Consider the following 55183-nt stretch of genomic DNA (forward strand, 5'->3'; position numbering starts at 1 on the left):
TTGCTCTTCTCCCAAGATGGCATTGACTAGGTATGTGAACTCTAAATCCGTAGCCTCGGAAGGTGACTTGGGAATATAATCCTCAATGATGACTTCACCAGATGCCGATGAATAGCAAGGGTTATACATCTCTTTTGGCTGAGTAAGGTACTCATAATCAATGTTCCATCCAGTTGGAACAATGTCTTCAAGAGAGATTTTTGAACTTTCAGGAGCGGAGTATTTCACCATGTAGTCGAATTTTCCGCTTGGTTCTCCTAATGTATCCCAAGTCTCTTCGGGGATAGGAGGAACTTCTTCTGATGAACCATGACTTCTGGTGGTGAAGCTGTTAGTAACTTCATCACTGCTTGGTTGAGTCTTACTTTCAGATCCTTTAGTTGGATAACAACAAAGTGAATCAGACTTTGATAGGGCTATGTATCCTGCTTTGTTAAGATAGGATAGCCATTCCACTTCAAAATTCTCATCGGTGTTTTCCGTACCGATGGTATTGACTGTTTGTTGAACAGGTTGAAGAAAGCCTCCACTGCGGAAAGTTTCTTGGATTGGGAGAACTACCTCAATTCCTGGAATAGCCTTTGATGATGTCGGAAAGAATCCAACTCCTGTTCTGTTCTTGTTGTTGGTAGGAATATCAATGTGCCCCCAACCACTGGTAGTGCCATCCTTTACAACTTGGATTGCATCTTTGTAGGAAGAAATAGACGTTGCTTTCTCCTTTCCTTTTTCCTTATCCAAGGAAAGTGCTTAGAATTTAGTTCCAGTGACTTCTTTTGGTTCTATGTCGGAGAATGATGACAGGTTACCGACGATCAAAGCTCGTTCTCCACATACGGTTACCAATTTGTCATTTCTTATGAACTTCAATTTCTGATGAAGTGTGGAAGTGATTGCCCCAGCCTCATGAATCCATGGGCGACCTAGCAAACAACTGTATTGTGCCGGGATATCCATAACTTGGAAAGTGATTTTGAACGTCTGAGGTCCAATAGTTATGGGAAGATCTACTTCTCCAAAAACTGACTTCCTTGATCCATCAAATGCTTTGACGATGACGTGACTGTCCCTTAGCGGGTAATCTTTGAAAGATAATCTTGACAATGTTGATTTTGGCATGACGTTGAGGGAGGATCCATTGTCTATTAGGACTCCTGTGAGTACATCACCCATGCAGCTAATTGAGATGTGAAGTGGAAGGTTATGGTCCACTCCTTCTTCAGGAAGATCTTCGTCACAAAAACTCAGACTAGTTCCTGCGGAGATGTTGGCAATGATACTGTTGAATTGTCCTATAGTAACACTTGGTTCTATGAAAGCTTGTTCTAAAACATTCTGTAGAGCTTCCCTATGAGCCTCAGAACTCAATAGTAGGGAGAGAACAGATATCCTAGATGGAGTATGTAGTAGCTGGTCTACAATGTTGTATTCACTCCTCTGGATTAACTTCAAGATCTCATCATTTTCTTTCGCTTGAACTGCATTGGTCGGATGATTGTCTTGCCTATGTGGTACTTCTTCCGAAGGCTTTTCCACACTTTCTGTTGCTCTGTTGAAGACTCGTCCACTTCTGGTGACTCGACTAATGCCAGCAATGTTGACAACAGACGGTAATGGTATTTCCTTACCATTTTCAATGAATGTAGCATTGTACTTGTATGGTATAGCCTTGTCAGACTCATACGGTACAGGACCTGGTAAGTAAATGACTAATGGAGCAATTGCTGTCTTCCTGCTGTCATACTTGACTTGCATAGGTTCAACTTGATTGATTTGAGGAGATACGGTAAAGACTTCGTCATCTTATCTGTTGGCAAGAACTGTAATGGTATTTTCATCCATCAGTTTCTGAATGTCGTTGCGGACACGCAAACATCCTCGTGAATTTCTTCGACAAATTCCGCATCTACGGTAAGGATGGAAATCCGTTCCAAAGTAGGCAAGTCCATTTAAAGTCTTATGAAACCTGACTACCGATCCTTCGAGATCTTCAACTTTGTAGATTTTGTACTCTCCTGGACATCCTTGAACCATGTTGATGTCGCACTCAGTTTTGACCCAAATGTGTTGAATCCATCCTAAGTCCATTTGTTCTTGTAATGCATCTTGAACTACTGCACATCCTTGATTATTCTTTGGACAAATTTCACATGCGAAGTAGTTGTGAGGTGGTACATGACCGTATCCAGCTTGTCTAGCGTGCATTTTGACGAGATTTTCCCCTATCTGACGAATGTCGTAGATTTGAATGGCATTGGGGTGTTGATCTATCAGATTCAGTGAAGCTTCTTTATGCTACGGCAAAGGATTTTCCTGGACGTTAGGATTTGTGTCTTTGAAGGATAGCATTCCACTCTTCACTAATCTTTGAACGTCGGCCTTGAAACTGAAACATCTCTCAATGTTGTGACCTGGTGCCCCCAAATGATAGGGACAAGATTGGTCAGCCTTGAACCAATGTGATGATTCATTTGCAGGATTTGGAGGGCTCTTTGTCTGAATGAGTCCTTTCGCCATTAGTGTTGGAAACAATTCCGCATATGGCATTGGTATGGGATCAAAGGCAGGATACCTTGGAATCCGATTGTTGTTGAAATTTGGAGGTCGAACCTGCTGCTGAGGTTGCTGCGACCTTTGTTGAAATGGTTGTTGCGAAACCTGAGGTTGATAAGCTGGCGCTGAGTTAACAACCGGAGTTACTGTAGCAACCTGAGGTGAAAACTTCTTCTTTGCTTTGTGCAAGACATTGCTGACATCTTGATCCTTTTTCTTCTAGAAAGAACTTCTATACTTCCTAGGACCAATAGAAGATTTTGGTTCTTTGTTCAAGCGTCCTTCTCGAACTGCTTCTTCTAAACGTACACCCATGTTTACCATCTCAGTAAAGTCACTTGGTGCACTTGCAACCATTCGTCCGTAGTAAAATGGACTCAAAGTTTTGAGATAGATTTTTGTCATTTCTTTCTCTTCAAGTGGTGGACAAATTCGAGCAGCAACTTCACGTCATCTCTGAGCGTATTCCTTGAAGCTTTCTCTATCCTTTTGAGTCATGGCCCGGAGTTGATCTCTGTCGGGAGCCATATCCAGATTGTACTTATACTGTTTGACGAAGGCCTCTCCGAGGTCTCGAAAAGTACGAATCTCTGAACTGTCCAAGTTCATGTACCATTTGAGTGCAGCGCCAGTCAGGCTGTCTTGAAAATAATGAATGAGTAATTGTTGATTATCAGTCTGAGTTGATATTCTTCGAGCGTACATCACGAGGTGACATTGTGGGCATGAATTCCCTTTGTACTTCTCGAACTCTGGTACTTTGAATTTGTGATGAATCTTAACATTTGGAACCAGACAGAGGTCTGCAGCATTCTTCCAAATAAATCTTGTCCTCGGAGAGTCTTGAGTTCCTTCTGCATTTGCATAAACTGTTCCTGGAACTCGTCCAATCTTTCATACACGCCAACGTTCTCACTGGAAGCGTGATGATATACTTGTCCTCCCGATGGAGGAAAAGTATGCACAAACGATCGTGGAGAAGCCATGACAGCAGATCTTGGAATCTCAGCATTCTGTTGTGTGAAACCCATTGCCGTTGCTCTTGGAACTTCAATTTCCAGAGGTTTGTAACCCTCTGGTGGACGCATCTCCGTTGTAACTCTTGGAACTTCAGAAGCTGGAGGTATGTACCCTTTTGGAGTAAAGTTATACGGCATGCCCCAAGGTCGATCGGGTGGCATGGTATACTGAGGAATAGGAGTAGTAACAATCTCGGAAACCACAGTCCTTTGTGGTTCTTCTGGCGTTGGTTGATTCTGCGCAACTACCAGGGCTTCTACCATACTATTGAGTCTTTCAACAGTACCCTTAAGAGTATTAATCTCTTCTCTGAGTTCTTCATTCTCTTGTTCAAAGTCTTCCATTCTTTTCTTGCGACTTAAACGAGTGTTGTATGGATGAGACAGCTTGAAAGTCTTTGTGCACCTCCTTCTCCTCCTCTCTTTCTGGAGAAAGGAAAGTGACTATTAGATCCGCGACAATTCTCGTGTCAATGCGTACGACTAAAGCAATGCATGATGTATAATTTAAGTTATTATTTTTCAAGGAAACACCATAATTACGTTATGAAACATCAAACTTTTATTAATTAAGCAAAAACGCCGTTTTTACACACTTTGAAAAGGGAAATACAGAGAAACTGAGAGAAAGGACTCTAAAACTTTGATGAAGAGCCGACTTCACGTTCTAACATTTTCTTCTGTTTCTTGAGCTGAGCGTTCTCTGACGTGAGCTGATCGATGATCCAGGAAGCAGGAGGGATATGATGAGAAAGTGATGATTGTGTCACTTGTCGATCGATTACTTCAAGTAACTCATCCTTCCTTCTTAGGATGTTCTGAATCTCAACGTTTTCCGTGTTGACAATTCGATACTTGTTCCTCCAAGCATTCCTTTCTTGGCATACTTTGTTTAATATCGCTTGCAGTTTTTCAACATCAGTGGAGAAAAGGTATATTGGTTCCCTTAGGGGAATAGGTTCTTGATGTTGATATGGCATCCGGAGCTTGAATGCTCTGATGCGTACCCATTGAAGGTAAGGATCCAAAGAGATGCAAAGATGTTTTCCTAACAATCTTCTCCCTTTTGTGTGAACTAGACGCCAGGCTTGGAAATTTCCTTCTTCAGCATGTTACCATGATCGTCGATGTTCTTGAAGAACAGACCCTCCAATTAGATACTACTTGGAATATTTTTCATAGGATAGCCGTATTGACGACGGGCTAAAGCTGGATTATAGCTGATTCCTCCCTTAGTTCCAATAAGGGGTACGTTGTGATAACTTCCACAACTGAAGATGATCTTGGTTTCGTCGTTGTCAGGACTACACCAGTCAATGTCTGTATGAGTGAGAGACATGATTTTCTAAGACCAGTAAAGGCCATCCCTCATATTCCAGAAAGTGCTGGACTTTGGCAAGTGCGAGACGAACCATTCGTATAACAACGGTACGCAGCATGTGATTAATCCTCCTCGCTGCAGGTTTCTTGAATGCACAGAGTGATAAGCATCCGCAAGCAAGGTTGGAACTGGATTTCCAATCAAAAAGATCTTAATTGCGTTGATGTCAACAAAATCGTTAATGTTAGGAAACAAAAACAATCCGTAGATAAGCAAAGCCAAGATTTCCTCAGATGCGCTCATATCTTGGATGCTGACGAAATACCGAGCTTGATCTAACAAGAACTTGGAGGGTAATCCTTGAATTCCTCCTCTACTCACCATATGAGTTCTGATGTCGACTACGTTCAAAGGAGTAGTTGCAGCAATGATAATGTCGTCAGGATTCTTTTCCAAACCGGAGTACGGATCTTGCGCGTACACGGGTATTCCAATCAGACGAGAGTACTCCTCCAACGTAGGCATGAGTTGATAATCTGCAAAGGTAAAGCAGTGATACGTTGGATCGTAAAACTGCACCAATGTGGGAAGGATCCCATCCACAATGTTAGTGCTGAGAAGAGGCAGAAGTTTTCCATACTTCTCCTTGAAAGCCTGGGGGTTGACCACCAGTTTTCCGAGCTTTTCCAATTCCTCGACCTCAGGAATTTTGAAGGTGTATTTCCTAGCTCTCTTTCTTCCGTAATCCATGGTATAGATCCTTAAGTCCTTTCTGCGTTTCTCTCTTTCTATGAAGTTCAAAACGTCCGTTATTTAGTTTCCTTGAAAAACGACTCGAAAAAGACTCTCTTTTTTTGGTTTTAATTATTATGATGAATGAATGCATGAATGAACACACAAGAGTTTTTAAACAAACATGGCGTTGAAGGGTATAGTGGTCATGAAGTCACAACGCAAACCTCGCCCCAATGGTAAACTAAGGATAAGGATTTTTGTACCTGTAGAACGGGTTCTAGGGGTCTCAGAATTTTTGCTCGACCTTAAAGATACGTTGATTGGTATCTATAAGAGAGTTTTTCTCCGAGTGTAGTATCTGCGTGACAATTACTTCCGTAATCACCGCTCTACGTCCTAAAAAAGGCTTTAAGTGAGGTTAATGTGTTTCTAGGTCCTCCTGGTACAAAGCAGTCTCGGAATGCATTGGCGCAGTTAATCACAACCAGCCAGGCAAATCCCAAGAGTAGATTTGGAAACCAAGATTAGAGTGCCTTCACCGAGAAGACATCCTCCATCCTATCTTATGTTGCACTCAAATCCGGGTATAGGATTTCTCACCACAAGGGGAAATCAAGCCCTTTCCCGATACAGAATAAACAAAATAAACAAATATATATGAAACAAACACATGATATGACACAGAGGTTAGGCAGGACCTCTCTTGTTTGAGGGGGAATTTGGCATCCCTAATTCCTCATTGGGGCTGGACCAGCAACAGGTCAACCATTGGTTTGGATGAAAAACCAAGGTTTTGAACACTTATATCCCCAGCAGAGTCGCCATTTTTCTGTGGTGTCGTTTTTTTTACCTCCCCGTTTCACTTGGGAGGACGGCACGCTAGACCCTTCACGCGAAATTTGGAAGGAGAATGCGCCCGGGGCGGGATGAATTTTGTTTCAGTTCTTCCTACGATATCACACGAACTTTTTAATTGTCCTAAACGAGTAGGAGAGGGGAAAAAGATCTCAAATTAACCCTAGGAGTTTGCTAAGTGTGGGGATTTCACCTAGACTAGAAATTCTGGAGTTCGGGGGGTCGGTTATACATAGGGAAGAGTTTAAGCACCCTACATATCCGTAGTACTCTACGAGAACCTTCTCTGTGTCATTGTGATTGTGTTTATTGCTAATGATTGGGAAAGTTTCTCCTTTGTGTTAGGAGAGAGAATTGAATTGATTTGAAAAAGACAGACAGACAGACAAACAAACTGACTATTTTTGGTATTTTATTAGCTCGCTGAGATTCCTTGTGAACCTCATGCCTACATATCCCTAGTGGAAGTTAGAGCTTAATGTAGTTCGGGGAACTAACTAGGGAAATTAATTATTTTTGGTGCCTTGCTTGAAGCTCAAGGTTGAAGCTTTGAATTAAATCTCTGTTTACAGTAAAGAGACATGAAGTCATCTTTACAGAGAAGTATTTCTACTATTCCACCACAAACATTAAAAGAGTGACAGAATAACTGAATTCATTTCATTCAAGAGAGGGAGCCTACTTGGTTGATCAAGTATGACAGCCAACATGCCTCTTGAATGAAAGAAGGATGCTCATCCAAATTAGGGAAAGTTAATCACATGTCTGGTTTCATTGCCAGCTCATGCCTTTCAAAATCCTAAATGGGAGACTTGATTAAAATTAAAATGAAATGTGATGTTTGTTTGTATGAATGTGGTAGAGTAGTAAAAATATCTCTCTATAGAGATAAGCTATGTCTATCTACTATATAAAAGATTTGACTTTAGCTGGCTTGCATGAGGCCCAAGCTTGAGGCTTTTTGATTGTTTTTATTGACTCTGGGAGATAACTCTACTGGGGGTTAATTTACAGGGAATTTTGTGTTTTGTACAAAGCCCAGAATTGAGGCTGACTCTAGTTGGAGAGTGTTTATTTGATGGATTTTATTTGGTGTTTTGTACAAAGCCCAGAATTGTGGCTGACTCTACTTAAGGAGACTCTATTTGTGTGCCTTGTACAAAGCCCAAGGTTGTGGCTGACTGTTGAGGATAACTGAGTTTTTTTTAAGACTATGAATGACTCTATTTTGTGTGCCTTATACAAAGCCCAAGGTTGTGGCTGACTCTTAACTGTGGAAGTTATTTAATTTGTGCCTTGTATGAAGCCCAAGGTTGTGGCTACTCTAGCTAGGGGAAAGATTATTTTCTGCCTTGTACAAAGCCCAAGGTTGTGGCGGACTTTTAAAGAAACTGATTATGGAAGACTCTATGGGGAAAAGATCCTTGAGATTAGGAATCTTTGACACAGGAAAATATGGTTTATCTGCCTTGTACAAAGCCCAAGGTTGTGGCTACTAAAAATGAAGGACTCACTGGGGGAGTTTTATTCTGCTAGAGGTTTTAACAAACTAATTTATTTTTTATGTTTTTTGGAAGCTAACCCTTTCCAGGGATTTTGACTCAGCTGGAGAAATTGACTATTAAAAGACTGGATTTTTGGAGGCTAACCCTTTTCAGGGGTTTTGACTCTTTTTGGGGAATTTATCTCTTTGAAAGAATGAGTTTTTGGATTTGAAGGAGTGATTTTGGAGGCTGACCCTTTCCAGGGATTTTTGTTAAAATGAAGGAATGTGTGGAGGCTAACCCTTTCCAGGGGTTTTTGTTAAAAAATGAATGGCAGAAAGATTATCTAGTTGAGACTTCTTGTTTTAAAGCCCAAGATTAAGCCCAAGATGAAGATAAGGGTGACAGAGACTGTCCATGTCTCTCATTCCAAAAAGTGTACTCAATATGAGATTGAGACAATCTTAGCTTGTTTAAAGTCTGGTTTAAAGAATGGAAGAAACTCACCAGGATATGCTAAAAGGTAACTAAAGACCTGTTCCTATATTTATAAGAAACTTGATGGGTCCTTGTATACAAGCTCAAGAGGAAGCTGAAAATGCTTTTAAGAAGCCTATGGGTCCTTATACAAAGCCCAAGAGGAGGCTAATCGAGGGTCATCGAGGGTCCTTGTTATAGCACAAGAGAAAGCTATGTGGTTTTGAACTTATTTTGGTTTTAAGCAAATGGGTAAGAGGTTTCACCGGGAATAATTCCTCTTTGGGTGGATGTGTCCTATTTTGGGTTCTAAGGCTTTTGCCAAGATGTTTCACCGGGAATAATTCATCTTGGGGGTTTGAACTACAGATCTCTAATTAGGAAAGAGCCTTCACCGGGAAGACATTCTCAATCCTAGGCCATATTTCTATAATATATAAAGTTTAACTGTCCTAGGGTTTACACTCAAACGTAGTTCTAAACAATATATAAACAGTTCTATATTTGACAGTAATTTAAATAAAGACTGTAAATTGAAAGCTTGTAAAGCCTAACCTGGATGGAGTGGAGGCCTTTGAAGATGTATGTACAAAACCTTACAAGCAATTTTTGTTGTTTTGTTGATAACAGTTGAATATTTATTATAAACAGTTAAAGGCTTTTGAAAACAGAAGAAGTGAAGATGGACAAAGGTCCATAGGTATCTGAAGAGTTTCACCGAGAATAATGCCCTCCAAATACCAGAAGAATGTTTTGAAAACAGAAAGGAGATTTTGTAAATACAGTTTTTGAAAACAAACTATGAAAAGAAAAAGGTGCTGGGTCTTACACTCTAATAGAGGCCCAAAAGATTTATTTACTGTTTATAAGAAACCATTGTTTAAAAGAGATTGAAAACATCTTTGAGTTTTGACAAAAGTCAACCTAATTAAGGTAAAGACAAAATCTAATACCTAATTAAGACCTAAATGATTAGGGTTTTATCATAAAAATCATTTACAAAAAATAATTAGGGTTAAAACAAATGAAAATGTATTAAAAGTATTTTAGAAAATACATCATTTTAAACCTAATAAAAATACATGAAATAAATAATATTTTTGTGATTTTTTGATTATTCATAAAATAGATATGTTAAATGGTAAGTGTGTGAAAAATGAAGTAAAAATGTTTTAATTTGATAGGTTAAATAAACATGTGAAGTTGTGAAGAAAATAAGTGAGAAAAGTGATAAAAAAAATAAGGATTGTCTCCACCAAGGCTTGAACCCACGCTCCCATGATCACCACACAAAACAAAGCCAACTGAGCTACACGCTCAGTGTGACTAAAGAGGGACTCCTTATGGTTATATGTGAAACACGCGTGTTAAAATGAAAAATAAAAACAAAAGGTCTGAGGGGGGGATCGAACCCCAGACCTAAGGCATGAGAATGTGAGAGGCGCATGTAACCAAGTGAGCTGAACGTTTTAGTCGTTCAAAACACACTTCCATATGATTATATTTTAAACTTGCTTCTGAAATTCAAAAAAACGCGCGCAAAGAAACTTCATCTTCAACCTCACGATTTCAATTTCTGGAAATCCTATCTCTCTCAATTCTCAACCAAATTCAAAGATGTAAAGATGGATTTTGCTCGTTCTTGGACGAGGATCATGATGGTGTCCTTTAATTTCATTAATTCTAAATGTAACATAAAATTCCCAAGCATGAACACTAAGAACCCTAAAACTGAAATTAAACATGAAATACTATATATGCATGATTTGATTCAATTGATTGAGGGTTAATGATCTATGAAGGTGCAGAAACCAACTGGTAACTTCATTTTAGATTTATCATGCGTGAATCATAGAGTTTGAAGCTTTTGAAACTTACCTAAAAAATGAAGATTTGGCTCTGATCAAAGTGTGTTGCAGAGTTGTTGCAAAGGAAGAGCTTTGGTTTGAAGAATCCGAGTCTTCTTGCCAAAGAACCTTTGAAAACCTTAAGTATGAAGAAAGAAGAGAGAAAGCAAGAATTCTTTTGCTTTGGTGTATTTAATTACTGAGGTATGCACTTGTATTTATAGACAAATGAATGCAGAGCAATTGGACGTCGTGAGCTTGCTTAGTGAAGGAAGTTTGGTTTCTTAAGCATGAAGGAATTCAAAGAATATTCCAATTGCAATGATGAGCTCTTTGATACCACTCCCTAGCCATCGGTTTTGCTTGACCTTAGGGGACAATTCTGATGCAGAAGTGAGCTCCAATTGGTTGGGAAGAGATTCCTTTGGTGATTCATCAATTTGCCATAAATTCTCAAATGTAATCATTACATAATCACATGTCTTTGTTTTTGGGAATATTCTCCAATTCTTATGCAATGATGGAAATTCATGTATGGCATGCTTGCAGATGTGTTATGGGTCGTGTAGCATCCATAAGTGAGGTTATTTGCACAAAATTGCAAAGTTTCAAATTGTACATGACCTATAATTTCACTTCATGAGGCCAACTTTGAACAAGCATAACTCCTAGCTCAAAATGAATTTGGAGAAGGTTGAGCACAATTTGGAAAGCCCTAAACATCTACTTCAAATCATTAGTTTGGGGTTTCTTCAAAATCATTTGGGAAAATTGTGAAAAATGAGCCCAAAGTTGGATGAAAACTAGGTTAAAAACACTTAGAAAAATTTCTAAGTTTTTATAACCTAAAGCTTGAAAATTCCAAATCTCTTAAATGGTTGATTTCTTGAAAAAAGTTGCATTGTAAGATGTTGTTTTATTTTGCAAGATCTACAACTTTCATGTTGGAAGTTTTTTGAGTTATGTAGGTGAAATTTTGAGTTCCCACAATGCCCTCAAAAACCCTAATTCCCGACTTTTTGCTCCTTGATGAATCTCCTTGAATTTCTTTGGTCAAATGACTTTAATAACCATATATTGATGATATTGAACTTTAAAAGTCATGATTTGACCAAAAATCTTAAAAGTCAAAGGTGATCTTATATAGTTGACTTTTTCCAAATAAAGTGAGATTTTGGACTTTTGTGTGGAATAAAGATCTTCTCCTTAAATGAGTGATGTAAATGGATTATATTGAGGTAATAGAAGTCCTTGAACCATGTCTTGAGTTTTGGATCCATGTCCTGATCAAAAGTCAACCATCCAGGTAAATTAGGTCAAAAACCCTAATTGTCGACCAGATGAAATTGATGACTGTGGATCTTGAATTGGAGTGTAATGCCCAATGGATATTGTTATATGGATCATTTGAAGATGATTGAAGTCTTTGGTATAGGCCTTGGATCTTTTTAGGGTTTCCCAAAGGTAATCCCTGATTTTAGTCCTTGATGGGCCCAAAACCCTAGATTGGTGAGCTAAGCAAACTTGAGTTCAGATGACTGGGTGTCTAATCAATCATAGGTGGATAAAAATGAATCTTTTAAGTCTTATGTTTGTGTTAGAGACTAATCCTTCAATTGATTGATCCTTTGCCTGAGTTCTTTTACTTCTGACCATCCTCGATTAAATGCCAGATGAAGAAGTAACTGCTCTTGGGTATTTGTTTTGATATGATAAAAAGCCTGAAGATAGGACATCTCAGGGGGGTCAAAAATTAGGGTATGACACCTGGGTCTGGAAATGTTGCTGCATGAATCTCGGTTTGATTTTTGCAGTATATATCAACAACTGCACAGCCCATTTCTCATATAATAGTCTACCAACAATAATATTCAAATTATGTTTCCTCTTAGAAACATAAGACCCATATGTGCGGTAGAGATTATGTCGATTAGAATAGCAGGACTGACAACGCTTAGTCTAAGAACATCTAAATCTCATTTTCCAAAAGCTATAAACATCAGTGAGTTTTGATGTTTACGTACAACAACGGCTACTACGTAAAGTTGGCAATTCTGGTGATGCAGTTAAACTCTTTTGTGTACACCAGGTACCTCTGAACCAAATTGGTATCGAATGCTTAAAAATTCTACTATTGATGATTCTTCTTATATAATATACATATGTTGATGTTTTACAAATCTTTATTTGATTATCTAATGTCATATAACTCAACTTACAATGTGTATGATGCAATGATTTCCCAGCAAGTCTGATGCAATAATTTATGTTACATGGAATTGGGTCACGTTGATTACATGAGTTTGAACCGTTATGCCAATACTATATGAGAAACGGGGACTATAAATTTGGATTGGCTTATCGATATCATCATTCACACGCCACATTTTTGCACGACCAGTTCTTAGTCCCAATGATCTTCCTAATGGTTTTGATTTTGATCTAGAAAACAATGCTTTAGTTTACAACATTCAACATATGTTAGGATTGGTTTAAGATTGTTGCGTACCCAATAAAATACGACGCAACAGTGTGCTCACAATATGGGGTAAGTTTTTGTTTTACAGCTAACATTATCTTTTTGATGTTATGGTTCATCTATCTTTAATTTGTTGTATGTTATTATGTCCACTGTTGCGTTGTATTTTCTTGGGTCTGGTGCTGGCAGATGTTTTAAGATTGGTTTCGGTGTTGTATCAGCAAAGGTTGTTTTTTCTCAGTTGAACAGGGATGTTGTTTGGCTATTTGTGGGGTCTTTTGGTTTAAGCGTTGAACAACAAGGTGACAAGCATCTAAGTGACGTTGACTTATCGAGTTGGAGTGGCAAAGAGTATTGTTTTGTGTCAAAAGCTTCACCATGACAGAGGAGTGTAGGGGCCTTTCAACATATTTTGAGTTCGTTGGCTCGACCGCATTGGGAGGGTAGCGTCGATTTAGGTGTCATCCAAAACAGTCTAGAGTTATTTAGATTGGTTATGCAGGTGTTGAATTTTGTTTAGAATATAGGGTTGTTATCATTTTTTATGTAATTTAGATGCAGAATATTTTTCCTTCTGTCAAAGTCCTGTGAAAGTTTGGAATGGGGTTGTGCTGGGTTATGGAACTGATTGAAATTGGTTGTAACACTTCATGTAATATGCATTACTTTTGCCTATTATTTGAATGATAATATTTCCCCTTATTCTAAAATGTGGCATACGCTTAAAGGAGTCAATCTTCATGTAATATGCATATGCTAATATTTCTCTGTTCATGAGGAGTGAGTCTTCATTTGTTACATAAAAATTGTATTTAGTTTAACTATATATAACAATAACATCTAATTGTTGTTTAACTTAAAAACATTATTTTTCTATTAAGATTCTCTTTTCATTTTCATTTTCATTTTCATTTTCATTTTCATTCTAAGCTTTTGGAAATAAAATCCCAATATGCTTTGATTGACCACATCCCAATAAGTAGTTTTATAATTATCCTGAATTGGAAGTACAGGAGAAATAAGGAATCCGAATTTGATACAAATATTTTAATTTAGTATGCAAATTTAAATTCAACTGTATAATACATATTATTTTTGTTAGAATGAAGTCTTACTTTTAAAGGAATTTTTAGAATTTATACTAATCTCAATGACTATTCCACACTAATTAAAAGCTGAAAAGAAAAGCTATTAAGTTATGGTGAATGATTGATAAAAAAAGTCAAATAGATTTATTGAAAATATGATTTTTTATAAGGTATTTAATATATTATTGATTTCTTTCTAAGTTATTAAGTTATTTTTAATTTAATATACTATACTGCTCAATTTAAAATTAAATATGAAATCTATCTGGTATGTTCGGTCCAGTCTAAACCAGTACCCGTGCAGATGCGGGAAACACAAAGTACCGTCTGAATACATGGGTAACCAGGCCAAAATTATTGTAAATGCACGGGTAATATAGGAATACATGTGTGAATGCACGGGTAATACAGGAGTACACGTGTGAGAGCACAGGTAACAATTATTGTGAACGCACGGGTAGTACAAGAGTACCGTGTGAATGCATGGGTAATCAGGCAAAAATCTGTGTGAACGCACAGGTATCTACTATTATTAATTTGAAATCATTTTTAGTTTCAAATACAATAATTTTTAAGACAATATATAAATAATTAAAATATATTATCGATGTCTTTCTTTTAAATATTTAAAAATTGATACACTTTTGTTTTTATTTAAAAAATATGTCTTTCATTTAAAAATATGTCTTTCATTTAAAAATATGTCTTTCATATCTTCACTCCCCAAGATTCAATATAAAAATACTTGGAAATAAATGCGCGTATCAATCTTCCTTCATATCTTAATATTTACTTTTTCATATAATTTTTATTTAACTATCCTATTTTATTTCCTATACAAAGTAAACCATCTAAAATAATTATAGGATTGATTCAAATAATTTTATATATGGAATAATATATTTGAAATATTAACAGGAACATGAATTTACATATCAAAATATTAATATTAGCGGAAACATGAAGTTACTAATCAAAATATTGAAAATTAACGGAAACATGAAGTTACTGATAAAAATATTGAATATTAACAGGAACATGAAGTTACTGATCAAAATATTAATATTAACGGGAACATGAACTTACTGATCAAAATATTGAATAATAACGTAAACATGAATTTACTAATACGGGAACATGAAGTTACTGATAAAAATATTGAATATTAAGAGGAATATGAAGTTACTGATCAAAATATTAATATTAGCGGAAACATGACATTACTAATCAAAATATTGAATATTAACGAGAGCATGAAGTTACTGATAAAAATATTTAATAATCAAAATATTAATATTGACGGGAACATGATATTACATATCAAAATATTGAATAATAACTAAAACATGAAGTTACAGATCAAAATATTGAATATTAACGAAAACATGAAGTTACTGATCAAAATATTGAATCTTAACGAAAACCTGAAGTTACTGATAAAAATATTGTATGTTAACGGGAACATGATCAATATTATTTTCTTAATTTTTTATTTTTACTATTTGATTTTTTTTACATTGCTATTTTTCTAACTTTTCTTCTAAATCATTTTTTTAATTAATACCCTTTATTTAGCTCATTCCAAATGCGCGAAACCGACGGGTACCCGTGCGAACGCACGGGTAAGACACTAGTTAGAAATAAAGGGGAAAGGTTACATGAAAAGACTACATGAGTTACAAGCTGCTAGCATCGTGAGCAATACTTCACTCCATATTTATTTGAGAATACATTATTCACTGTTCTAAAAGTCTTATACATATATTAGTGTATATGGATGAAAAACTACATTTAATATTTTGTGAATGTTAATAGAAAATATATAATTGTTTTTAATGGAAAAATAAAATAATATTTTTTGAAACAATATTTAGTTTTATAATGTTTAAATATTTGATTACAACTTTTTTATCGAAATAATGATAATTTGTTTTTGGAATACAATTTTATTGGTATTTATAATTAGTAAAATCGTGTAAGTAAATTATTGTAATTAATTCTTTATTATTTTCTTTATCTCATAAAAAATATCATATTTGAATAATACACCGTTCTTAAAAAAAATGAATAAATGTCTGATTTTAACAATATTAATAGTATCACATTTCTTATAATACTTATAGTTAATGAAATAGTGATTTAACAAATAACAATATATCGGTGAAAAATAATAAATTTTGTAGTGATATTGAAAAAAAAATATTAGAAAAATGACCTGAATTGCAAACTGGTGTCTTTTTTCATTTTTTTAGGAAAATGGCTACACAGAACAACGACAGAATGAGATACGATCGTGAAATTCAAGACACGTCTTCTCTCCGTATAAGGGCTAGACTTCATAATGAGCAGGCCAGAGTTAGGCAGCAAAACCTTCCCTGGGCCTCATGAAAGGGAAACGTCAAGTTCTAGAAATCGCATGTCACAGAGGTCCTCATTCCAGGGGCATGTCTCCTCTGCTAATGTAGATCAAGAGGAAGCTTTTGTTGCACATGATGGTGTCCCTGCACTTGCAGACCCTTCAGGAGGGCTATCTAACACCTCATTATTGATATACTATGAAGATCATATTGCTCGGAATGTCTATACCAGATAGGTATATTTGTTAACGATAGTTATTTTGTATGTTTTAAATAAATTCTCTACGACTAATATTGTTATATTTTCTTTTTAACACAAGTGCAATTGTTTGAAGTCTGTTAACCACAACATAAAGATTGATAAGCTTTATCAGTCTAAGGATGATTGGTTCTAAAGTGTCATCAAATACTCCGATCTTATCGCTCTGTATTATTTCGAGTACAAGACCGACAGTGATGGCATGCACGGGGTTTTTTTGTTGAGAGATGGCATAAAAAAATGCCATTTTCCCACTTTTCCATTGGCAAGATGACGATTACACTAGATCATTTCAGGATCATACACGATGAGGCCTATGAGATAATGGTCATTTATTTGGGAGCTAACCTAATGGATGCCCTGATGTAGTGTGACAACACCAGAGGTGCTCATGCATAATTGTCATACTTGAAGGAGTTATATGTACAAGGAGTTGGCTAGTGATGTCGATGGTGATGAACTATAAGTTACCTATTATCGGAAGTGTGTTTTGATGTGTTTTCTCATATTCTTGGTTGACACGTCCATGTTTGTGGACAAAAGTGAAACCTACGTTGATGTGGCATACCTTAACTACTTCATCGACTTGTCGATGATTCATATGTGGAACTGGGGGAACCACATATTTGCTATACTTGTACTCTAAGCTGAATGAAAGTTCTCTTTGGACGCCAAAGCAAATGACATGCCCGTGCACCCTATTGATGTAATTTCCATAGTCGCTATTAATTTAAAAGTAACTTTTTTTTTACACTTGTTACTAATGTTTTTTGTTCATTTTCAGAGATGGATCCTATCCAACTTTCACCGCATACACGGTTTTGATCATGTACTAGGGTATACAGAGGACTCACCACGTGCTTGCATGTATTGCACGCGCAAAGGAAATGGTGTTATGCAGCCATTTTGTGTGTATATTGACGGGACTCAACATGATGACATCAACTAGTGATGCGTGTTATTCGCAAGTATATCAATTGCGTTAGAGTAATATAAAATATTGTCGTTCCCACAGAGACCAATCGTCAATCTATCAATTCTATTGTTAAGGTCCTTATCTAAGGCGGGTCGATTTAGTTGAGATGTGTGCAGTGCAGAAAAATAAAGGATAAAATAAATTGCAGATAAAAGACAGGCTCGAATGTAATTCACATTAATCAGACAATATTCTAGTTGCATATGGATAGAACCACTTGTGAGGCAATATTTTCTACTATCGAAAGGAACAATTTAACAGGAACTTGTCGCTTTCGCGTACTAAGAACCGAGTTTACTCTTTAATTCAATCTTTTTATTGTCACTTATAAAAGGCGCTTCAAGCCTTAAAGAAGCAAACCTATTTTTAAGAAATTAGTTTCTTTAACTAAGTAAAAAAGTGATTCTAATTTGGAAAGATTAACTTAAAGAGATTTCAAACTCATAAATGCACCCGAAAACAATTTCAAAATCATTTTCTAAAAATGTGTCAAAGATTCCTAATTAACTAAACAAACTACTCTCGCTCTTTTTGTTCGGTTAAAAAATAATCAAGTTTAATCTTTAGTATGAACGGCTTTCAATCTTACCCATAAACAATTAAGTACAGAAAACTTGAGTTGGAAGTTAAAACATCTCCAACAGTATTTCTATTAACACAACATTTGGAATATTATCATGACAACGATCCTCACGTTCTAACCTTTAAAAGTTTAGCCAGACATGAAAATAAAGATGAACATATAAAAGCATTTAGACGTGGTAATATAAGCGAGTGCGAGAAATAAAGTAAATAAAGCAATGTAAAGCAGAGTGGTTAAACAAAATAAAGCATGTAAATAAAAACCTACTCCAATCAGAGTCTTTAAATTTGATACAAGCGGAAAGTAAATTGTGCTTGAAGTAAATGACAGGAAAGTAAAATGCTCCAACCTAATCACACTATGGTGCAATAATCCCCCGATGTGGCGAATTATTACTTTTACAGAAGTAAGTATAGGCTTAGTGTTGTAGACTAAGTTGGATGCCTAAGAGATGAAGAGGAGGTTGCTATTTATAGAAGTTCTTGAGGATTCACTTTGACAGGAATGCTCCCCAACTCCTTTTGGGCGGGATTTATTTTCTGAAGGTCGCGGCCGCAGAGGGGGGGTCTGCGAGCGCGGAGCATGCTGATGGAGAGAACGTGGGGAACGTGGCAGTTACCCCCAGGATGAAATGGGACACGTCACCGCGCTCCCTATAGCGGCCGCTGAGCTGGACACCAAGTGTGCAAAATGATTGGAAAATCCTGATATTTTGGCTTTTTCGCTCAATTTCTTCAAAGGAGCTTAAAAAGGGCACAACACCTGCAAATGAGCCAAGAACAAACCGAACACATAAAAGTAACACAAAAAACAATGAAAAACATATGCAAATCGAGTCAATTATGCAGTGTGATTCAGTATGATCAACTAGACCCCATACACCACTCACCGAGATACCTTCGTCCCCATTTCATATTATTCTGAATGGCTGGCATGTTGGAGTAATCTAATGTGCATGTATTTACCAAAGTGATGCATGCTTAAGTTTGGATTTGTGCATATCATTCTAAGATCCTCCTTCGAGGCTGCTTCTAACAGCATTGTTCGTAGACATCTTGATGACATACTAGTGGATTACGAGAGTCATCTAGTACCAGAGGAGTATCGAAGTATGTCAGCCACAACTTAGTGGTCTTACATGGACGGTTACATGATTTGATTATATATTGTGTCACACCCTGTCATGACACCAGACGCCCCTGGAGTCCACCTAGGCCTGCTTTTGAGGAGTTCCTGGAGAATGAGTTAGTTAGTGATGATCATGTTATTGATGTGTTGTCTATCTGTCAGAATATTATGCAAATTACATATGAGGGTATAAAGTGTGGGCTATTAAAGAGAGGTGACGATGATAGGATTGCTTTAACATGTTACATTCTTAATGAGACGTGGAATGTCTTGAGTTACTGGCGGAAGAGGAGGAGTCGGGGGTTAGGATTAGGCATACGCAGTAGGTTATATTTTTTTTTGTATTTTCGAATGTATTATTTTCCATACTTTGAGAATTATGTTCGTAATATTTTGAGATGCTTTTTTAATTAATGCATTACCTTATTCTATGATGTTCGTCTTTATTAATGTTTGGATCAAATTATGGAATATGGTACTATTAGTCGGATTAAAATGACTTCTGTTTAAAAAAATACAAACTCAGACAATATTTTTGCCCAAGAAGCATGCAAAGAAGTTTTTGAAGATGCATACCTAAAATAAAAGTTTTCGAATATACATCTTCAAATTCACCCTAGAAATATTTGGCCCAGGTATAGGATCAGGAGTCAATGCTAAACATTCACTCAGGTGGTTATCTTGATATTCCCCACGCCAGTTGTCATCTTCAAATATTGGCGGTATAGGAATTCTTAAGATCTCGGTTTCCTTATGTGGTTCGGATTTTATTTCATTTACACACTCATCGATTATGTCGGCAGAGCAGCATGTGTCAATTATAGAAGGTGCTTTTAGGAATTGGGAAAGAATAAATTCTATTTTCTCTTCTCCTACTTCGAAGGTAAGCTTTCCTTGCTTGACGTCTATAATTGCACCAGCGGTTGCTAAGAATGGTCTTCCTAATATGATCGGGATGTTAGAATCTTCTTGGATATCCATTATGATGAAGTTAGTTGGGATGTAGAATTGGCCTACACGAACAGGGATATTTTTTAACATTCCTACAGGGTATTTAACTGAACGGTCGACTAGTTGAAGAGACATTCTCGTTGCCTTAAGCTCACCCAGATTTAGCTTCTTACAGGTTGAAAGAGGCATCAAGCTAACACTGGCTCCTAAGTCGCACAAGGCTTTCTCTATAATAGTTTTTCCTATTACGCAAGGTATAGAAAAGCTACCAGGATCTTTCAGTTTAGGAGGCATGTTATTTTGGATGATAGCGCTACATTCAGTGGTAAGTGTTACAGTTTCGTTATCCTCGAGTTTCTTTTTGTTCGATAGAATTTCTTTCAAGAATTTAGCGTACGAAGGCATTTCGGTTATGGCTTCTGTGAACGGTATGGTTATGTTTAATTGTTTCAGAAGTTCTACAAATTTTTTAAATTGCGCTTCGGTTTTTGATTTAGCTAATCTCTGAGGGTAAGGAATTGGTGGCTTATAAGGTGGTGGTGGAACGTAAGGTTTTTCCTTTTCAGGTTCCACTTCATTGTTGTTCTCATTGGTCTTAGCAGTTTGATCATCAGTTGATGTCTTTTTGGTTTCCTTTGGCTCTTGTTGTGACATGGGTGCGTTTTGAGTTCTAGGATCGATAGGTCTATCGTAGTTCGTTCCACTTCGTAGTGTTATCGCGTTCGCATGTCCTTTAGGATTAGGTTGTGGTTGAGCAGGAAACGTGCCAGCAGGGGCAGCAGTAGGTGCTTGTTGTTGGGCTACTTGTGAAATTTGAGTTTCTAACATTTTGTTATGTGTAGCTAAGGCATCTACTTTGTTCGATAATTGTTTTAGTTGCTCGCTATTGTGGATGTTTTGATTTAGGAAGTCCTTATTGGTTTGTTGTTGGGAAGCTATAAAGTTTTCCATCATGATTTCTAGATTCGACTTCCTAGGGGCGTTTTAAGCAGCTACAGGCGCTTTTTGATAACCAGGTGGGACAACAGGTGCTTGTCCGGGCGCGTACAACGTGTTGTTGTTCTTATACGAAAAGTTTGGATGGTTTTTCCATCCAGGGTTGTACGTGTTAGAATAAGGGTTTCCTTGAGCATAATTTACTTGATCAGATGGGATTCTAGTCAAGAGTTGACATTCGGCAACTGCGTGTCCAGTTAATCCACAAATCTCGCAGTTAGGTGCTACGGCAGCAGCGGTGGCTGAAGGAGTGATGGTTAAGTTTTCGATCTTTTGAGTTAAAGCGTCTACTTTAGCGTTAACGCGGTCTATACCACTTACTTCGTACATTCCTCCTTTGGTTTGGGTCTTCTCTAGAGCGGCTCGTTCTCCACCCCATTGGTAATGGTTTTGTGCCATGTTCTCTATGAGGTTGTATGCTTCATCATGGGGTTTTTCCATTAGTGCTCCGCCAGCAGCGGCATCTATAGTCATTTTAGTGTTATAAAGGAGACCACCATAGAAAGTATGGATGATCAGCCATGGTTCGAGTCCATGATGAGGGCATAGTCTAAGCATGTCCTTGTATCGTTCCCAAGCTTCGAAGAGTGATTCGTTATCTTTCTGGGTAAATCCGTTGATTTGACCTCTTAGCATAGCAGTTTTGCTAGGCGGAAAGTATCTTGCTAAGAATACTCTCTTCAATTCGTCCCATGTAGTTATGGAATTAGAAGGTAGGGATTGAAGCCACGCTCTAGCTCTATCTCTCAAGGAGAAGGGAAAGAGACGTAATCGAATAGCTTCGGAACTAACGTTGTTAGCTTTGATAGTGTCGGCATATTGCACGAACACAGATAAATGGAGGTTGGGGTCGTCTGCAGGGCTTCCAGAGAATTGATTCTGTTGAACAGCTTGTACCAACTAAGGTTTCAGCTCGAAATTGTTCGCCTCAATCGCAGGTGGTGCGATACTTGAGTGCGGTTCAGCGCGTGAAGGAGCGGCATAGTCTCTAAGAGGACGAATAGCAGCCATCTCTAACTTCGGGGTAATTTGATTGATTTGATCAGTAAAGGTCAATTCCTGATTAATCGGAATTGGTGCTACTTCGGGAAGATTGCGAGCTCGGCGTTTGACGTTAATGAAACGTTTGATCTCGTTAATTCGTTGTATTAAATCTCCTCCTTGTGAACGAGTATTTGGCATACAATCGTCCAGAAAGAAAGGAAAGAATTGCCCTAGTCTCTACGGTGTAACAGTGAGTTACGATATCGACTTAAATAGTCCCCGGCAACGGCGACAAAAACTTGATTGTGACTTCACGTGTCTATTAATCTGATGACTGCAAGTGCACAGTCGTGTCGTGTAGTTTTAAAAGATATCGAATCCACAGGGACTGTGAATTGATCTACCGTTATCTAAGGTTGCTATGTAAAGCTAAGGCTACTAATATTTTGATTGTTCCTAAGGGAAAGTGATTGTGAATAATAAGAAATATAATAATAGACGGATATTAGTATGTACTTCGTTTAACTTAAGGTGATCCGAAGGTCCATTGGCTAATGCATAATTCGATTAAAAATCTTTATTAATTCAATTGATTAAAAATCCTCCTCTCAAACTTTCGCTCTGTTGATTTAGATTACTATCCTAACTCGTAATGTACGCTTTCGCCATCCCATTAGATTTTAGAAAAGCTTTTTGGAAACAACGTAATTAATAAAACGCTCGTTTTATGAAGTCGTTATCTATTTAAATCCCCTAAACTCAAACTTTCGCTCTGTTGACTCGGAACATGCTAATATCCCTAACGTACGCTTTCGCCATCCCGCTCGGGTGTAAAAACATTTTTTGAAAATAAATAAGTCCCAATTAGTTTTAATACGCTTTCGCCATCCTTAAAACTAATGTCCTATGTCTACTATCCAGTTAAAGATCTCAAACTTTCGCTCTATTGATTTTAACCTTTAACCGTCTTAACCCCTCAAACTTTCGCTCTATTGGTTTTAAGACTTACTAATTAAATTAGACATACAAACCAAAAACAAGTGATATTTAATAAAATATAATTAAGCCAATTTATTTCGGATCCCACAGTTAACTTACTTTACATACCGATATCTTAGTTAATTAGCCAGACATATTAATACGGTTAAGCATGCATAAATTAATTTGGTTTATAATAAAAGGCATGTTAAATGGCATATAATATATCATGCAATAACGATAATAAATAAAGCGGTAAATGATAAACCTGAATAAAATAAATTGCAATTGAATCTTGAAGTATCAAACTTCCACCACAGGTTGGCTGGATCGTTCTTCGGAATTAAAGGACAGAAATTCAAAACAAGGAAATAAAACGATAAATCTAACGTAAGGCTAGATTTATAAAAGGTTCACAACAATTTCCGGTGTAGAAATTGTTATGAGAAAATAAGACTGTTTAATTGAAAGCAGGAAGAAAATAGCAATCGCGAAACAATTTCGGCAGCACTTCGTTAGCAGAAAATCGGACAGGTTGAAGTGAAGTATCTGCCTCTATTTATAGGCGAGCCTTTGCAGTTGGAATCCGTGAAATAAGGGACTTTCTCTGGCTGGGACTTGGAGACGTGCGTCTCCATTTTTTGAGGGGCTCCTTTGAACGACTTGAGACGTGCGTCTCAAGTGGAGAAGATTTAGGGGGATTGGAGACGTGCGTCTCCACTTGGTGACATGGCAGGAGGTTGCTGGAGACGTGCGTCTCCTCTTGCTTGTGTGATTTGGGCCACGTGCAGATTTGTATCTTTGTGGGCTGGACTTGTACTTTGCACATTTGGGCCTTATTTGCACCTCCTTTTCACTTCAGCACCCATTTTTCATCTTTTAGGCACAAATAGTAGTCGTTTTAGCTCCATTTACTCTCCTTTTCGCAAATAGTCTCAATAAGGGAGTAAAACCTGAAACAAAGCAAATACTCGCATAATATCATAATAAAACAATATAATAAACGGAAAATGCTATAAATATCTACGAATTTCAAGCTAAATATACGATATAAAATCGTGTTATCAGATACTCAATAACAGGATACACCATATTAGGATTCTCCTCAAGAGGATTTTCCCGAAACCGGTCAAACAGAGTCTTAAAGTCTCCAGTCAGAACTGAAAACGGATAAGGAGTCCAGACAACCAGAGGCAAAGGATTATTGATCGCGACTTTACGTGTCTATTAATTTGATGACTGCAAGTACACAGTCGTGTCGTGTAGTTTTAAAAGATATCGAATCCACAGGGACTATGAATCGATCTACCGTTATCTAAGGTTACTATGTAAAGCTAAGGCTACTAATATTTTGATTGTTCCTAAGGGAAAGTGATTGTGAATAATAAGAAATATAATAATAGACGGATATCAGTATGTATTTCGTTTAACTTAAGGTGATCCGAAGGTCCATTGGCTAATGCATAATTCGATTAAAAATCTTTATTAATTCAATTGATTAAAAATCCTCCTCTCAAACTTTCGCTCTGTTGATTTAGATTACTATCCTAACTCGTAATGTACGCTTTCGCCATCCCATTAGATTTTAGAAAATATTTTTGGAAACAACGTAATTAAAAAAATGCTTGTTTTATGAAGTCGTTATCTATTTAAATCCCCTAATCTCAAACTTTCGCTCTGTTGACTCGGAACATGCTAATATCCCTAACGTACGCTTTCGCAATCCCGCTCGGGTGTAAAAACATTTTTTGAAAATAAATAAGTCCCAATTAGTTTTAATACGCTTTCGCCATCCTTAAAACTAATGTCCTATGTCTACTATCCAGTTAAAGATCTCAAACTTTCGCTCTATTGATTTTAACCTTTAACCGTCTTAACCCCTCAAACTTTCGCTCTATTGGTTTTAAGACTTACTAATTAAATTAGACATACAAACCAAAAACAAGTGATATTTAATAAAATATAATTAAGCCAATTTATTTCGGATCCCACAGTTAACTTACTTTACATACCGATATCTTAGTTAATTAGCCAGACATATTAATACGGTTAAGCATGCATAAATTAATTTGGTTTATAATAAAAGGCATGTTAAATGGCATATAATATATTATGCAATAACGATAATAAATAAAGCGGTAAATGATAAACCTGAATAAAACAAATTGCAATTGAATCTTGAAGTATCGAACTTCCTTCACAGGTTGGCTGGATCGTTCTTCGGAATTAAAGGACAGAAATTCAAAACAAGGAAATAAAACGATAAATCTAACGTAAGGCTAGATTTATAAAAGGTTCACAACAATTTCCAGTGTAGAAATTGTTATGAGAAAATAAGACTGTTTAATTGAAAGCAGTAAGAAAATAGCAATCGCGGAACAATTTCGGCAGCACTTCGTTAGCAGAAAATCGGACAGGTTGAAGTGAAGTATCTGCCTCTATTTATAGGTGAGCCTTTGCAGTTGGAATCCGTGAAATGAGGGACTTTCTCTGACTGGGACTTGGAGACGTGCGTCTCCACTTTTTGAGGGGCTCCTTTGAACGACTTGAGACGTGCGTCTCAAGTGGAGAAGATTTAGGGGGATTGGAGACGTGCGTCTCCACTTGGTGACGTGGCAGGAGGTTGCTGGAGACGTGCGTCTCCTCTTGCTTGTGTGATTTGGGCCACGTGCAGATTTGTATCTTCGTGGGCTGGACTTGTACTTTGCACATTTGGGCCTTATTTGCACCTCCTTTTCACTTCAGCACCCATTTTTCATCTTTTAGGCACAAATAGTAGTCGTTTTAGCTCCATTTCCTCTCCTTTTCGCAAATAGTCTCAATAAGGGAGTAAAACCTGAAACAAAGCAAATACTCGCATAATATCATAATAAAACAATATAATAAACGGAAAATGCTATAAATATCTATAGATTTCACGCTAAATATACGATATAAAATCGTGTTATCAAATTCCCCCAGACTTGAACCTTTGCTTGTCCTCAAGCAAAATAATAAGATAAAGATAGGAGGACAGCGAAATGAAATACGCTTCCACCACGTCGTTCGGTCATACTCAGCTACATAGTGTTCTTGTTTTGAAAATAATGTTGCAGATCCTAGCAATAAACTTATAGTAGCGACACTAGACAACTCCCAGCGTGCATACCAATCCGAATCATGCCATTATAGCTTGACCTTGACTCGTCATCATGTTTTACCCTTTTCATTCGCGCGCAATCACATTAAGCCCATTATCTTGACACGCACATAGCAGAGTAGTCGGTTAGTGACTATGATCCTTCTCATGGAGTTCTGGCACATTTATGTGGTATACTCCTTAGCGCTCATTTGTAGATTGTGGGGAATCGGATAATAGTCCTTCCTACCAAGTTCAGTACCAGATAACTTCTGAACCAATCAACAATGAGTTTTTAAATCCTTTGTTTTTGAGATTTGTAACCGTTAGGCTAAATGATCTTGTGAGGATCACCTTACTTAGTAGGCACATTTCTATTGGTGGTTAAGAACATAATTATTATTATAAGGATCATACACTTATATTCATCGACTCTCTGCGTAATTGGTATCTAAGACGGTGCCGACTGCTAGAATAAACTACTAAGGGTTACTTCAAAAATTAAAGTCGATGGTTTTGGTATAAAGGGTATTCAAATCGGTTACGCATACTTGGGGGTTTTAGAGTGTCGGGACAATAAGGGTATTGTCTTGAATCTTTATTGATTTCTATGCGTTGAGTATTTGAGTAGCTTCGTATTTCTCGAACGTGTGGGGTTATGCGTTTATCGTTTTGGAGTAAAAATTTTGTTATGGCTCAAGAAAATGGAAGAAATTGTAATAGCCACGGAATTATACATATAAGACTTGAAATTCCATAAATATGCTTTATTGAATTAGAAAAGAAACATTACAAGGAAAGGAAATAAACTAAAAGGAAATAATAATAAAGCGAGAAATACGACTCCCCCAGACTTAAATGATGCAGTATCCTCAATGCATGTGAACTACTCCTCAGTGTTGCGGTTGCGGGAACTGCTTACGCCTCTTGTACGAACACGGCGACGTCTATCAGTAGGAGAGCCATTTACACGAATGTTAAGATCATGCAATTGTGTAGAAATTTCGGTGTATTGACCTTCGTTCCTAATAGCGTAGTCACGGTGCTCTTGTTGCATCTCTCGAATAAGCCTTAGTGTTTCGTTTTGATTTGTCTGCATAGCTTGAAAGAGTTGGTCTTGGCGTTGAATTGCAGCATACATGGCATCAAGAGTAATAGGCGGAGGGTTGTTTGGAGGAGGTTGGTTGACATCAGCTTGTTCTTGGTTGACTTCTTCTTCCATTGCATCCACAGGCTCATTATGATGGTTGGTTATCTTGAGGATTATCATTAATAAGCCTCCAACGCTGAACATAACGGATGTTGATTTGCTCAGGGCATGGTATGATGACATAAGGAATTAGAACTTTGTTGACGACCAGAGTGTAGTGGCCATCATGACGGGGTGAAACCAAGTGAGAATCACGACAGTAAGTGAGATCGAGGGATTGAGCAGGCATCATAAGATGAGAGAGGGAGATGAGGTCATCACCGAGACCTAAGGCACAGGCCAAGGAGGTAATAATTCCGCCAAACAGGAAGGGGTTTGTAGCGGGGGCGTTGATGCAGCCTTGGATGTGTTGGAGCATAAAAGGTGCGGCATTGAAACGGATATTATTTAGCGCACAGTATAAGAAAAATAATTCATTTTGGTTTACCTTGTGGTTGTTGGATCTTGCAAAAATAGTGTGCTCCAAAACACGTTAAAAATAATGTATAGCGGGGTTTTGAATATGAGAAGCATGTAGAGACCTCCAACCGGTAGGAATTTCGCCAGTAAGATTAAACCAAAATTCGAAAGCGAGTTCCTCCCAAGATCGACCATTGAGTTCTTGAAAGATCGTGCGGTGAGCATTTGGTGCATTATTAAAATGCAAATATGTAGCGACCGTTTCTTGGTCCAGAGTAAATTCACGATTAAACATCCGAAATTGGATGCTACCGGTTAAAAGTGGTTGATCAGAAGGAGTGTCATAATTAAAATAGCTTAAGAACTCTAAGACGAGCGGCTCATAAGTTGGTACGGGTTCGGTACAGAGATGATGTAGGCTGGATTTTGTGAGCAAACGGGTGACACCATCTATGAGACCCAGAGTTTCTAGACATTCGATGTTCACGAATTTCGTGGGAACAACCGAACGTTCATAGAATGCGAGGTATTTGGTTCTTTGAGCATCATTGTCTTCCTCTCGAAAGATGATATGTGAAAGGTCGGGAGGTGGCCTCTCAGGACGCACACTACGGATGATTGAACGTGGAGGCATGATGTGTTTGGAAAAAAATAGTATGGAGAGTAGAAGAGAAGAAAATGGTTTGGAGGTTGTGAAGAAAAAGAGTGTTGGTGGTATGGTTTTATAGTGAGGTTTGAAAATGGTGGAGTTAATATAGAATTAAAATGAAGTTATGGTGGGGTTTGAAGTTTGAATGGAATGGAGAAATGGGAAATGATGTAGAGTTAAAAAGGTGAATGATGGAGGATGAATGAGGTTTATGGTGTTTAAATGGAAGAAATAATGGGGAGAATGAAGAATATTGAATGATGAATTTTGAAATTCAAAATTCAAAATTCAAAGAGGGAGAAAAGATGCTTCTGCGTGGTCAAATGCAACCTGCTGCCCTTGGGAGACGCGCGTCTCAGGCAGTCAGTCTGCTGGGGGACAGGGTATTGAGACGTGCGTCTCCTGTCCTTTGCATGCTGAGTTCTGGTCCCACAGAGGTGGAGACGTGCGTCTCCTAGCTTAGGGAGGTGGTCTCCACGCATGCATTGGTCTAGACAGGTTCTGACAGATACCATTAAGTAGTGAATAATAGTTCAGAACAATGTCATTGTTTAATACTATTAACAGCAAAAAATAATGGTAATCAAGAATATATAGCAGTTAATAGCAATGCAGTATAACACAGTAGCAGTAATGAATAAAATAATGCATTTGGAATTAAAACTGGTACTGAGTTTTGATAGAAACAGAATGTAAAAGTGCAGAAAATGAAATTCTAAACTAGAAATTGGAAATTGCAGAAACTAGAAATAAAATCTAATAATCTAAGCGTAAACATCTAGCCACGTCTATTGTTGTGCACATTAGAATAAATGTGTTTAAAAACTTCGTCGAATTGAGCATTGACAGTGTCGATGAAATCGAAGAAGTGCATTTGCAGAGTGTGTAACTCGTTGCGCACATGTTGTACTTCGTGTTGCAGTGCAGTGATGGCTTGCCCATGTGTGTTCTGATTAGGAGCGGGCTCGATCCTCGGAGGAGCATTTCTTTGGTTCACTGATTCGGCGGATGCAGCAGGTTGTTGTGGTTCAAGCTCGACATCAGTCATATCTTCAGTATATTCTTTAGTAGGAGTCTCAGGCTCATACTCAGGAATGGGTTCATCTTCAGGAAGAGGCTCATATTCAGGCACATGATCATCCTCAGGCATAGGTTCGTATTCAAGTTCAAGGTAATCTATGGGTATATTTCCATGTTCATAGTATCCAGGAGGAGTGTCAGGCTCAGATTCCGATGCTTGCATTTCATCATCAAAATGTTCATAAGCTTGTGGGGTTTCAGGTGAGGATTCTCTCTCAGGAATCTGACCATAGTAAAGCCAGTTAGCAGGGTTATGTACACTCGTCCTTGGACTTGGTAAGGTGAACTGATCCAGTACTTTATTATCAATGAGTAAATCAAACTGATCAGGTCCAAGGTTACCAATGATACCTCGATTAAAACAGAAGCGAATGTCCATAGAATTGTGGGAACCAAAAGGTGTCAATCTAAGTAGAGGTGTTCTCAGACCTATGGCATTTGCAATCATAGTGACAAATCCGCCGATCAGAATAGGTGAAACTTCGTCTTGCGTGATGCGCTCAAAGTTTGTTAGCATAAATGCGATGGCGTTGACCGGACGATTCTGTGAGGTGCAGAACATGATGAATAACTCTTCTCTAGAAACTTCAGTAATATTATCGGGTTTACCGAAGATGTAGTGAGCGATGATCTTATGCAAGTATCTGAAAGCAGGGTTATGGATGTTCTCGGATTGAAACTCGTTCTCTTCAGGGTTATCGTTTCCACTGATCTTTCCCCAAAATCTTTCCAACTCCCAGTATGCAAGACTGTCTTCAACTACTGTGGTGTATGCATCTGATCCATGAGGTAGTTCTAACATTTCAGCAAAATCTCGGATGCAAACCTGATATTCTAAACCAAAGAGTCGAAAGAGGATAACTCCTTTCCTCAGCCCTTGTCCACAGTTAGGAAGATAAGTCAAAGAGCTCAAGAATTCCAGAGTGAGCTTTCGGTAAGTACTAAACTTGCGGAACAGGTGAGAACCGGTCCAACCGATTTGGTTCAGCAAGTGAATGACGCTTTCTTCGATGCCAAGTCTTTCCATAGTCGGGTGGTGAGGATAGCGAGTCAAATCCATTTGCCTCTCAGCCAGCTTAGCATATCTCGCTTCTTGCCCTCTACCACGGAACACAATTTCCATATTGTCAACTTCTTGCATCTTGATGAGTTAGTAGTTAAGAAAACCTATAAGTTGAAAATATTAAAATTAAGTTAGGACTAGGCTAGTGTTGTTTAAAAAGGAAAAATAAAGAGAAAAATAAAATAAAAAATGTAACAAGTTATAATAATAAATATAATTATAAAAAGGAAAGATTTTCACGATTTAAAGATAGCGGTTATAATTATAGTAATTATTATAAAATGTAGGAAAAATATAAAAATATAGAAAAATTAAAATAATTCAAAAATAGAATAGAATATAAAAATAAAAATGAAATTAAAAATAAAAATAATTGTGGGTTGTCTCCCACCAAGCGCTTTGTTTTATGTCGTAAGCTCGACGATTTTAAAATAGAAAATTATGTTTTCGAATGAGCGGGCAGCTCGTCAAGTTTAAGAATTTGAATGTTTTCATCGTGTTCGAGATGGTGGTAATACTTAAGACGTTGTCCATTTACGACAAAAGGTTTGACGGTTTCTCCTTTAATTTCTATCGCTCCGCTCGGAAATATGTTAGTGATTTCGAAAGGGCCAGACCATCTAGATCGTAACTTTCCAGGAAATAATTTTAATCTAGAATTAAATAGAAGTACTTTATCGCCTATGCTAAAAATTTTCCTAGATATACGCTTGTCATGCCATTTTTCCGTTCTCTCTTTATAGATTTTGGCGTTTTCGTAAGCGTCTTGTCTAAGTTCGTCTAATTCGTTTATGTCTAGAAGTCGTTTCTCACCAGCGGCAGTGTAGTTTAAATTTAAATTCTTAATGGCCCAATAGGCTTTATGTTCTAACTCTACCGGAAGGTGGCATGATTTTCTATAAACGAGTTTGAATGGGGTGGTTCCGATTGGAGTTTTGAAAGCTGTTCTATAAGCCCATAAAGCTTCATTTAACTTGGATGACCAATCCTTTCTAGATATAGCAACAGTTTTCTCCAATATTTGTTTTATTTCGCGGTTAGATACTTCTACTTGTCCGCTTGTTTGTGGATGGTATGGTGTAGCTATTCGATGATTTACTCCATATTTTTGAAGGAGTTTTTCAAGGATTCTTGAAATGAAATGAGACACACCATCGCTAATTACCAGTCTTGGCACACCGAACCTAGGAAAGATGACGTTTTTGAAGAGTTTGATAACTACTCGTGTATCGTTTGTAGGAGAAGCGATAGCTTCTATCCATTTCGAAACGTAATCGACAGCTACGAGTATATATTGATTTCCGAATGATGATGGAAACGGACCCATAAAGTCTATTCCCCAGACGTCAAATATTTCTACTTCTAGAATGCCCTTTTGAGGCATTTCGTCACGTCTCGAAATATTTCCGGTTCGTTGGCATCTATCACAGTTTAATACAGCAAAATAAACGTCTTTCCACAGGTTGGGCCAGAAGAGTCCAGATTGAAGGATTTTGGCGCAGGTTCTAAATGTGCTATGGTGTCCTCCACACGATGCAAAATGACAGTGTGTTATTACGCTTCCTATTTCTTCCTCGGGTACACAACGTCTAAAGATTCCATCGGGGCCTCTTTTGAAAAGGAGCGGGTCGTCCCAATAGTAATGTTTTAGGTCATGGAAAAATTTCTTCTTCTGTTGGTAACTTAGATCAGGAGGAAGTACACCAGCAGCTAGGTAGTTTACGAAGTCTGCATACCAAGGTGTGTCGGAGCGGGCTAAAGCTACTTCTGCGAAGTTATTGGTTTCAGTGATTGGATGGTATGGTTCTAATTCGTTAGCTTCTAACTGAGCGATGAGTCTTTCATATGGGAAATCATCGTCAATTGGTACTTGTTCGGGTTTCAGATTTTCCAGTCGAGAGAGGTGATCTGCTACGACATTTTCAGTTCCCTTTTTATCTTTAATTTCCAAGTCAAACTCTTATAATAACAGGATCCATCCTAACAGTCTCGGTTTGGCATCCTTCTTGGTTAAGAGGTACCTAATAGCGGCGTGGTCAGTGTATATGATTATTTTGGCTCCTACCAGGTAAGAATGGAACTTATCTAACGCGAATATGACAGCTAATAATTCTTTTTCTGTCGTGGCGTAATTCATTTGAGCTTCGTCTAGGGTTCTACTCGCATAGTATATGACATGTAGTTTCTTATCTTTTCTTTGCCCTAGAACGGCTCCTACAGCATAATCGCTTGCGTCGCACATTATTTCGAAAGGCTCATTCCAGTCGGGAGGTTGCATAATCGGCGCAGAGATCAATGCTTGTTTAAGCGTACGGAATGCTTCAGTGCATTTATCGTTAAAAATGAATTCGGTGTCTTTCATCAGTAATTCGGTTAAGGGTTTGGTTATTTTAGAGAAATCCTTAATGAAACGTCGGTAAAAACCAGCGTGTCCTAGAAAACTCCTTATTTCTCTAATTGTTTTGGGAGGTTGAAGGTTTTCGATAATTTCGACTTTAGCTTTATCCACTTCGATCCCTCTATCGGATACGATGTGTCCAAGTACGATTCCTTGTCGAACCATGAAATGGCATTTTTCCCAATTAAGGACTAGGTTAACGCTTACGCATCGTTTAAGTACCAATTCAAGGTTCTCTAAACATGTTTCAAAACTTCCTCCACAGACAGAGAAGTCGTCCATAAAGACCTCCATTATTCCATCCAGGAAGTCGGCAAATATTGCCATCATGCATCTCTGGAAGGTTGCGGGTGCATTGCAAAGTCCGAAAGGCATTCGTCTATAAGCGAATGTACCATAAGGACAGGTAAACATGGTCTTTTCTTGGTCGTCAGGGTGGATAGGAGTTTGGAAAAATCTGGAGTATCCATCCAGATAACAGAAATGTGAGTGTTTAGCCAGGCGTTCGAGCATTTGATCTATGAATGGTAAAGGGAAATGGTCTTTTCGGGTGGCTTTGTTTAGCTTCCTATAGTCAATGCACATTCTCCATCCAGTTTGGGTACGTTGTGCTACAGATTCGCCTTTTGCGTTAGTGATTACAGTAACTCCTCCTTTCTTTGGTACGACATGAACAGGACTAACCCATTTACTATCGGATATTGGATATATGATTCCGGCTTCTAGCATTTTTTGGATTTCCTTTTTAACCACATCGCTCATGATAGGATTTATTCGTCTTTGATGTTCCCTAGAGGTTTTACAATCTTCTTCGAGCATAATGCGGTGCATACAGATGGAAGGACTTATTCCTTTCAGATCTGATATGTTATATCCTAAAGCGGTTGGGTATTTTCTTAGGACAGTAAGTAGTTTTTCAGTCTCGGTTTGTCCTAAATTGGCGTTAACTATAACCGGTCAGTTATGTTCTTCGTCTAGGAATTCGTACCTAAGGTCAGTAGGTAGTGTTTTAAGTTCTATAGCAGGTTTCTTAGGCCCAGGTATAGGATCCGGAGTCAAAGCCAAACATTCACTCAGGTGGTTATCTTGATATTCCCCACGCCAGTTGTCATCTTCAAAAATTGGCGGTATAGGAATTCTTAAGATCTCGGTTTCCTTATGTGGTTCGGATTTTACTTCATTTACACACTCATCGATTATGTCGGCAGAGCAGCATGTGTCAATTATAGAAGGTGCTTTTAGGAATTGGGAAAAAATAAATTCTATTTTCTCTTCTCCTACTTCGAAGGTAAGCTTTCGTCGCTTGAAGTCTATAATTGCACCAGCGGTTGCTAAGAATGGTCTTCCTAATATGATCGGGATGTTAGAATCTTCTTTGATATCCATTATGATGAAGTCAGTTGGGATGTAGAATTGGCCTACACGAACAGGGATATTTTCTAACATTCCTAAAGGGTATTTAACTGAACGGTCAGCTAGTTGAGGAGACATTCTCGTTGCCTTAAGCTCACCCAGATTTAGCTTCTTACAGGTTGAAAGAGGCATCAAGCTAACATTGGCTCCTAAGTCGCACAAGGCTTTCTCTATAATAGTCTTTCCTATTACGCAGGGTATAGAAAAGCTACCAGGATCTTTCAGTTTGGGAGGCATGTTATTTTGGATGATAGCGCTACATTCAGCGGTAAGTGTTACAGTTTCGTTATCCTCGAGTTTCTTTTTGTTCGATAGAATTTCTTTCAAGAATTTAGCGTACGAAGGCATTTCGGTTATGGCTTCTGTGAACGGTATGGTTATGTTTAATTGTTTCAGAAGTTCTACAAAAATTTTAAATTGCACTTCGGTTTTTGATTTAGCTAATCTCTGAGGGTAAGGAATTGGTGGCTTATAAGGTGGTGGTGGAACGTAAGGTTTTTCCTTTTCAGGTTCCACTTCGTTGTTGTTCTCATTGGTTTTAGCAGTTTGATCATCAGTTGATGTCTTTTTGGTTTCCTTTGGCTCTTGTTGTGACATGGGTGCGTTTTGAGTTCTAGGATCGATAGGTCCATCGTAGTTCGTTCCACTTCGTAGTGTTATCGCATTCGCATGTCCTTTAGGATTAGGTTGTGGTTGAGCAGGAAACGTGCCAGCAGGGGCAGCAGTAGGTGCTTGTTGTTGGGCTACTTATGAAATTTGAGTTTCTAACATTTTGTTATGCGTAGCTAAGGCATCTACTTTGTTCGATAATTGTTTTAGTTGCTCGCTATTGTGGATGTTTTGATTTAGGAAGTCCTTATTGGTTTGTTGTTGGGAAGCTATAAAGTTTTCCATCATGATTTCTAGATTCGACTTCCTAGGGGCGTTTTGAGCAGCTACAGGAGCTTTTTGATAGCCATGAGGGACAGCAGGTGCTTTCCAGGCGCGTACAACGCGTTGTTGTTCTTATACGAAAAGTTCGGATGGTTTTTCCATCCAGGGTTGTACGTGTTAGAATAAGGGTTTCCTTGAGCATAATTTACTTGATCAGATGGGATTCCAGTCAAGAGTTGACATTCGGCAACTGCGTGTCCAGTTAATCCACAAATCTCGCAGTTAGGTGCTACGGCAGCAGCGGTGGCTGAAGGAGTGATGGTTAAGTTTTCGATCTTTTGAGTTAAAGCGTCTACTTTAGCGTTAACGCGGTCTATACCACTTATTTCATACATTCCTCCTTTGGTTTGGGTCTTCTCTAGAGCGGCTCGTTCTCCACCCCAGTGGTAATGGTTTTGTGCCATGTTCTCCATGAGGTTGTATGCTTCATCATGGGGTTTGTCCATTAGTGCTCCGCCAGCAGCGGCTTCTACAGTCATTTTAGTGTTATAAAGGAGACCACCATAGAAAGTATGGATGATCAGCCATGGTTCGAGTCCATGATGAGGGCATAGTCTAAGCATGTCCTTGTATCGTTCCCAAGCTTCAAAGAGTGATTCGTTATCTTTCTGGGTAAAGCCGTTGATTTGACCTCTTAGCATAGCAGTTTTGCTAGGCGGAAAGTATCTTGCTAAGAATACTCTCTTCAATTCGTCCCATGTAGTTATGGAATTAGAAGGTAGGGATTGAAGCCACGCTCTAGCTCTATCTCTCAAGGAGAAGGGAAAGAGACGTAATCGAATAGCTTCGGAACTAACGTTGTTAGCTTTGACAGTGTTGGCATATTGCACGAACACAGATAAATGGAGGTTGGGGTCGTCTGCAGGGCTTCCAGAGAATTGATTCTGTTGAACAGCTTGTACCAACGAAGGTTTCAGTTCGAAATTGTTCGCCTCAATCGCATGTGGTGCGATACTTGAGTGCGGTTCAGCGCGTGAAGGAGCGGCATAGTCTCTAAGAGGACGAATAGCAGCCATCTCTAACTTCGGGGTAATTTGATTGATTTGATCAGTAAAGGTCAATTCCTGATTAATCGGAATTGGTGCTACTTCGGGAAGATTGCGAGCTCGACGTTTGACGTTAATGAAACGTTCGATCTCGTTAATTCGTTGTATTAAATCTCCTCCTTGTGAACGAGTATTTGGCATACAATCGTCCAGAAAGAAAGGAAAGAATTGCCCTAGTCTCTACGGTGTAACAGTGAGTTACGATATCGACTTAAATAGTCCCCGGCAACGGCGCCAAAAACTTGATCGCGACTTTACATGTCTATTAATTTGATGAATGCAAGTGCACAGTCGTGTCGTGTAGTTTTAAAAGATATTGAATCCACAGGGACTATGAATCGATCTACCGTTATCTAAGGTTACTATGTAAAGCTAAGGCTACTAATATTTTGATTGTTCCTAAGGGAAAGTGATTGTGAATAATAAGAAATATAATAATAGACGGATATCAGTATGTATTTCGTTTAACTTAAGGTGATCCGAAGGTCCATTGGCTAATGCATAATTCGATTAAAAATCTTTATTAATTCAATTGATTAAAAATCCTCCTCTCAAACTTTCGCTCTGTTGATTTAGATTACTATCCTAACTCGTAATGTACGCTTTCGCCATCCCATTGGATTTTAGAAAAGCTTTTTGGAAACAACGTAATTAATAAAATGCTCATTTTATGAAGTCGTTATCTATTTAAATCCCCTAATCTCAAACTTTCGCTCTGTTGACTCGGAACATGCTAATATCCCTAACGTACGATTTCGCCATCCCGCTCGGGTGTAAAAACATTTTTTGAAAATAAATAAGTCCCAATTAGTTTTAATACGCTTTCGCCATCCTTAAAACTAATGTCCTATGTCTACTATCCAGTTAAAGATCTCAAACTTTCGCTCTATTAATTTTAACCTTTAACCGTCTTAACCCCTCAAACTTTCGCTCTATTGGTTTTAAGACTTACTAATTAAATTAGACATACAAACCAAAAACAAGTGATATTTAATAAAATATAATTAAGCCAATTTATTTCGGATCCCACAGTTAACTTACTTTACATATCGATATCTTAGTTAATTAGCCAGACATATTAATACGGTTAAGCATGCATAAATTAATTTGGTTTACAATAAAAGGCATGTTAAATGGCATATAATATATCATGCAATAACGATAATAAATAAAGCGGTAAATGATAAACCTGAATAAAATAAGTTGCAATTGAATCATGAAGTATCGAACTTCCACCACAGGTTGGCTGGATCGTTCTTCGGAATTAAAGGACAGAAATTCAAAACAAGGAAATAAAACGATAAATCTAACGTAAGGCTAGATTTATAAAAGGTTCACAACAATTTCCGGTGTAGAAATTGTTATGAGAAAATAAGACTGTTTAATTGAAAGCAGGAAGAAAATAGCAATCGCGGAACAATTTCGGCAGCACTTCGTTAGCAGAAAATTGGACAGGTTGAAGTGAAGTATCTGCCTCTATTTATAGGCGAGCCTTTGCAGTTGGAATCCGTGAAATGAGGGACTTTATCTGACTGGGACTTGGAGACGTGCGTCTCCACTTTTTGAGGGGCTGCTTTGGACGACTTGAGACGTGCGTCTCAAGTGGAGAAGATTTAGGGGGATTGGAGACGTGCGTCTCCACTTGGTGACGTGGCAGGAGGTTGCTGGAGACGTGCGTCTCCTCTTGCTTGTGTGATTTGGGCCACGTGCAGATTTGTATCTTCGTGGGCTGGACTTGTACTTTGCACATTTGGGCCTTATTTGCACCTCCTTTTCACTTCAGCACCCATTTTTCATCTTTTAGGCACAAATAGTAGTCGTTTTAGCTCCATTTCCTCTCCTTTTCGGAAATAGTCTCAATAAGAGAGTAAAACCTGAAACAAAGCAAATACTCGCATAATATCATAATAAAACAATATAATAAACGAAAAATGCTATAAATATCTACGGATTTCAAGCTAAATATACGATATAAAATCGTGTTATCAATTATCTACTTCCATTTCATCAACAAAGGGAGCTTCTTCCAGAGGCTTCCAGTCTGAAATAGGATGATAGTATTTGCCAACATCATACTCTAGAGCTAGTCTAGCAAGACTAGGAGCAGCAACAAGACAATCCTACTGGAGGTCCAGAAACTCTGCTTGTACATCTTCAGAGAAAGCCTTCCAGAGCTTTCCAGCAGCCACATGATCCAGCTTGGATTCATGGGCAACCTTCAGATACTCTAACCTTGTTCTGACCTTGTATTTTAATATTTCAAAACGAATATCAACAGAAGGTTTAGGAGGGTTGGTTCTGAGACGGGTTATTGGAGATTCTAGGTTGGAGTAGCATATGGTTCAGGGGCTCTATTAAACAAAAAAGAAGTGTTTGAAGGGGATGGTTGAAGAGAGGATTCAGCTTCATTGTTAGATTCTTAGACAACGATGGAGATGAAGGATTCTAGGGAGTAGGTTTAAAGGGGCGAGGGTTGCGAAAGAATGAATCAGAAGAAAATGATGATGGTGAAGAAAGGAGATTGAAGTTGCAAAATACAGGAGTGTCAACAATTAGTTGGGGGTCAGAAGGTTGAGGTTGAAGTTCAGAAGGTGGATGTTTAGGTTGAGCAGAAGTGAAAATGTTTTCATATGGAAAGATGGTGTTTAAAGGTTTTGGGTCAAGAATGGGTTCAAAGTCAAGAATAGGTTGTTTGCCTTTGGATTTGGAGGAAGCAGAAGATGGAGAGTTAGAAATTTTTGTGATTTGAGGATGATTTTTTTGGGCTTTTTCTGGTGATTTTTCTGGTGGAGATTTTGTTGATATATGTTTAGAATTTAAAACAGGAACAGACTCAGTTATATAAATACCTGAAGATTTCTTCTTCTTCTTCTGAGGCTTTGAAGGTCCATCTCCAACAGACTTCCTCTTCTTCTCCTTCTTTTCTTCCTTCTCCTTCTTGTCTTCTTTCTGTTCTTGATTTTCTTCTTTCTGCTCTTCTTTCTTTTCCTTCTTGTTTTTCTTCTCCTTCTTCTTTTTCTTCTCCTCTTTCTCTTTCTCATTCTCTGGTACTTGATCAGCGAAAGTGGGAAGCACTTTGTTGCTTATCCACACAGGATCATACTCAGAGCCTTCCTTTTGACACATTTCTAGATAGGTGAGGACGATGCTAGGATGCTCATTCTTGAAGAACATCTCAAAATCATCCAGAGCAGGTGTCCTTCTAGTCAAGATCTCATTGTCCACTCTGGGAGGAGCAGCAATTTTCGCTATTTAATTCATCTTTTTCAGAGTGTGGGCATTCATAGTGCTCCTACACGTTGCATACAAATCCTTAACGGTTCCAACTTTTACTAGATCATCAATCAATCCAGTCTCAACTAGAATATCAGTAATTATCCTTCCAAAGGGAATGATGTTCCTTCTGATCTTTGGAGTCTTAAATCTGGCTTGCTCTCTAGAGTCCCTTACATGATTCCGCATGTGGTTAAACACAATAAAAGGGAGATCCACCTTCTCACGGTTACCAATACAATACAGAATGTACTGTTGATCCTTATTGATGTAGTTATGAGATATAGTTGCCTTTCTGTGGTAGATGCAACCCAGAATGATCTTAGCCCAAATTCTGTAGGGATCCTTCAATTCCTTGATACTAGTAGAGTCTTTTCCAGACTTGAAGATTTCTGCATAGACAGCGTCCCAATCTATTCTTCCTACTATGGCTCCAGAAGCACCTTCACAACCTTCCAGACCTATCAATCTTTTGATAAGATTTTCTGTAATGGAGATCTCTTCGCCATAAACAAAAGACAGATTTGCTTTTGGCATTAACGTAGCATGAACCCAAAACTCTTTAACCAATTATGGGTAAACTGGGCCAATCAAACGGTAGAAGAATGGTTCCCAACCCTGAAATAACATGTTGTTCTTTAAGTGAAGGTTTTGTTCCTGTAGATTATCAAAATCAACCATCATTTCACAAAGAACTTCTAATTCGTTCATAGGAATCAGACAAGTCTTCAACGGAGAGAGCCATTGAAGACGAAACCTTGTTCCTGTAGATTATCAAAATCAACCATCATTTCACAAAGAACTTCTAAATCTTGTTGTTGTTGTTGCTGAGAAGACGAAACCTTTTGTTGAGTATTTGATGAAGAAGCCATTGAAGAACACTTGGGATTTCTGGGTTTCTTAGATTTAGGGTTTTTATGAAGACAAAAGAGGAGACAGAAATGCATAAACAATGAAGATGATGAAGGAGTGAAAGGAGAGAAAATGAATATGATGTGTTTATATAGACACGGACGTGAAAAAGAATGCAACGAGATTCTGAATGCAAGCAGTTACAGAAAATGAATCAATCACATTTAATGTTGAGAGACGTTAGTGGAGATAACTTGAGATTTGAAAAGATTTGCACAGTTACCTAGGGCGGCGTCTCATGAACTGCACGCATGCTTGTCCCTTCAGAATGAACACGTGGTCATCATCTGGAATAGCTGGTGACAACTGTTTTGCTTTAACAAAAGTTCTGTATCATACTTAGACACATGAAATGTTAGTGATAACAGATTCAGAGTATCTATATGAACATACATAACTAGAACATCTGATAAGAAACCAAATCAATATTTTCAAACTGATCCATATATCAGATCATCTCAACACCTTCATTCTGGGCATAAATCCATACTGATGTTTTTCAGAATGAACTTAAACATATCTTCAGCAAGGGGTTTTATAAAGATATCAGCCTATTGATGGCCAGTATCTATAAAGTTTAAAGAAAGAACACCCTTCTGTACATAGTCCCTAATAAAGTGATGTTTAATCTCTATATGTTTAGCTTTAGAATGTAAAATAGGATTCTTAGATAAACAAATAACAGAAGTATTATCACAGAATATAGGAATGTTACTCTCATATATCTGATAGTCTTCTAGCTGACTTTTCATCCAGAGCATATGTGTACTACATCCAACAGCAGCTACTTATTCTGCTTCTGTAGTAGATAATGCATTTGTTGCTTGCTTCTGGCTATACCAGGAGATCAGGTTACTTCCCAGAAACTGACAGCTTCCAGAAGTACTTTTCCTTTCAACTCTATCTCCAGCGTAATCAGCATCACAATATCCTACTAAGTTGTATTCTTCAGATCTTCTGTAGACTAAACCAACATTAGTAGTACCTTTCAGATACCTAAGAATTCTCTTAATAGCAGTCAAGTGAGATTCTCTAGGATCTGATTGGAATCTAGCACACAAGCATACACTGAATAAAATATCATGTCTAGAATCAGTTAGATAGAGAAGAGATCCTATCATACCTCTGTAGATCTTCTGATCTACCTTCTTGCTTACCTCATCCTTACCTAATATGCAAGTTGGATACATTGGATTTTTTGCTTCTTTGCTTTCAGATAGATTGAACTTCTTTAGAAGCTCTTTGACATACTTAGTCTGATGAACATAAGTTCCTTCAGAGATTTGATTGATCTGAATGCCTAGGAAATATTTGAGTTCTCTCATCATGCTTATCTCAAATTCTTCCTGCATAGACTTAGCAAACTCCTTTCCAAGTGTAGCATTAGATGTTCCAAAAATAATATCATCAACATAAATTTGACAAATTAGCATATCCTTTTTATATGTTTTACAGAAGAGAGTTGTGTCTACTTTTCCTTTTGTGAAACCATTATCCAGAAGGAAATAACTTAATATTTCATACCAAGCTCTAGGAGCTTGCTTCAAACCGTATAATGATTTCTTTAATTTAAAAACATGTTCTGAAGACTTAGAGTCTTCAAAACCAGGAGGTTGGTGAACATAAACTTCTTCATCTATATAACCATTTAAAAAATCACTTTTAACATTCATCTGATATAGAGTGATGTTATTCTGAGTGGCAAAAGAAATTAATAATCTAATAGATTCTAACTTGGCCACTGGTGCAAAGGTTTCTGTATAGTCAATACCTTCTTGCTGACTATATCCCTGAGCAACCAGTCTGGCTTTGTTTCTGATGACTTCACCTTTCTCACTCAGCTTGTTTCTAAAAACCCATTTTGTTCCAATGATATTGAATCCTTTAGGTCTTGGAACCAAATCTCAAACATCATTCCTTGTAAACTGATTTAACTCTTCTTGTATAGCAATTATCCAGCCAGCATCTTCCAGAGCTTGATCAACAGAAGTTGGCTCAATCAAAGACACTAAACCAAATTGACATTCTGCATTGTTCTTCAGGAATGCTCTTGTTCTGATGGGATCATCTTTCTTTCCAATTATAACATCTTCTGGATGAGCAGAATTGATTCTAGAAGATTTTCTGAGTGTTGCTCTTCAGATATTCTGAGATTCTCTAAAGACGCTGCAACTTGATCTTCTGATACATCCTTTCTTTTGGGTTCTTCATGATCTGAGTTAGAGATGTCTATATTTGCAAAATTCTCAAACTGCTTTGGCTTTTCAATGTCAAGCTTATCATCAAATCTGATATTAATTGATTCCTCAACTATCAGAGTTTCAGTATTGTATACTCTGTAGCCCTTAGAGCGTTTAGAATATCCAAGAAGGAAACACTTCTGAGCTTTGGAATCAAACTTGTTCATATAATCCTTAGTATTCAGAATATAACAGATACATCCAAATGGATGGAAATATGAAATGTTGGGATTTTTGTTCTTCCACAATTCATAAGGAGTCTTATTTAGAATAGGCCTTATGGAGATTCTATTCTGAATATAACAAGTTGTGTTAATTGCTTATGCCCAGAAATGCTTAGCCATATTAGTCTCATTGATCATGGTTATGGCCATTTCTTGTAGAGTCCTATTCTTTCCTTCTACAACCCCATTTTGTTGTGGAGTTCTAGGACAAGAGAAATCATGGGCAATACCATTTTCTTTGAAATATATTTCAAAGAATCTGTTCACAAATTCACCACCATGATCACTTCTGACTTTTATGATTTTACATTCCTTTTCAGATTGAATCTGATTACAGAAGTCAAAGAACACAGAATGTGACTCATCCTTGTGTTTTAAGAACTTTACCTAAGTCCATCTGCTATAGTCATCTACAATGACCAATCCATATTTCTTGCTTCTGATTGATGTTATTTTGACTAGGCCAAAAAGATCAATGTGCAGAAGTTCTAAAGGCCTAGAGGAAGAGACAACATTTTTAAATTTAAATGCAGGTTTTGAAAACTTCCCTTTTTGACATGCTTCAAAAAGAGCATCTGATTTATATTTCAGATTAGGGAGTCCTCTGACCAGATTAAGTTTGTTAATTTGAGAAATCTTTCTCAAACTAGCATGACCCAATCTTCTGTACCAGACCCACTGCTCTTCGTTAACAGACAGAAGGCAAGTAACCTGTTGGTTCTTAAGATCTGAAAGATCAATCTTATAAATGTTGTTCTTTCTCTTTCCTGTAAATAGGATTGAGCCATCCTTCTGACTAATAGCTTTACAAGACTTTTGATTAAAGATTATGTCATAACCATTGTCACTTAATTGACTTATGGACAATAAGTTATGAGCTAATCCATCTACTAAAAGAACATTAGTTATAGAGGGGGAATTACCAATACATATGGTTTCTGAGCCTATGATTTTACCCTTATGATTCCCTCAAAACTTTACTTCTCCAGCAAATTTAAGTTCCAGACTTTGGAACATAGACCTTCTTCCTGTCATGTGACGTGACCATCCAGAGTCCAGGTACCATGACATGTTTGTCTTTTGAGCTGTGAAGGAGATCTGCAATAGGAATCATCTTTTCCTTAGGTACCCACATTCTTTTGGGTCCTTTGGGGTTAGTCCTTCTCAAGTTCTGATTGAACTGAGATTTTTCATAAGATTTTCCAGAATGTGCAACAGCATGTTTCTTTGTGTGTGTGATATGGAAACTCTTAGAGTTTGATGTGTGTTTGATATCATGAGAATGACCACACTTGAACTGTTCATACAAAGGTTTGTATTTAATGATCATTTCATCAACAGGTTCAAGTTTATATGGGGTTTCTCCCTCAAAGCCTATACCTATCCTCTTGTTTCCACTAACACCATAAATCATAGAGGCTAGTTGACTTCTGCCTATACCTCTAGATAAGAACTTTCTGAAGCTCAAGTCATATTCTTTAAGAATATTGTTAGTGCTTGGAATAGACTTTTCTGAACTTGAAGATGTTTCAACATCTTTAGTTAATTTTAAAACTTTTTCTTTTAGTTCAGAGTTTTCTATTTCAAGTCTCTTAGTTTCAGATGCAAAAAACTTTTTGAGCTTTTTGTATTTGATACTAAGTTGACTCTTGACTTTCAAAAGTTCTGATAAGCTGGAAACTAAATCTCCTCTAGTGAGTTCAGAAAATACCTCATCAGAGTCTGAATCAGAAGTAGATTCTTCTTCAACATCAACTGTTGCCATGAGTGCTATGTTGGCTTGCTCATCTTCAGAATCTGACTCTTGATCAGATGAATCAGAGTCATCCCATGTAGCCATCATGCCTTTCTTATTTTCAAACTTCTTTTTGGGCTTTTCCCTCTGAAGCTTAGGACATTCATTCTTGTAGTGTCCAGGTTCTTTGCATTCATAGCACACTACCTTCTTCTTGCCAGATCTTCTGTGTTCAGAAGATTCTCCCTTTTCAGGTCTCTTGAAGTTCTTGAATCTTCTCTGCTTGCTCTTCCAAAGTTGATTCACTCTTCTGGATAAGAGAGACAATTCATCTTCTTCTTCTTTTGACTCTGACTGGTCGGATTCTTCTTCTTCTGCGTGAAAAGCGTTAGCACAGTGTTTATTTTTAGATTTTAAAGCAATAGACTTACCTTTCTTCTAAGGCTCATTTGCATCTAGCTCAATCTCATGACTCCTCAGTGGACTCATAAGCTCCTCAAGAGATACTTCATTCAGATTTTTTGCAATCTTGAATGTTGTAACCATTGGTCCCCATCTTCTGGGAAGACTTCTGATTATCTTCTTAACATGATCAGCTTTTGTGTATCCCTTGTCAAGAACTCTTAATCCAGCAGTTAGAGTTTGGAATATGGAGAACATTGCTTCAATGTTTTCATCATCTTCCGTTCTGAAAGCTTCATACTTCTGGATTAGAGTCAGAGCTTTTGTCTCCTTGATTTGTGCATTTCCTTCATAAGTCATCTTCAGAGATTCAAAGATGTCATGAGCAGTTTCTCTATTTGTGATTTTCTCATACTCAGCATGTGAGATAGCATTTAACAATATAGTTCTTGATTTGTGATGATTTTTGAACTCTTTCTTTTGATCAACACTCATAGCTTGTCTAGAAATCTTGACTCCACGAGCATTCACCGGATCTGTGTAACCATCCAACACTAAATCCCATAGATCACCATCTTGACATAGAAAATAACTTTCAAGTCTATCTTTCCAGTATTCAAAGTTTTCATCATCAAAGACTGGTGGTCTATTGTAACCATTGAAGCTACTACTTCCATTGTTACCATTGTTGTTTTGCTCAGTAGGAGTTGGAGTAGTTGGATCAACCTGTCATACCCCAAAATTTACCCGATGTGATTCTCATTTCAATTTATTAAGGGCGTAAAAAATTAGGAGCCATAGGGTTTAATATATCTATTATTAAACTCGCTCTCCTATAAAACTCCTGTATAAATTGGTTTAAAATAAAAAGGGTGTAAATAGCAAAAATCTCTCTGAATCCAATTGGCACTTGGTCTTTTCCTTTTGCTTCTTAGGAAAAAGAAAATAGAGGGGTGTGTTTTAAAAAAATTTGGGGGCCCAATAGGCCCATTTGCTTATCTTCATTTAACCATTTTTATTATTCTTCTTACTAGTTTTGAGATTATTAGTATTTTATTATTGGTTTAATTAAGTTAATTATTATTAGTGTTTAAAATAATATTAGTATTATTTTAGATATTATTATTAATTGATAATATTAAACCTAATAATCATTTGCAATTATCATAGATGATTAAGAGATTAATTAAATCATTAAATTGGTTAATTGAGTTTTTTAATGTTTTTTTGGATTCTTGCATTCTGAGCCAAAAATAAAAAAAAAAAGAAGCTTTGGGCCGGCCTATCACGCTGGGCCGTGAACGGATCATGGAGTGGACCGGGTCAAACCCAACCCGGCCACTGTTCACTCTCTCCCTCCCTCATGCGCAAACCCTAGCGTCCTCTTGCACCACCGGCCGCCGCAGCCACCAACAAACAAACCCTAATCAAACCAATTGCCCAAGCCCATACGCAAATCAAGCAAGTCGAATCTCCAAATCAAAACGCAAACGAATTATAACAGAAAATCACAATCATGCAATAACGAAAAGTGAATCAAATCTTAAACAAACAAATCAAGAATCAACCTTAACAAACAAAAACTGAATCAAATCTTTTCATTAACTCAAAACAAGATTACAAACAATTTTTAACGCAAAATCAGAATCTAATCAAATCTCTAACTTAAATCTAATCTTCCTAAAAATAAAAAAAACCTAATGTTATAAAAGAAGCAGAAGAAGAAATTGAGAGGCGTTGGAATTTTGCTGGAGAAAGAACCCTAAGCGCCGCTTGCTTGTTCTTCATCTTCAATCTGCGAAACAGAAAAGAGAGAGGGATTAGAGGGGAATCGGAGCTCACACGTTCCAGAAATCGAAGATTCAAGGTAACGATCGCGTATACTTAGCTCATAATCTCTACGTTGACATGTTTGTATGTTGTTCTTTTGGTTTGAATCTTTAATTGCATGCGTGATTTGATGAATCTGGGTTGCGATTTGGGTTGGGATTTGTGTTTCTGGGCTTGGATATGAACGTCTGGGGTGGGAAAAGATGAAGGTTCATCCGAATCTTCATCGGGTTGATGAACATTCTGGGTTTTCACGGTGGATTAGGGTGGTTAACGGCGGCGCAAAGGGTGGACCTGGGGGTTTTTTTCTGGGTCGTGTTCATAGAGAGAGGCGAGAGCATGAGGGAAGGGAGAGAGAGTTTAGAGAGAGAAAGGGAAGGGAAAAATGAGAGAGGAATTTTGTGTTTCTTTGGTTAACCCCCTCCTGGCCGTTGGATCTTCGCCATTTGTCCTCCTATGGACATTTGGCAGCATCTCTGAATATGATTCAGAGTGCTTCCCTTACCATGCACCTTCAGACCCAAACACATGTAGGTCTCAAGATCTAGATCAGACGGTCATGATCTTGATCTCCCACCAAAACCTATACGCCCTCACCACACTCGACCATCTGGATTCAAAAAGTTAATGGGCTCAACCTTTACGATTCACACCCCTACAGATTCCTTATCCTCAGCGTAATACACCCCCCCCCTGTGAAACAAATAAAATTAATTAACTAATCTCTAAAAGTTGTCAATTGTTTTCTTTAAACAACTAATTAATTAAAATTCTAAAAAGTGTGAATTGTTTTTTTTGATAAAATAATTAATTAAATTTCTAAAATTTATTAAATTGTTTCTATTAATAACTTAATTTCTCCTCGAACCGACTAAATCCATTAGTCATATTAGACGAGAAATAAATTGTTCTGATTAATTTATAGTTTAATTAACTCTTATCAATTCTCTCCTCAACCCGACTGAAGCTATCAGTCGCTTTAGACGAGAGATAAAAATACACAAATAAAAATACATTTTAATTTGCTGCCCGCGATGATCAATCTATCGATCTGAGCAATCAGCAATGCCCTCAATCCGTTAGCTATACTGACCAAATCTATTGGTCACCGCATCTAACGGTGCCATATCAGGGTTGTATGCCAAACCTCAAAAACACTTTCCCATTCAAATCAATTCCAAAACTGCGAATAGGCCACTCAAAAAGCCTTCTTTACAACCGTAACAAATCAAATTCAATTCTAAGGCGTACAACCCTATGCCCGAACTACGTTGACTCTGATCCTCCATAAGGAGGTACGTAGGCACTTGGTAACAAGGCGAGTCTCCCCCCTTAAAATCTCAATTCAGTTTTAAATCTTAATTTTTACCCTTTTCATTTCATTAGCTATAAACCTTATCTTTTGCCATAAACCTCTATCTTTAAATGTTAGCCTTTAGGAAAGGGTTGAGGGTGCCTAACACCTTCCCTCAACCTGATTGTAATAACTTACTCTGAATCTCATATCTGCGTAGGGTTTCCTATTCGCCCTTCAGAATAGGTGGCGACTCTAAAACCTTCAAATTTAAGGCAGGTTGCTACAGCTGGCGACTCTGCTGGGAATATACCATTATAGGTTAATTATTATGCTCCTAAGGTTTGAGAGGGTTTAGGTTTGTGGTTTGTGGTTTAGGTTTTTGGCGCATTTTAGGGTTTGGCAAACTTGCCACTTTTAGGGTTTGGGGGAAGGTTTATTTTTTAATAATAAATTTTTAATTATTTATTTATTATTTTTTTATTAAATGTTTATTTGCCATATTTGCATTAAATGTTTAATTATTATATAATTTGCACTGTTGAGTATATTTTACTGTTGTTAAGCCTAAGCGTGGGAATTATAATAATGACCAGAGGGGAACTACATCGCCTACGAGTCTTATTATAATTCCACTCAGAGTGGGTTAAATATTCGGAAAGTTCTGATACGAGGCTCGACCTTGTTGAGGGGTGGACTGGGTATTTAGCTGATCTCTCTGGGAACTAACTCCTAAAATTCGAACCTCATGGACCAATGAGTTGTTCTAAAATCCAAAGAGACTAAAAGTCTCGGCGGCTACGAATGATCCCATGAGACCTTCTAGAACTTTCCCATGGGAATGGTAGGCTCCCGAGCCGTTACGTCGAACCTATGAACTTAGGGCCTATGTGATTATATGCTGAATATGTGCTTATTATTATTATTATTATAATATTGTGTTTTTTTGTATAATTATTTGCATGCATCATACATCATATGCATATTTTTATCATATCTTATCCACAGGTAAAAAAAAAAGGAGAAAAAAAGAAGAATAAAAAATAATAATAATTCTTTTTGGTGAAAATTCAGGAAAAATGAATGCTAAGAAGCCTATTGTCCACCTCACCGTCTCAGTGCCTGACATCAAGAAATTGAGAAACATAAGGGATAAAATGTCATCAACTGCTTTGAACAGGTTTGAAGGCCGTTATGGGGATATTCTAGATTTGCTCAAGGTTAAGGTTCAAGAAGAAGCAATCACCGCTTTGATCCAGTTTTATGATCCGCCGCTTAGATGTTTCACTTTTCAGGATTTTCAGTTGGCTCCTACTTTGGAGGAGATGGATGCTATGCTTGGGTTTTCAAGGATAAAAAAGGTATTTTATACAGGTGCTGGAAAGAGGGTTGAAATGTCTGATTTGGCCAAAGCTTTGGAAGTACCCGTTGCGGATTTAGAAGCTAATCACAAAACTGATGGAAGAATACAAGGAATTAAAAGAACTTATTTAGAAGCTCAAGCTATGTCTTATGCTCAAAAGAAACAATGGGACATTTGTGGACATTTTTTAGCTCTTTTAATTTTTGGTGTTGTTTTATTGCCTAATAAGGCGGAATATGTTGATGATGCTGCTATCCATGTCTTCACTTCCTTCAGAAATTCAAATGAGGATCCAACTCCTACTATTCTTGCCAATATTTACTATACAATCCATCATCGGTATGAAAAGAAAAGGGGAGCGATATCTTGTTGTCTTCATTTATTGTACTCTTGGTTGACTTCTCATCTTTACAAGGCTAGCTATTTAATCAAAGATTTGACCAGGCATGAATGGTCTCAAAAACTAAGAGCTCTCAATGCGGATTCTATTTTTTGGTTTGCAAGGAAATTAAATTCTGAAAGAATTATCTATAAATGTGGAGAATTTAATAATGTGCCTTTAATGGGAACTTTGGGTTGCATTAATTATAATCCCGTGCTTGCATTGCGCCAATTGGGTCATTCTATGGATTGTGAGCCTTCCGATCAACAAGTGGAAGGATTAATTTTGCATGACAATGGGAAAGGAGAACCAAGGACATTAAAGAAAATAATTCAAGCTTGGAAGCATGTTCAAACAAAGAACTATGGGCCGAAGAATATTGTTGCTAAGGAACCTTACACTAGATGGGTTCAAGAGAGAGTTGGAAAGATTTTGCTACCTTTTGTTGTGGATCCCGCGTACAAGCCCGATTCTCCTAATCCTATTTCTCTATCCATCGAAGAGATAGAAGGAATCAAGGCTGCCCTAGAGGCGTCCCGTAAGGAAAAGGAAAAATTAGAGCTTGACATACATCGACTTTCCAACGAAAAAAGTCAACTACGCTTCGATCTTAAGGAGAAAAGCCAAGAGCTTCAAGCCGCTAAGGAAGAGAATGATAGACAAAGGAATAAAAGGAAGCGAGCAACCGAAGGAGTTCTAAGTGCTAACCTTGATTTAATTGCACACAATGAAAGGTTGGAACAAGCGGACATAGAAATTGCAAGGTGGAGAAGGCGCTATGAGAAAGCTTCCCATGACAAAGCTGAATCTGAGAAAAATCTAGAAGCTGTGGTCTTTGAATTAACTGATAGGACTAAAGATCAAGAGGAGGAAATAAGGAACCTCAAATATGATCTTCAAGAAGCTCGCAATTCTGGACAACAAGAGCGCGCAAGGAGATTAACCACGGAAGAAGCACTTTTACAGCGCACTGATGAGTACAATAGAGCATTCCAAGCCATGGTATCACTTAGGGAAATATTCACAAGACAAAGAGAGGTACACGAGGCAACCATGAACGAAAGAGACCATTGGAAAAGACAATACACAATTGTTTCTACGGCAAATGAGCATGTGAGCATGGTTCCCAAGATGCTTGAAGAATATGAGAAGTGTCGTGAGAATTATGACAAGCTAGTCTACTTGTGCAATGATTTAATTCTAGACATTCCGAAGGGTTTAGAAAAAGCGGAGTCTTCTCCCATCATCCTTCCCAAAGAAGTGAAGGAGTTCTTGGAGCTTTGTAGGGGCATGGTGGACAACTTCAAGGAGGACATTCATAGGCGTTCTTAGTCATTTATAGTTTTTATTTTTTATTATTTAGAAGTTTTATTTCTATGGGTGTTTATTTCCTTTCGCAATGTTGAACAATTTAAATTGTACTTTCTTTCAAGTTTTTTTGAATTAATAAAGTGTGTTTATTTCCGCATTATTCAATTTCTTCGCAATTATTCACCAAAAAGAATTATTCAAAAAAAGAGAAAGAAAAGGTTCCTACTACAAAAAAAAACAAAAAAAAAACAACACAAAAAAAGAAATAATATATATATATATATGTATAGACATATATGCTAATATATAAATATATATATAAATATATTATAATAACAATGTGGATAAGACATGAGCATAGCATTTGCATATCATTCATAGCACACATATCATTGCGTTTCTTGTCAAAACATTAAGAGGAAAACTGTCTTCATCTCCAGTCACGCCATTGCAACCCGGTCACTCATCCAGACAAGAGCTCAGAAGAAGAAAGCAATGGAACAACTAGAGCAGAATCAAGCCGCCCTTCGCGAAGAAATGACCCAACTGAAAGGCACTGTTGAGGACCTCAAGGGAGGGATGACCCAAATGTGAGCTTCATGAAAGACCTCAAGGATAAGCAAGACAAAGCCAAGGAGGTTCAGGATCAGTATGAAGAGGTGCCAAATGATGGCAACCCTTTGTTAGGATATGTTCGAGGCGATGACCCTCACAAAACGAATGCTCATTCCTCTAAAAGGGTCGTCACAATCCAGGAAGAAGGAGAAGCCTCTCAAGAAGGATTTATTCCTGCTGCTCAGAAGGAAGGGACGTCTCGCACAGTTCGTATTCCTGTCAACAATCCTTTTAGGGATGAGGACTACCTGGATCTGCAATATGGGGACACTAATGACACAAATCAAGTCCCTCGACCAAAGCTGACCTCTACTAATTCTGGGGAGTATTCTAAGGAGAGTGGACAAATCAGGGCATTGGAAGAGAGACTGAAAGCTGTAGAAGGATATGATGCTTTCGACGTGGACACTTTTGAAATGAGTTTAGTCCCGGACCTGACAATTCCACACAAATTCAAAGTTCCCAACTTTGAAAAGTATAAGGGACTCACTTGTCCGAGGAATCACTTGCGCATGTATGTGCGAAAAATGGCTGCTTATGCTCATGATCAAAAGCTGATGATTCATTTTTTCCAAGATAGCTTGAGTGGAGCATCGGTTGACTGGTATATGCAATTAGAGAAGTCTCATATCCGAAGCTGGACCGACCTTGCTAATACATTCCTGAAGCAATATAAATACAATTTGGACATGGCACCCAACCGGATGCAACTCCAAAATTTGTCACAAAAGAAAGAGGAATCGTTCAAGGAGTATGCGCAGAGGTGGAGGGAAATGGCTTCCCGAGTCCAACCTCCCCTGTTGGAGAAAGAACTCGTAGACATGTTTATGGCTATATTGCAAGGGCCATACTACGATAAAATGGTAGGAAGTGTGTCCTCAGGGTTTTCAGACTTAGTGGTTATTGGTGAAAGGATAGAAAACGGAATTAAGAACGGGAAAATACAAGGGGCATCATCTGGATCGTATCAGTCAAAGAGGCCCGCTCCCACCTTCACAAAGAAAAAGGAAGGAGAGACTAATGCAGTGGTACATCAGGAAGCTAGACCTCCCATGTCATTCCCACCACAACCAAACCGGTTTCAGGGAAGCCAAAGGAGATTTGATCCGCTACCCACTTCCAAGAAGGATATACTAAGACATTTGATAAATGAGTCCTTGGTAGAAATTAAACCATTGGCACCTCCTCTTCCAGGCAAGATCACACCCAACTACAAACCAAATGAAAGGTGTGAATTTCACGCCAATTCTCCCGGACATACCTTGGAGAAATGTTGGGCCTTCAGGCACATCGTTCAAGATCTGATTGAGTCAGGAGCAATCGCTTTTGACAAACTCAATGTAAAAACAAACCCGATGCCACACCATGATGGCGCAGTCAATGCGATAGAAGTCGTCAACGAGCAAGAGTTGGTTCAACAAAGGAACTCCCCCGTAGATGCCCTTAAGAGGTATCTTCTTATGAAGGGGTTTATCCTAGAACATAACGAAGCTTTCAAAGACACTTTGCAGAAGCTCATGGATCAAGGGTTGATCCAACTGGAGGAACACCCTGAAGAAGAGTATGTGGCTATGGTGGAAAGAAACGAGCCTTTAATAATACCCACACAAGGAGCAAGAAAGCCATTAATCATCCCATGCTCGAGATCACCGTTGATGATACCTACACAAGAGCATACTAGGGTCATCCCGGTCACAGACCCATATCCTCTGGATAAAATGAAAGCAGTGCCTTGGGAGTACAATTCTGGCATTAATCCTGCTGTATCAAGCATTGTGGGACCTGGGGGCATGACCCGTAGTGGACGCATATTCAAAACTGCACAAGCACAACCAACGGCCAATGAAAACTTGACACAATCTGGTGATCAAGCTGCCATGAGTCCAAATAACGAGGTTGAGCCTAAGGGTAAAGAGATTGTCAACAAGGATGCTGAGGAGTTTCTGGCTTTGATTAAGAAGAGCGACTATAGGGTGGTAGATCAGTTGCAACAGACGCCATCTAAAATATCACTCTTATCGCTACTGATACACTCCGAGAGGCATCGAGATGCTTTGATGAAGATTCTGAATGCCGCCCATGTAACTAAGGACATCACAGTCAATCAATTCGATGGCATGGTGGCCAATCTGACTGCGGGGGCATGCCTGGGTTTCAGTGATAGTGAACTACCTCCACAAGGAAAGTCACATAACAAAGCCTTACATATCTCCATACAATGTGGAAAGGCCCATCTAGCTAGAGTTTTGATTGACACAGGTTCATCGTCAAATGTGATGCCAAAGGCTACACTAGATAAAATAGCGTTGGAGGGTCTGGTGGTTAGACCAAGTCGTCTGGTAGTTAAAGCTTTTGACGGATCGCAGAGTCCAGTATTTGGAGAAGTAGACCTTCCTGTTATAATTGGCCCTCATACCTTCTGTATCAATTTCCAAGTAATGGAGATTGAAAAGCTTACACTTGCTTACTAGGGCGTCCTTGGATTCACGCAGCTGGGGCAGTCACCTCCACTCTCCACCAGAAATTAAAATTTGTGAACGGGAACTCCATAGTGACCGTCAATGGAGAAGAGGATATATTTGTCAGCAACTTAAATTCGTACAGATATATTGAGGCTGGAGAAGGTGCACTGGGTACTGCATTTCAAGCTCTCGAGATAGCAACTACTGTCACACTACCCGTGGAGAAAGTGCGAAGGGCGGTAACATCCTGGAGAGATCTACAAGACTTGAATGTAGAAGGCTGGGGCAAGGTACCAGAGATCTTAGAGAAGAAGGATCGCCTAGGGCTGGGGTATCAACCATCAAAGGTCACAAGCACTATGAAAGAAGAGCAACAATTCCCCCCGATTACACAGACTTTCGTAACGGGAGGATATGAACATGTGGCTATGGTCTCCAACAAGGATTCTAAGGAAGGAACGTCCAACTTCATCCGAGAGATCAGACCAGGAGAACAGCTTCAGAATTGGACAAGCCTGGAGATACCGGAGATAGTTTTTATTTCGAAGTAATTTGCTTTTGTGTGTTTTATTTCCCTTTCCAATAAAGAAAAACAATAACGCTCATGCCTCGCCCGAAGCATAGAGTTGGTTTGTAAGGGCCCCATCTATTTCCAAGTTTAAAAAGTTTATTAATAAAATTGTTTTGCATTTGGTATTGAAAACATCGTCTTTTCCCGCATTTATTTTCTTTTTTCTTTCAAAATGACAAATAAATTTCTT

At 38.0% G+C, this 55183-nt stretch overlaps 2 non-coding genes across 2 annotated transcripts; both read left to right on the top strand.

The window, feature by feature from the left end:
- Window positions 1-21637: 21637 nt before the first annotated feature.
- LOC131621146 (small nucleolar RNA R71) lies at window positions 21638-21744 on the top strand. The gene has a single exon (XR_009289475.1). It is a non-coding gene; the product is annotated as a small nucleolar RNA R71 (small nucleolar RNA).
- Window positions 21745-35867: 14123 nt separating this feature from the next.
- On the top strand, window positions 35868-35974 carry LOC131621124 (small nucleolar RNA R71). Its single transcript, XR_009289454.1, has one exon. It is a non-coding gene; the product is annotated as a small nucleolar RNA R71 (small nucleolar RNA).
- Window positions 35975-55183: the final 19209 nt, after the last annotated feature.

Source organism: Vicia villosa, linkage group LG7 (assembly GCF_029867415.1).
Source record: "Vicia villosa cultivar HV-30 ecotype Madison, WI linkage group LG7, Vvil1.0, whole genome shotgun sequence".
Classification (NCBI taxonomy): Eukaryota; Viridiplantae; Streptophyta; class Magnoliopsida; order Fabales; family Fabaceae; genus Vicia; species Vicia villosa.